The following is a 72,089-nucleotide window of genomic DNA, read 5'->3' as shown; positions in this document are numbered from 1 at the left end:
GTAAAAAGTAAATAATAGGAGTTCTGCAAAACAAAGGATCCAGGTACATGGCTTCTTTCTTATTAAGGATTTTTTGATCTTTACCATCCTCTATAATAGAATGTAATTCATCCTTAAATACCAACATAAGATCTTTGCTAAGAATGCTGTAAGTTTCCTGATCTGAAAGTAGACGACTCATTTCTGCTTGATAGTATTCCTTACTTAAAATAACCAGACCACCCCCCTTATTGGCGGGCGAATTACAATGTCTCTCCATTCCGCAAGCGATTGAATCCCACGCTTAATGCACAATGGGTCAAAGATTTTCTTGCATTGAAGCTGGTTCAAGTCGTGGGATACCTTATTCTTAAACACCTCTAGATACTTGTTGTCAGTGTTCTGCGTATTAAACGTGGATTTATTCCGTAGGGAAAAATGTTGAGAAATAAAAGATCTAGTTCCCTGGTGTGGCTGAGCTAAAAAGTATTTTTTCATGTTCAGGGTTCTAACATATTTCTGAATGTTGACATAGGTTTCAAATTTATTAAGGTTTTTGATGGGCGCAAATTTCAAACCTCGATCCAAAACCTTAATTTCATCTTCATTGAGCGTGACTTGGCTAAGATTATATATACCCACCCCTAGCGCGGTTTGGGCCTTTTGTGTTCTCCTACCCCCTCTCCTTCCTCTCTTTCTTTTCGCTTGCGAGGACCAACATTTGGAGGGGTATAGGGTGCCGGCTGTTTCCATGGTTCTCCTCGGTAAGGTTGGTAAGACGGCGGGGGGTATCTCTGTTCCCCCCGCTGGCCTAAAAAACCTTTGTCATTATAAGGAGTGTGATCAGCCAATGGAGCAAACTGGTTAGATGTAGGGATAGGCTTATTATAGGGGGGGTCAGGACCTCCTCTTTCGAAATGATCCCTACTATCTTCATACACTGAGTAACCATTCTGGCGATAAGGTGCCTCATAATGGTTATGAGGCCTATTATTGCCTCTGCCCCTCCCTCTAAAATTACCTCTCTTATTACTCTTTTTCTTATGGCCATAGGTGTTCTGATAAGGTGCAGACACTACAGGATATGGATGATCATATTCATGAATGGGATTATTTCTAGGGGCATCGGTTCCAGTGTCACCTGTGTTAACTTGAGGGCGCACAGTTGCTGGAGCGGGGTCCTCAAGAACTGGGGTGTTTTGCCATTTGAAAATGATCCCCCCATTAAAATCATCAAAATCCCTAATTAATTTTTTCCTTTTTTTATTTTGTGTTTCCAAATCCCATTTGGTGAGTTTATTTTTGAGTTCCCCTGATAGTCTAATGAACTCTTCACTATCTTTAAGAGTTTCAACATTCTTGGTAATCCCTCCAATCTGAGAGTCAAGAGTGGCCATTCTCTTCCTCTTACAAATTAGGAGAAACTCCAACAATTCAAAACCTCTTTTAATGAAAAAATCACTCCATTCTGACATAGATTGAACATCAGTCAGACCATCATTGGGGGTTAAATCCCACCGCAAACGCCTGGGGATAAGTCTAGCAGCAAGATACTGCTCAAATGATGTGATATCCCACCAGGTTTTGATCTTTTTTTCGTAAATATAACCTGATTTTCTAAAGGATTGTGGCAAATCATTAATAGGTTCTAAGGTGGGATTCCTAGAAAATACCTCATTAATCTTGATATCCGTTTCTCAAAATAATTGAAATTCAGGTGATAATTTTTATTTTAGCATTTTCAATAAATAGTTGTACATACAGAGAGCACTATCTTCTGCCATCTTTATTTCATATTACTGCAACATCGGAGTACCTTGACTCGGGTCCCTGATGGATGCCTGTGTATGCTGCACTTCATATGTCCTTATAGGAATGCGCTTTGTGACCCTCTGTAATTAAAGGGTCCATTCCATCAGGTGAGAGGCCAATCTGTACCTTGGTGGTGGGCTCCCTGAATTATCACCTTCCTACAAGCATGCTGTTTGATCGCACATAAGGATGATATATGGACTGCTTTTACTTTTATGGACTATATGACATCTGATTTTCTCTGTTTTATATTTTAGTGTATTGGTTTGGTTTTAGCGCTGCACCATCTGTTTTTGATTTATGCTTAGGGATTTGAATTTTGACCCTGGTGTTCAGCAGCTGCATTTTATATACCATTTCACGCTGATTTTATCTCATTTTATAGTTATCTGTGCAATTTTCTTTAATCTAGCGGCGTTATGGAAGTTTTCAATTATTTTGAGAAACGGGATATCAAGATTAATGAGGTATTTTCTAGGAATCCCACCTTAGAACCTATTAATGATTTGCCACAATCCTTTAGAAAATTAGGTTATATTTACGAAAAAAAGATCAAAACCTAGTGGGATATCACATCATTTGAGCAGTATCTTGCTGCTAGACTTATACCCAGGCGTTTGCGGTGGGATTTAACCCCCAATGATGGTCTGACTGATGTTCAATCTATGTCAGAATGGAGTGATTTTTTCATTAAAAGAGGTTTTGAATTGTTGGAGTTTCTCCTAATTTGTAAGAGGAAGAGAATTGCCACTCTTGACTCTCAGATTGGAGAGATTACCAAGAAGGTTGAAACTCTTAAAGATAGTGAAGAGTTCATTAGACTATCAAGGGAACTCAAAAATAAATTCACCAAATGGGATTTGGAAACACAAAATAAAAAAATGGGGGGATCATTTTCAAATGGCAAAACACCCCAGTTCTTGAGGACCCCGCTCCAGCAACTGTGCGCCCTCAAGTTAACACAGGTGACACTGGAACCGATGCCCCTAGAAATAATCCCATTCATGAATATGATCATCCATATCCTGTAGTGTCTGCACCTTATCAGAACACCTATGGCCATAAGAAAAAGAGTAATAAGAGAGGTAATTTTAGAGGGAGGGGCAGAGGCAATAATAGGCCTCATAACCATTATGAGACACCTTATCGCCAGAATGGTTACTCAGTGTATGAAGATAGTAGGGATCATTTCGAAAGAGGAGGTCCTGACCCCCCCTATAATAAGCCTATCCCTATATCTAACCGGTTTGCTCCATTAGCTGATCACACTCCTTATAATGACAAAGGTTTTTTAGGCCAGCGGGGGGAACAGAGATACCCCCCGCCATCTTACCAACCTTACCGAGGAGAGCCATGGAAACAGCCGGCACCCTATACCCCTCCAAATGTTGGTCCTTGCAAGCGAAAAGAAAGAGAGGAAGGAGAGGGGGTAGGAGAACACAAAAGGCCCAAACCACGCTAGGGGTGGGTATATATAATCTTAGCCAAGTCACGCTCAATGAAGATGAAATTAAGGTTTTGGATCGAGGTTTGAAATTTGCGCCCATCAAAAACCTTAATAAATTTGAAACCTATGTCAACATTCAGAAATATGTTAGAACCCTGAACATGAAAAAATACTTTTTAGCTCAGCCACACCAGGGAACTAGATCTTTTATTTCTCAACATTCTTCCCTACGGAATAAATCCACGTTTAATACGCAGAATACTGACAATAAGTATCTAGAAGTGTTTAAGAATATGGTATCCCACGATTTGAACCAGCTTCAGGTCAAGAAAATCTTTGACCCATTGTGCATTAAGCGTGGGATTCAATCGCTTGCGGAACGGAGAGACATTGTAATTCGCCCCGCCGATAAGGGGGGTGGTCTGGTTATTTTAAGTAAGGAATACTATCAATCAGAAATGAGTCGTCTACTCTCAGATCAGGAAACTTACAGCATTCTTAGCAAAGATCCTATGTTGGTATTTAAGGATGAATTACATTCTATTATAGAGGATGGTAAAGATCAAAAAATCCTTAATAAGAAAGAAGCCATGTACCTGGATCCTTTGTTTTGCAGAACTCCTATTATTTACTTTTTACCCAAGATCCATAAAGACACCACCAATCCCCCCGGTCGACCCATTGTTAATGGGATCGACTCAGTGTCTGCGAGGCTTGGACAATATATTGATTTCTTTTTGCAACCGCTTGTGACAAAAACCCCTGCATTCTTAAAAGATACCAAACATGTAATCCAGATCGTGGAATCTCTTGAATGTTCACCTCCCACTTTTTTGGTAACAGCGGACGTTAGTTCACTGTATACCATTATTGGTCATAAGGATGCTTTGTCATCTGTTGAATGGGCCTTATCCTCTTCATCACTGTCGGGGAGACATCAGGAATTTCTTTTGAGCTGTCTTAATTTTTGTCTAACTAGGAACTATTTTTGGTATAATAGGGATTTCTATTTACAAACAAGGGGAGTTGCTATGGGGGCTCGCTTTGCTCCCAGTGTGGCTAATATTTTTATGGCCCACTGGGAGGAAGAAGCTGTATTTCTTAACTGACCCCCAGAACTTATCTGCTATCGGAGATTTATTGACGATCTCATCCTCGTGTAGAGGGGGGATAGAGGTAAACTTGATACGTTTATTGAAACTCTCAATAACAATCAAAAGAACATATCCTTGACTTGGACGATCGACCCTGAAAAGGTTGTGTTCTTGGATTTGACCATTAGTGTTACACAGGACCACTTTACAATGACCAATTACTTCAAACCTACTGATCGCAACTCATACATTCCCCTGGGTAGTTGTCATCATCGCTCCTGGTTGTGTAACATACCCAGGGGTCAGTATATTAGGTTGCGAAGGATTTGTACCTCAGAGGAGGACTTTGTTATGCAGTCCCAAATTCTTACATCCAGGTTTGAACAAAAAGGGTACGATCATTCCAAGCTGGAGGAGGAAATGACTAGAGTTAGAACTCTGGATAGGAGTACATTGGTTTCCAACACTGTCAGAGACTCTGTAGAAGATAGTCACAACTTCAAAATGGTGCTTTATTATAACACACAATACCATATGTTTGAGAAAATTGTACAAAAGAACTGGCCCATCTTAAAGCAGGATAAAATCTTAGGCCCTGTTCTACCAGACCGTCCTCAATTTATTTATAAAAAAGCCCCCTCACTAAGGGACCGTTTGGCTCCTAGCGTTCTAAACCCCCCTGTTCCCACTTCTGATAGGCTGTTATCTTTTTTGGGTGGTTTTTATGCATGTGGTAAATGCATCCCTTGCAAGCATGCTAAGGGGAATATAAAGAAAAGGAAAAAAATTCTGGCATCTGCCACCAATAAGGAATATGAGATCAAACAGTTAATTACTTGAGATACGGTAGGAGTCGTGTATATGCTGGAGTGCGGGTGCGGGCTCCAGTATATTGGTAGAACATCTAGACCCCTACATGTGAAGCTTGCTGAGCATGTTAACCACTTCAGCCCCGGAAGGATTTACCCCCTTCCTGACCAGAGCACTTTTTCCAATTTGGCACTGCGTCGCTTTAACTGCTAATTGCGCGGTCATGCAATGCTGTACCCAAACGAAATTTGCGTCCTTTTCTTCCCACAAATAGAGCTTTCTTTTGATGGTATTTGATCACCTCTGCCATTTTTATTTTTTGCGCTATACACGGAAAAAGACCGAAAATTTTGAAAAAAAATGATATTTTCTACTTTTTGTTCTAAAAAAAATCCAATAAACTCAATTTTAGTCATACATTTAGGCCAAAATGTATTTGGCCACATGTCTTTGGTAAAAAAAATGTCAATAAGTGTATATTTATTGGTTTGCGCAAAAGTTATAGCGCCTACAAACTAGGGTACATTTTCTGGAATTTACACAGCCTTTAATTTATGACTGCCTATGTCGTTTCTTGAGGTGCTAAAATGGCAGGGCAGTACAAAACCCCCCCAAATGACCCCATTTTGGAAAGTAAACACCCCAAGGAAATTGCTGAGAGGCATGTTGAGCCCATTGAATATTCATTTTTTTTGTCCCAAGTGACTGAATAATGACAAAAAAAAAAAAAAAATTACAAAAAGTTGTCACTAAATGATATATTGCTCACACAGGCCATGGGCATATGTGGAATTGCACCCCAAAATACATTTAGCTGCTTCTCCTAAGTATGGGGATACCACATGTGTGGGACTTTTTGGGAGCCTAGCCGCATACGGGGCCCCTAAAACCAATCACTGCCTTCAGGATTTCTAAGGGCGTACATTTTTGATTTTACTCCTCACTACCTATCACAGTTTTGAAGGCCATAAAATGCCCAGATGGCACAAACCCCCCCCAAATGACCCCATTTTGGAAAGTAGACACCCCAAGCTATTTGCTGAGAGGCATGTTGAGTCCATGGAATATTTTATATTTTGACACAAGTTGCGGGAAAGTGACAATTTATTTATTTATTTATTTATTTATTTATTTATTTATTTTTTGCACAAAGTTGTCACTAAATGATATATTGCTCACACAGGTCATGGGCATATGTGGAATTGCACCCCAAAATACATTCTGCTGCTTCTCTTGAGTACGGGGATACCACATGTGTGGGACTTTTTAGGAGCCTAGCCGCGTACGGGCCCCCGAAAACCAATCACCGCCTTCAGGATTTCTAAGGGTGTACATTTTTGATTTCACTCTTCACTGCCTATCACAGTTTCGGAGGTCATGGAATGCCCAGGTGGCACAAACCCCCCCCCCCAAATGACCCCATTTTGGAAAGTAGACACCCCAAGCTATTTGCTGAGAGGCATGGTGAGTATTTTGCAGCTCTCATTTGTTTTTGAAAATGAAGAAAGACAAAAAAAAAAATTTTTTTTTTCTTTTTTTAATTTTCAAAACATTGTGACAAAAAGTGAGGTCTGCAAAATACTCACTATACCGCTCAGCAAATAGCTTTGGGTGTCTACTTTCCAAAATGGGGTCATTTGGGGGGGTTTTGTGCCACCTGGGCATTCCATGGCCTCCGAGACTGTGATAGGCAGTGAAGAGTGAAATCAAAAATTTACGCCCTTAGAAAGCCTGAAGGCGGTGCTTGGTTTTCGGGGTCCCATACGCGGCTAGGCTCCCAAAAAGTCTCACACATGTGGTATCCCCGTACTCAGGAGAAGCAGCAGAATGTATTTTGGGGTGTAATTTCACATATTCCCATGGCATGTTTGAGCAATATATCATTTAGTGACAACTTTGTGCAAAAAAAAAAAAAAAAATGTGTCTCTTTCCCGCAACTTGTGTCACAATATAAAATATTCCATGGACTCGACATGCCTCTCAGCAAATAGCTTGGGGTGTCTACTTTCCAAAATGGGGTCATTTGGGGGGGTTTGAACTGTCCTGGCAGTTTATGCACAACATTTAGAAGCTTATGTCACACATTACCCACTCTTCTAACCACTTGAAGACAAAGCCCTTTCTGACACTTTTTGATTACATGAAAAAATTATTTTTTTTTGCAAGAAAATTACTTTGAACCCCCACACATTATATATTTTTTTAAAGCAAATGTCCTACAGATTAAAATGGTGGGTGTTTCATTTTTTTTTTTCACACAGTATTTGCGCAGCGATTTTTCAAATGCATTTTTTGGGGAAAAAACACACTTTTTTACATTTTAATGCACTAAAACACACTATATTGCCCAAATGTTTGTTGAAATAAAAAAGATGATCTTAGGCCGAGTACATGGATACCAAACATGACAAGCTTTACAATTGCGCACAAACGTGCAGTGGCAACAAAATAAATACATTTTTAAAAGCATTTAAAAGCCTTTACAGGTTACCACTTTAGATTTACAGAGGAGGTCTACTGCTACAATTACTGCCCTTGATCTGACCGTCGCGGTGATACCTCACATGCATGGTGCAATTGCTGTTTACATTTGACGCCAGACCGATGCTTGCGTTCGCCTTTTTTTGCTTTTTTATCTTATTTTAAAACTGTTCCTTTAATTTTTTTTTTTTTTTAATCATTTTTATTGTTATCTCAGGGAATGTAAATATCCCCTATGATAGCAATAGGTAGTGACAGGTACTCTTTTTTGAAAAAATTGGGGTCTATTAGACCCTAGATTTCTCCTCTGCCCTCAAAGCATCTGACCACACCAAGATCGGTGTGATAAAATGCTTCCCCAATTTCCCAATGGCGCTATTTACATCCGGCGAAATCTAAGTCATAAAATGCTCGTAGCTTCCGGTTTCTTAGGCCATAGAGATGTTTGGAGCCACTCTGGTCTCTGATCAGCTCTATGGTCAGCTGGCTGAATCACCGGCTGCATTCTCAGGTTCCCTGTTGAGACAGGAGAACCAGAGAAAAACACGGAAGACGGTGTGGGGGGGGGATTCTCTCCCACTGCTTGTAAAAGCAGTCTAGAGGCTAATTAGCCGCTAGGATTGCTTTTACATGAAAGCCGACCGCTGGCTGAAAAGAATGATACCAAGATGATACCTAAACCTGCAAGCATTATTCTGGTATAACCACTCAAAGTCGTGAATGGTGTACCTGAAGACAAAAAAATGGTTAACAATAAAGCACAGTAAACGGTAAAGTATAAAAAAATTGCATACCTGAAAAGCAAACATGATAAAACATAATAACAATAAAACATTGCAGAATAGAATACAGTAAAAAAGAGCAGAACAATAGAGAGAATAGAGAGAGAGAGAATAGAGAGAGAACAATAAAATGACAACTATTATTTTTTATTTTATATTTTTGTTTGTGTTTTTTTTTTTTTTTTTACACTTTTTTTGTAACTGTAACTTTTATAACTGTAACCGGTTCCAGGTTCGGGTCTCTCAAAATGCGATGGCATCTTGGGAGACCCTGTGAAAGTGTGTCCTAGTCTGTGCAATGCTGTACCCTACGCTAATACTCAACTAGTGAATGGTAGCGTTCAAAACATTCACCAATGCAAAGACCAGGATTGACAGGAGGGACAATAATAGCGGGTGTCACGCCTATATCCGCGTTTGCTGCAGACACAACATCTTTTTTGGGGGGGTTCGTTGGGTAGGGGTACTCGGGAGGACATAAAAATGCCTCTCATGCAGCCGACTGCATTTGGTTGGGGATGTGAATGGGGGAAGTACGGGCGCTGCAGAAGTGGTGGGTTCCCAATTAGGATTGGCGAATGCAGCAGGAAGGGCATTATGGGCACGACGGGCCTGTGTTTGTCTTTTTGGTGGCAGCGGGACACTATTTGTGCTTGCCACCTCACCAGCTTGAACTGCACTTATGGGACTCGCCACGTCACCAAGTGTTACTGCAGTGCTGGTTTGACTACGACCGGGGTGTACTAGGCCGCTGGCGCTTGCCAGTTCACCAAAACGCTACCAAAAAAACTGTTAGCGATCGCAGGGATCAGGCCTGACTCTGCGAACGCTGCAGTTATGCGTTTAGTGTTTTGTAAGTGACAGTGATCGATCGATACTGCACTTGGGTGGGCTGGGCTGGGCTGGGCCGGGCGGAGGGGCAAAACGCAGGTGCTAGCAGGTATCTGGGCTGATCCCACTAACACTGCGTTTTTGGGAACCCTAAACTGCTGGGGATGCCAGTATAGATCTGATCGGATCAGATATTGATCAGTTCAGATACTATACCACTAAGGGAGGTGTACGGTGCGTGCTTGGGTGTTAGCGTGACCGGCGCTAACCTGACGCTGCCTGGGGCTGGTGCTTGCCAGTTCACCAATACGCTACCAAAAAAACTGTTAGCGATCGCAGGGATCAGGCCTGACTCTGCGAACGCTGCAGTTATGCGTTTAGTGTTTTGTAAGTGACAGTGATCGATCGATACTGCACTTGGGTGGGCTGGGCTGGGCCGGGCGGAGGGGCAAAACGCAGGTGCTAGCAGGTATCTGGGCTGATCCCACTAATACTGCGTTTTTGGGAACCCTAAACTGCTGGGGATGCCAGTATAGATCTGATCGGATCAGATATTGATCAGTTCAGATACTATACCACTAAGGGAGGTGTACGGTGCGTGCTTGGGTGTTAGCGCGACCGGCGCTAACCTGACGCTGCCTGGGGCTGGTGCTTTCCGGTTCACCAATACGCTACCAAAAAAACTGTTAGCGATCGCAGGGATCAGGCCTGACTCTGCGAACGCTGCAGTTATGCGTTTAGTGTTTTGTAAGTGACAGTGATCGATCGATACTGCACTTGGGTGGGCTGGGCTGGGCCGGGCGGAGGGGCAAAACGCTGGTGCTAGCAGGTATGTGGGCTGATCCCGCTAACACTGCGTTTTTGGGAACCCTAAACTGCTGGGGAAGCTAGTATAGATCTGAACGGATCAGATATTGATGCGATCAGATACTATACCACTAAGGGAGGCGTATGCTGCGTGCGTGGGTGTTAGCAGTACTGGCGCTAATCTGACGCTGCCTGGGGCGATGCATATCACTGCCGGGCGATCAGGGGGCTAAACCTTTATTCGGTAATAAACGGCGGGTGCCCTGACACTATAAAAAATAAACGAACTAACCAGCGTCACCCGTAACGGTTATACGGTGATCAGTGGTGAAAGGGTTAACTAGGGGGCAATCAAGGGGTTAAAACATTTATTAGATAGTATATGGGGGTCCATGTCGCTATAAAACACTGACGGCGAACCTAAATATTTAGGTCCCTAACTAGCGTCACCAGCGACACTAATACAGCGATCAGAAAAATGATCGCTTAGCGACACTGGTGACGGGGGGTGATCAAGGGGTTAAAACTTTATTAGGGGGGGTTAGGGGGGTATCCTAGACCTAAAGGGGGCCTAACACTCACTGCCCTAACACTGTAACTGTCACAAACTGACACCAATACAGTAATCAGAAAATAAAAAAAAAAAAACAAAAAACTGCTTGGTGTCAGTTTGTGACGGGGGGGAGGTGATTGGGGGGGGATCGGGGGGCGATCGGGGGGGGGGGGGTGTTCTACTGTGTGTGTAGTGTTGGTGCACTCACATACCTGTCTTCTCTCCTCGGGCCGGAACGGAAATTACCGAGCCGAGGAGAGATGACATAATTTCCTCTGCCTCTGTGTACACTACAGAGGTAGGGAAATGATCCCATTGGCTGGGAGCGATCACGAGGGGGGGGCCACGAATGGATGGCCTCCCCCTCACCACCGATCGCCGGGGGAGATTTGCCGACCGCCGCAGGCACCGGGAGGGGGGGTCCGATCGGACCCCCCACCCGCGGGCAGGCAAGGACGTACCTGTAAGTCCTTTTGCCTGCCCGTGCCGCTCTGTCGACGTACATCGTCGTGCAGCGGTCGGCAAGTGGTTAATAACATTAAAAAAGGCCTTAAATCCCACAATGTCTCTAGACATTTCAAGCTTCATCACCAACAGAATCCCAAAAGTTTGAAGTTCTGGGGCATAGAAAGGGTTACTAAGCATTGGAGGGGAGGCAATTTTATAAGACAACTAAGCAAAAGGGAATCATATTGGATTTTTGAAACTAGGGTTCTTTGCCCTGAAGGGTTAAACGTGGATTTTGATACCAATTGTTTTATATCTGATTGTTGATGGAAGTGTTTTATGGGGGTGACGATGGCCGAGGATGACTCACACATTTTTTAATAAAAGATATTAAAAGATATTTTATTAACATTTATCGTTCTTATAATATGACTTTCCTATGAGGATTGATGTATTTTATATATATTATATATATATATACTTATGCCATAAGTCCATTTTTACTTTTTGTAAGTTTTTGCTTTATCTGTGTCGGATCATACGTTTCCGTTCATCGCACATTGTAAGGCAAGGGGTCACTTCTGGATTGGTTTCCGAGTCTGTGTGATGCCGACCATGCTTTGTTTACCATTGTCATGGTTACTTACCTAGGATATAGCGCGGGTGCCCACATCGTATCCTCATCTGCTGATGAAGTCCCCGCCCACTGGGATGCAACGCTTCCAGAACGAGGATATGCCGTGACGTCACCCGCGGCCATCGCGCATCCGCATTGCTTCTTGGATTTCGCCGCTCAAGCTTGTTTCACTTGCACTGGTCAAGTGCCATTTATGTGAGTGTTTTATTTTAGCATTTTCAATAAATAGTTGTACATACAGAGAGCACTATCTTCTGCCATCTTTATTTCATATTACTGCAACATCGGAGTATCCCAACTCGGGTCCCTGACGGATGCCTGTGTATGCTGCACTTCATATGTTCTTATAGGAATGCGCTTTGTGACCCTCTGTAATTAAAGGGTCCATTCCATCAGGTGAGAAACCAATCTGTACCTTGGTGGTGGGCTCCCTGATTATCACCTTCCTACAAGCATGCTGTTTCATCGCACATAAGGATGATATATGGACTGCTTTTACTTTTATGAACTATATGACATCCGATTTTCTCTGTTTTATATTTTAGTGTATGTGTCTTTCATGTTCGATCTTAGCCGTCCTAATTGCACCCTTACATTTCTTGTTGCATTCTTTATAAAGTCTGAATGCTGAGGATGATCCCTCAACCTTGTATTTTTTGAAGGCCTTCTCCTTTGCTTTTATATGCATTTTTACATTGGAGTTAAGCCATCCAGGACTTTTGTTCGCTCTTTTAAATTTATTACCCAATGGGATACATTGGCTAATGCCCTTATTTAATATGCTCTTAAAGCAAACCCATCTCTCCTCCGTATTCTTTGTTCCTAATATTTTTTCCCAATTTATGCTTTTTAGCAAGGTTTGTAGTTTAGGGAAGTTGGCTCTTTTTAAATTCAGTGTCTTTGTATTCCCTTTAGGTTTCCTATTTGTGTGATTTATACTGAAACTAATTGACCTGTGATCGCTGTTACCTAAATTGCCCCGTATTTCCACATCTGTGATCAGGTCTGTATTGTTGGTAATCAGTAGATCGAGTAATGTTTTATTTCTAGTTGGTGCGTCTACCATTTGACCCATAAAATTGTCCTGCAAGACATTAAGGAACTGGCGAGCCTTAAAAGAATGTGCGGTTCCCTCCGCCCAGTCTATGTCTGGATAATTAAAATCCCCCATTATGATAACACTTCCCATCCTTGCTGCTAATCCAAATTGTGATAGGAGATCTGTCTCCAGTTCCTCCCTCAGGTTAGGGGGCCTATAGCATACTCCCAGTATTATTTTCCCCTTAGCTTCATCCCTTTGGAGCTCTACCCATAAGGATTCCACCTCCTCCCTAGCTCCCTCAGCGATGTCATCTCTCACATTTACTTGTACGTTATTCTTTATATATAAGCATACCCCTCCCCCTTTTTTACCCTCTCTATCCTTGCGGTATAGGGTAGATGGTACAAGGTATTCACCCATCTTGTCCGCCATGCTCCTGGCATTGGTGAACATGCCACATAGTTTAGACCGGTCGCATATTGTCCTCGTATTGGGTGTTTTGAGATTGCAACTAGGACTTGCTACTATACTTACCTTGTGTTTTTGTGCTTTGGTTAACCTACCATTAATGCCCCCAATACTACCCTCTGGAATATCTTCCGCACTGGCTATCTCTACCTCTGGACCCTCCACCCATTGCCTAGTTTAAAAACCCCTCTAACTTTTTGGCCATCTTCATTCCCAGCAGATCTGCACCCTCCTCATTTAGGTGCAGTCCGTCCCTTCTATAGTACCGGTTATCGACTGAGAAGTCGGCCCAGTCCTCCAGGAACCCAAACCCCTCCTTACTACACCCGCTCTTCAGCCACTTGTTTACTTCCCTAATATCCCTCTGCCTTTCTGGTGTGGCTCGATGTACCGCTAGTATTCCTGAGAATACTACCTTGGAGGTCCTTTTCCTCAATTTAGCTCCTAAGTCCCTAAAATAATTCTTTAGGACACTCCATCTGCCTCTGACTTTGTCATTGGTGCCAATGTGCACCATGACAGCCGGGTCTTCCCCAGCCCCTCCCAGTAATCTGTCCACAAGATCCGTGATGTGCCGAACCTGAGTGCCCGGTAGACAACATACTGTTCGGCTCTTCAGGTCTTGGTTACAGATTGCCCTCTCTGTCCTTCTAAGAATTGAGTCCCCTACCACCAGAATCTGTCTTTCCTTTCCCTTCGCTGGCCCCCCACTCTCACTGGAGGAGTTCTTCCCCCGGCAGCTAGGAGAGTCCCTCAGCTCCAGCAGTGCTGGTCCCTGACCGGTTTCACCAATGGAGCGTACTTATTGGGATGCTCCAGTCCTGGATCGGCCTCCCTGGCACTTCCCCCTCTACCCTTCATGACTGTTACCCATCTACTCTTTGCTAGTACCTGTACCTCTTTGTCTCCACCCGCCTCTGTGCTGGCCCCTGCCATGTACGTTCCTGGCTCTCCTTTAATATGGAGGGACTTCTCAGTGCTGACAGTTTCTTCCCCAGATTCAGAACCTGGGCTTCCAGGGAAACAATGTGCTTACATTTTGCACAGCAGTATTCGCCCTCGATCGGATGATCAAGGAACGCATACATGCAGCAAGATGTACAAAGAGTCGCCTCTCCACACCCACCGGGCATCGTACCCATTAAATTTAGTGAGGATTGGGGATTTTACCCTGTTCAAATTACCTAACAGCTAGCTTCCTGGCACTAATACTCAAGACAATACACAGGTACTCAAGACAATACACAGGTACACAGGTACACAACAAAATACACAGGTACTCACAGACCTACGTGCACTCGCAATACACAAGTATACAGTACACAATACAAAAGTACTAACAATCCACACACACTACTCAAACAACACTCAGGTACTTACACTACACAGGTACTATGACCCCTGTTATAATCTCCTGTTTTAAATTCTGTTTTTTAACTCACCACTTAGACCAGTTCCACTTGGACAGAGTTCCAACAGTCTCACAATGAGCAGGCTCACTTATGAGTCCTACACAGAGTTATATAGGCCTCAAGCACCTGTGAGCAATTAATCACTGCCCTTAATTGTTAGTCTAAAACCAAAGAAGAAAAAAAAAAAAAAAAAAAAGCTATTTAAAAAATGACAGAAAAAGGTGATTGAAAAGCTAAAAGGAAAAGCCCCAAAAATACAACCCAGCAAACAAAAAGTAAGACTTGTTCACTCTCCCTCTGGTTTTTAACTCACCACTTAGACCAGTTCCACTTACACAGAGTTCCAACAGCCTCACAATGAGGAGGATGATGACGGCTTGGTCATCCACTCGACCAAGTCTTCTGCATGTTGCGGCTCAACATGGCCAGCTGCCGAAAAAAAGGCCAAGCGTGTCCCACGGCCATGTGCTGATGAGGATGCACCGTGTTCTCGACCAGCACTGTTGCCTCTAGACACAGAGCCTGCTTGCCCTCTTTTATTGGCTTGTGACTGTCTGCCTCTCCTTGTTGGCCTTCCAGACAAACTAATGGCCTGTAGTGAGATGTAGCTGCACTAAGCTGGGATATATATATATATATATATATATATTGATACTGCAGCTAGCAAAATCAACTGTCTGCCTGTAGTATTATTAGTATGAGAACACCACCAATCTTCTACAGGTAGCTTTAGCTGAACACTGTGCAGAGGTCACACTACACTAACTTGTAGCTTTAGCTGAACACTGTGCAGAGGTCGCACTAAACTAACTTGTAGCTTTAGCTAAACACTGTGCAGAAGATGCACTACACTAACGTTTAAATAATGTAGCTGCCTGCGGTAGTGATAGGATCAGGAAAACACCACCAACCTTCTACAGGTAGCTTTAGCTGAACACTGTGCAGAGGTCACACTACACTAACTTGTAGCTTTAGCTGAACACTGTGCAGAGGTCGCACTAAACTAACTTGTAGCTTTAGCTAAACACTGTGCAGAAGATGCACTACACTAACGTTTAAATAATGTAGCTGCCTGCGGTAGTGATAGGATCAGGAAAACACCACCAACCTTCTACAGGTAGCTTTAGCTGAACACTGTGCAGAGGTCGCACTACACTAACGTGTAAATAATGTAGCTGCCTGCGGTAGTGATAGGATCAGGAAAACACCACCAACCTTCTACAGGCAGCTTTAGCTGAATACTGTGCAGAGGTCGCACTACACTAACATGTAGCTTTAGCTGAACACTGTGCAGAGGTCGCACTAAACTAACTTGTAGCTTTAGCTGAACACTGTGCAGAAGATACACTACACTAACGTTTAAATAAAGTAGCTGCCTGCAGTAGTGATAGGATCAGGAAAACACCACCAACCTTCTACAGGTAGCTTTAGCTTAACACTTTGCAGAGGTCGCACTACACTAACGTGTAAATAATGTAGCTGCCTGCGGTAGTGATAGGATCAGGAAAACACCACCACCTTCTACAGGTAGCTTTAGCTGAACACTATGCAGAGGTCGCACTACACTAACGTGTAAATAATGTAGCTGCCTGCGGTAGTGATAGGATCAGGAAAAAAACACCAACCTTCTACAGGTAGCTTTAGTTGAAAACTGTACAAAGGTCGCAATACACTAACATGTAAATAATGTAGCTGCCTGCGGTAGTGATAGCATCAGGAAAACAACACCAACCTTCTACAGGTAGCTTTAGCTAAACACTGTGCAGAGGTCGCACTACACTAACATGTAAATAATGTAGCTGCCTGCGGTAGTGATAGGATCAGGAAAACAATACCAACCTTCTACAGGTAGAACACTGTGCAGAGGTCGCACTACACTAACGTGTAAATAATGTAGCTTCCTGCGGTAGTGATAGGATCAGGGAAACAACACCAACCTTCTACAGGTAGCTTTAGCTGAACACTGTGGAGAGGTCGCACTACACTAATGTGTAAATAATGTAGCTGCCTGCGGTAGTGATAGGATCAGGAAAGCAACACCAACCTTCTACAGGTAGATTTAGCTGAACACTGTGCAGAGGTCGCACTACACTAACTTGTAGCTTTAGCTGAACACTGTGCAGAGGTCACACTACACTAACTTGGAGCTTTAGCTGAACACTGTGCAGATGTCGCACTATACTAATTTGTAGCTTTAGCTGCACACTGTGCAGAGGTCGCACTACACTAACTTGGAGCTTTAGCTGAACACTGTGCAGAGGTCGCACTACACTAACTTGAAGCTTTAGCTGAACACTGTGCAGAGGTAGCACTACACTAACTTGTAGCTTTAGCTAAACACTGTGCAGAGGTTGCACTACACTAACTTGTATCTTTAGCTGAACACTGTGCAGAGGTCACACTACACTAAAAAATGTAGCTGCCTGCGGTAGTGATAGGATCAGAAAAACACCACCAATCTTCTACAGGTAGCTTTAGGTGCACACTGTGCAGAGGACGCACTACATTAACTGTAAATACTGTAGCTAATAGAATCAGAAGAACACCAGCAATTTCCTTCAAATACTGTAACAACGCCTGCCTGTCAGTAGGAAGATAATAACAGGAATGGATCTAGCTAAACTGAATACAGTGTGTGTATATATATATATATATATATATATATATACAACACCTGGGATGCATATATATACACACAATACACTGTAAGTGCAGCTAACTGATTGACTGTCCTGCCTAATCTATCTAACTTAAATCAAATGACACTGTCTCTCTGTCTCTGTCTCTCAACACCGGAACACACTACACAGGGCCGACGTGCAGGCGGCCTTATATAGTGTGGGGCGCGTACTAAACCCCCTGAGCCATAGTTGGCCAAAGCCACCCTAGCTTTGGCCAATTACAACTCTCTGTACAGACGGCACTGTGATTAGCCAAGCATGCGGGTCATAGTGCATGCTTGGCCAATCATCAGCCAGCAATGCACTGTGATGCCGCAGTGAATTATGGGCCGTGATGTGCCACTCGAATTTGGCGCGAACGGCCCATATCGTTCATGGGTTCGACTCAAACATGAAGCTCATCCCTACTCACCGCCATCTGTCCTTGGACTGGCTGCATAGGTGTACTATCCCTAGTCTGCAGCAGCACGTCTGCCTTCCCTCTCTCACTTCCGGGTTCAAGTCCCGCACCCTGTACCGTGGGGAAGTAGCGGTGGATCTCTGACTGCAACTCCCCCTCTCTGGGAAGCCGGACCAGCTGGGCTGCTTTGCGTGCGGTTCTCATCTCCCTCTGTCTCCCCGAGTTCATACGGCTGTAGTCTCACCAAGAGATAGCCTTGAGGTCCCACCAGACTAATCCTGAAACACTGATAGCATGTCAACCAGTTAATCAGCCTCTTACAGAGCAGGCTGGGGCCGGGAGCTTTTGTCTCTCACTCCCTCACCTGTCCATGTGCAGACACGCCCCACCTCCCAGATCTGTGTGTTTTCACACACAGATCCACGTTCCTGCTCTGTCATGAGCGATCGTGGGTGTCCGGTGGATGCGTCGGGCGCGTGCGCCCCCTACACCGGTGCAAAGCTGAGGATGTCATATGACGCCCGCCCAGGATGTGAGATCCCATCTGCGGACATCATTTGACTAAAGCCAGCATGTGAAGTGGTTAAATATCGTGCCTGGGGGGCCTCCTTAGCCTGCCTGTAAAATAGCACATCTTTCCCATGTTTATAACAGTATCACAGCAAAATTATATTTCTAAAGAAAAAAATCATTGAAAAAAACGGCGTGGCTCCCCCCCAGTCCATTACCAGGCCCTTTGGGTATAGTATGAATATTAAGGGGAACCCCAGGCCAAAAATACCCAAAAAAATGACATGGATGTCACCCACAAAATCCATAACAGGCCCTTCAGGTCTGGTATGGATATTAAGAGGAACCCTGCACCAAAATTTAAAAAAAAACTGGCGTGGGTGTCCCCCAGGCCCCAGGCACTACATACGCTGAACAGCAGTATATATACTATACGGCCTTCCCTATATACTCTGCATTAAAATTGGGTCTTGTTGATGTTGTTGGTGCCAGAACACTGTAACCCCTCAGTTACTCTTGTTGGGCGCAGAAACTGGCCCTGCTGTGAAATATTATATCAAAAATTGTAATTACATGGCCCTGTTAAACAGGGACATAAAAAATGGGCCTTTAGTTTTGGTAGCACCAGAACACTGTAACCCATCAGAGTTATGCCCCGTACACACGGTCGGACTTTGTTCGGACATTCCGACAACAAAATCCTAGGATTTTTTCCGAAGGATGTTGGCTCAAACCTGTCTTGCATACACACGGTCACACAAAGTTGTCGGAAAATCCGATCGTTCTAAACGTGGTGACGTAAAACACGTACGTCGGGACTATAAACGGGGCAGTGGCCAAAAGCTTTCAGCTCTTTATTTATTCTGAGCATGCGTGGCACTTTGTCTGTCAGATTTGTGTACACACGATCGGAATTTCCGACAACGGATTTTGTTGTCGGAAAATTTTATATCCTGCTCTCAAACTTTGTGTGTCGGAAAATCCAATGGAAAATGTGTGATGGAGCCTACACACGGTCCTATCACACATTTTCCGTCGGAAAATCCAACCGTGTGTACGGGGCATAACTCTTGCTGGGTGCAGGAATGGGCAGTGCTGTAAAATATTATATAAAAAATTGTAATCACATGCCTCTGTTGAACAGGGGAAGAAAAATTAGGCCTTGGGTGGTGGTGGTGGTGCCACAACACTGTAACCCCTCACAGTTACTCTTGTTGGGCACAGGAACAGGCCCTGAATTAAAATATTAGATCAAAAATTGTTATTACAAGCCCCTGTTAAACAGGGGCAGAAAAATTGAGCCTTGGGTGGTGGTGGTTCCACAACACTGTAAACCCTCACAGATACTCTTGTTGGGTGCAGGAATGGGCCCTGCATTGAAATATTATATCAAAAATTGTACATGTTAAACAGGGGCAAAAAAATAATGCCCCGTACACCCAGTCGGAATTTCCGACAACAAATGTTCGATGTGAGCTCGTTGTTGGAAATTCCGATCGTGTGTAGGCACCATCGGACATTTGTTGTCGAAATTTCCAACAACAAAAATTTGAGAGCTGGTTCTCAAATTTCCCGACAACAAAATCCGTTGTCGGAAATTCCAATCGTGTGTACACAATTCCAACACACAAAATTTCACGCATGCTCGGAATCAAGCAGAAGAGCCGCACTGGCTATTGAACTTCATTTTTCTCGGCTCATTGTACGTGTTATACGTCACCGCATTCTTGGCGTTTGGAATTTGCGACAACATTTGTGCGACCGTGTGTATGCAAGACAAGTTTGAGCCAACATTTATCAGAAATAAATCCAGTACCAGTATCCAGAAATCAATAGTACCTAACCTCCTGAATGCGGCTAAGGCCTTGATTCCCAAGAATTGGCTAAAATGTGGAAAACTAGAGATAAGAAATTGGCTAGAGGAAATAGATTATTACTACAAAATGGAAGGAGGGGAGAAAAGGGATAATAGTAGATGGGAAAGTTGGAAACAATACAAAGTCTCAGACATTTATTTAGACAAGATGAAAGAAAGAATAGGTGCAGAGCCAAGTGGATAAATAAATAATATAAAAGAATGGACCAGACACAGGACAGGGGGAGGGGGTGGGGGGGAGGGGGGAAATAAGAGGGATTGGGAGATAACAGTGGGTTCTTATTTATAGGAGGCGTTCCGTTGTTGGTTTTTAAAATTAATAAATAATACCCTTGAAGGGAAAAAATAATAAAGATGAGACGGAAACAATCCACAATGATGTGAAAAATGAGAAGAGATAAAGTTTGACATATAAAGTTGAAATAATGTCTCTCAGAAAAATTTTCGCTGAAGTGGAAAAAAAGAAAAAAAAAAAGAAAGAAATCCAGGATTTTGTTCTCGGAACGTCCGATCGTGTGTATCCGGCATAAGCCCTCACAGTTACTCTTGTTGGAAGCAGGAACGGGCCCTGCATCAAAAATTGTAATTACATGCCCCTGTTAAACAGAGGCAAAAAATAGGGCCTTGGGTGGTGGTGGTGGTTGCACAACACTGTAACCCTTCACCGATACTCTTGTTGGGTGCAAAGAACGGGCCCTGCTGTGAAATATTATATCAAATATTGTAATTACATACCCCTGTTAAACAGGGTTAGAAAAACTGGGCCTTTGGTTTTGGTGGTTCCAGAACACTGTAAGCCCTCAGAGTTACTCTTGTTGGGTGCAGGAATGGGCCCTGCATTGAAATATTATATCAAAAACTGTATGTACATGACCCTGTTAAACAGGATTAGAAAAATTGGGCCTTTGGTTTTGATGGTGCTAGAACACTGTAAGCCCTCAGAGTTACTCTTGTTGGGTGCAGGAACGGGCCCTGCGTTGAAATATTATATCAAAAATTGTAATTACATGCCCCTGTTAAACAGAGGCAAAAAATAGGGCCTTGGGTGGTAGTGGTGGTGCCACAACACTGTAACCCTTCACCGATACTTTTGTTCGGCGCAAGAAAATGGGCCCTGCTGTGCAATATATCAAAAATTATAATTACATACCCCTGTTAAAGAGGGTTATAAAAATTGGGCCTTTGGTTTTGGTGGTGCTAGAACACTGTAAGCCCACACAGTTACTCTTGTTGGGCGCAGGAACGGGCACTGCATTGAAATATTGTATCAAAAATTGTAATTACATGCCCCTGTTAAACAGGGGCAGAAAAATTGGGCCTTGGGTGGTGGTGGTGGTGCCACTACACTGTAAGCCCTCACAGTTGCTCTTGTTGGGTGCAGGAACGGGCCCTGCATTGAAATATTATATCAAAAATTGTAATTACATGCCCCTGTTAAACAGGGGCAGAAAAATCGGGCCTTGGGTAGTGGTGGTGGTGCTCTAAACCAAAAATATTGAGTAGGAATAGGATAGCCAGCATAGGCAGGTTTCAAGGGATCACAGATCCATAGCAAATTCAATCAGTTACATCAGCATCAGGTGCTTGATAGCTGCTGATCAAAGACTGATTCATATTTATGAACCTGAGCCTATCAATGGAGTCTCTGGACAGTTGCACTCTTTGGCGCACTCTTTGGCGCACTCTTTGATCCGTTACAAACCCTCCAGCAGCACTGAATGTGCGTTCAGAAAGCACGCTGGATGCAGGACAGGCCAGTACCTTAATTGCATATTGAGCAAGTTAGGGCCAGCACTCCATCCTCAAGACCCAGTAACCCAGTGGATGATCTGTTGGAAAGGTCTCCAAGTCTGCTCTTGCCCCTAGATATTTCTGCACCATATATTGCAGACACTGGCAATGCTTGCTTGACCTTGGCATTGAGGACTGAAAAATTGTTTATGGGCATCGGTCAGCCGGTCACCTTCTCCACCGCTCTTCCTCTGACTGTACGAAGCATCAGCAACACGCTGTCCAGCACCAGGAAATGGTAACCTCCCAGGGTCTGGAAATGCATTACACAAACCTTTCTTCGAGGCCTCCTGCAGATGTTTCATCCTCTGCTCCCTCTGTGAAGGCAGGATGAGTTCTGTAACTTTACCCTTGTAACATGGATCAAGAAGGGTTGCCAGCTAGTAATGTTCCCTCTCCTTGATACCACGAATCCTAGGGTCCTTTTGCAGGCTTTGCAGAATCAGGGAGGCCATGCAGCGTAAGTTTGCCGAGGCATTAGATTCTGAGTCCCTTGGGTCTCTGAGGATCACATTATCGTAACTACGTCCTCCCAGCCACGTACAACTCCTTGAGTTTCTGGGGACAGAAAACCATCCCTTGAAGACTGCTGCAGAGTGTTATCCTCTACATCCATGCTGACACAATCCTCCTCCTCCTCGTCCTTTTCTTCCTGTGTGTTTGGTGGGCTCGCAGGAATACTGGATAAAGGGGGCCTTGAGAGGAAAGGAAGTCCTCCTCTTCCTCCCGCTGTTCTGCCTCAAGTGCCCTGTTTATGATTCCACAAAGTGTGTGCTCAAGCAGGAAGTCTAGAGGGACAGTGTCACTGATGCATGCATTGTCGATACTCACCATCCTTGTGGCCTCCTCAAATGGTGACAGGACAGTGCATGCATGCTCGATCAATAGCCACTGGCGTGACCGGCAAAAATGACCACAGACTTTTCTGGCCTGCCTCAGGAGGTCTTGTAAGCCTGGGTACCCACTCAAGAACCTTTTTAACCTTTATTAAAAAATAAAAATAAAAATAAAAAAAGTCCCACGATGTCCATTCATCTTCTTCTTCACGCCGCGACAGACCGAAAAAGAAAAAAAAAGCCGAGACCGAACCGCTTCAATGGGAGGCTCCCGCCATGTGACGCTTCAGCGCCTTTGACAGTTCTTCTATAACTGAGGGCGGGGCCACCCGGTGACGTCCCTAGGTGACCCTGCCCCCTCTGATGCCACAAGGACTTTCCCACGGCTTTCCCCCTGGCATCAGAAGGGGCGGGGCCACCCAGTTACGTAAACAGGTGGCCCGTTATATAAGAACTGTCAAAGGCACTGAAGCATCACACGGTGGGAGCCTCCTATTGAGGCAGATCGGTCTCAGCTTTTTTTTTCTTTTTTGGTCGGTCGCGGGGAGATAGAAGAAGATGAATGGACATCGTGGGACATTTTTTTTTTTAATAAAGGACTTGTCCCCAAGCTGTGTCTTGTCATTTTTAACATTTTGACACGTTTTTGTGAAATGGTAGGGGTACATTTGTACTCCATTACCATTTCACACAGGGGGGAGGCAGGGACCTGGGTGTCCCCTTGTTAAAGGGGGCTTCCAGATCCGATAAGCCCCCCCACCCGCAGACCCCCATAACCACCGGGCAAGGGTTGTGAGGATGAGGCCCGTGTCCCCGTCAACATGGGGACAAGGTGCTACCTCAAAGCTTCCTGCGGCCTACCAGGTTGCATGCTCACATAAGGATCTGGTATGGATTTGGGGGACCCCTATGCCATTTTTTAAAATTGTTTGGAGCAGGGTTCCCCTTAATTTCCATATCAGACCCGAAGGGTCTGGTATGGATTTTAGGGGGACCCCCCCGCGCAATTTTTTTTTAAATTGTGGTTCGGGGTTCCCCTTAATATTCATACCAGACCCAAAGGGCCTGGTAATGCACTGGGGGGATCCCATGCTCTTTTTTTCAATGAGTTTTATCTATATTGCCGAGACCTGACAATTCATTACAGCCGCGATCAGTAGGGATGAGCTTCGAGTTCGAGTCGAACTCATGTTCGACTCGAACATTGGCTGTTTGCAAGTTCGCCGAACAGCGAACAATTTGGGGTGTTCGCGGCAAATTCGAATGCCGCGGAACACCCTTTAAAAGTTTATGGGAGAAATCAAAAGTGCTAATTTTAAAGGCTTATATGCAAGTTATTGTCATAAAAAGTGTTTGGTGCCTGTAAAGGGGCGCATGTTTCCCGTGTTTAGAACAGTCTGACAGCAAAATGACATTTCGAAGGAAAAAACCCATTTAAACTACTCGCGGCTATTGCATTGCCGACAATACACATAGAAGTTCATTGATAAAAACGGCATGGGAATTCCCCAAAGGGGAACCCCGAACCAAAATTTAAAAAAAAAATGACGTGGGGGGTCCCCCTAAATTCCATACCAGGCCCTTCAGGTCTGATATGGATATTAAGGGGAACCCCGGCCAAAATAAAAAAAAAAATGACGTGGGGTTCCCCCTAAATTCCATACCAGACCTGAAGGGTCTGGTATGGATTTTAAGGGGAACCCTGCGCCAAAAAAAAAAAATGGCGTGGGGTCCCCCCAAAAATCCATACCAGACCCTTATCTGAGCACGCAACCTGGCAGGCCGCAGGAAAAGAGGGGGGGACGAGAGTACGGCCCCCCCTCCTGAACAGTACCAGGCCACATGCCCTCAACATTGGGAGGGTGCTTTGGGGTAGCCCCCCAAAACACCTTGTCCCCATGTTGATGAGGACAAGGGCCTCATCCCCACAACCCTGGCCGGTGGTTGTGGATGTCTGCGGGTGGGGGGCTTATCGGAATCTGGAAGCCCCTTTAACAAGGGGACCCCCAGATCCCGCCCCCCCTGTGTGAAATGGTAAGGGGTACTTACCCCTACCATTTCACTAAAAAACTGTCAAAAATGTTCAAAATGACAAGAGACAGTTTTTGACAATTCCTTTATTTAAATGCTTCTTCTTTCTTCTATCTTCCTTCATCTTCTTCTTCTTCTGGTTCTTCTGGTTCTTCCTCCGGCGTTCTCCTTCAGCATCTCCTCCGCGGCGTCTTCTATCTTCTTCTCCTCGGGCCGCTCTGCACCCATGGCATGGGGGGAGGCTCCCGCTCTTCTCTTCGTTTTCTTCTCTTCTTCCTTCTTCTCTTCTTCTCTTCTTCATTTTCTTCTCCGAGCCGCTCCGCATCCATGCTGGCATGGAGGGAGGCTCCCGCTGTGTGACGGCGTCTCCTCGTCTGACGGTTCTTAAATAACGGGGGCGGGGCCATTCGGTGACCCCGCCCCCCTCTGACGCATGGGACATGACGGGACTTCCCTGTGGCATTCCCCGTAAAGTCACAGGGAAGTCCCGTCAAGTCACCGTGCGTCAGAGGGGGGCGGGGTAACCGGGTGGCCCCGCTCCCCGTTATTTAAGAACCGTCAGACGAGGAGACGCCGTCACACAGCGGGAGCCTCCCTCCATGCCAGCATGGATGCGGAGCGGCCCAGAGAAGAAAATGAAGAAGAGAAGAAGAGAAGAAGAGAAGAAGGAAGAAGAGAAGAAAACGAAGAGAAGAGCGGGAGCCTCCCCCCATGCCATGGGTGCGGAGCGGCCCGAGGAGAAGAAGATGCCGCGGAGGAGATGCTGGACGAGAATGCCGGAGGAAGAACCAGAAGTGCCAGAAGAACCAGAAGATGAAGGAAGATAGAAGAAAGAAGAAGCATTTAAATAAAGGAATTGTCAAAAACTGTCTCTTGTCATTTTTAACATTTTTGACAGTTTTTTAGTGAAATGGTAGGGGTAACTACCATTTCACACGGGGGGGCGGGATCTGGAGGTCCCCTTGTTAAAGGGGGCTTCCAGATTCCGATAAGCCTCCTGCCCGCAGACCCCCACAACCACCGGCCAGGGTTGTGGGGATGAGGCCCTTGTCCTCATCAACATGGGGACAAGGTGTTTTGGGGGGCTATCCCAAAGCACCCTCCCAATGTTGAGGGCATGTGGCCTGGTACGGTTCAGGAGGGGGGCGCACTCTCGTCCCCCCCTCTTTTCCTGCGGCCTGCCAGGTTGCGTACTCGGATAAGGGTCTGGTATGGATTTTTGGGGGGACCCCACGCCTTTTTTTTTGGCACGGGGTTCCCCTTAAAATCCATACCAGACCTGAAGGGTCTGGTATGGAATTTAGGGGGAACCCCACGTCATTTTTTTTTAAATTTTGGCCGGGGTTCCCCTTAATATCCATACCAGACCTAAAGGGCCTGGTATGGAATTTAGGGGGACCCCCACGTCATTTTTTTTTTTTTTTTTTTTATTTTGGTTCGGGGTTCCCCTGTGGGGAATTCCCATGCCGTTTTTATCAATGAACTTCTATGTGTATTGTCGGCAATGCAATAGCCGCAAGTAGTTTTAAATGGGTTTTTTCCTTCGAAATGTCATTTTGCTGTCAGACTGTTCTAAACACGGGAAACATGCGCCCCTTTACAGGCATACTATAGACCCCCCAGCTACGAAATTTAAAGGGATATTACACTTTTATTGTTTGACTTTAAGCATTATTAAAATCACTGCTCCTGAAAAAACGGCCGTTTTTAAAACTTTTTTTGCATTGATCCATGTCCCCTGGAGCAGGACCCAGGTCCCCAAACACTTTTTATGACAATAACTTGCATATAAGCCTTTAAAATTAGCACTTTTGATTATTCATGTCCGTGTCCCAAAGACTTTAACCACTTCAGCCCCGGAAGGATTTACCCCCTTCCTGACCAGAGCACTTTTTACAATTTGGCACTGCGTCGCTTTAACTGCTAATTGCGCGGTCATGCAATGCTGTAACCAAACGAAATTTGCGTCCTTTTCTTCCCACAAATAGAGCTTTCTTTTGATGGTATTTGATCACCTCTGCCGTTTTTATTTTTTGCGCTATACACGGAAAAAGACCGAAAATTTTGAAAAAAAATGATATTTTCTACTTTTTGTTCTAAAAAAAATCCAATAAACTCAATTTTAGTCATACATTTAGGCCAAAATGTATTTGGCCACATGTCTTTGGTAAAAAAAATGTCAATAAGTGTATATTTATTGGTTTGCGCAAAAGTTATAGCGCCTACAATCTAGGGTACATTTTCTGGAATTTACACAGCCTTTAATTTATGACTGCCTATGTTGTTTCTTGAGGTGCTAAAATGGCAGGGCAGTACAAAACCCCCACAAATGACCCCATTTTGGAAAGTAGACACCTCAAGGAAATTGCTGAGAGGCATGTTGAGCCCATTGAATATTCATTTTTTTTGTCCTAAGTGATTGAATAATGACAAAAAAAAAAAAAAAATTACAAAAAGTTGTCACTAAATGATATATTGCTCACACAGGCCATGGGCATATGTGGAATTGCACCCCAAAATACATTTAGCTGCTTCTCCTGAGTATGGGGATACCACATGTGTGGGACTTTTTGGGAGCCTAGCCGCATACGGGGCCCCGAAAACCAATCACTGCCTTCAGGATTTCTAAGGGCGTACATTTTTGATTTTACTCCTCACTACCTATCACAGTTTTGAAGGCCATAAAATGCCCAGATGGCACAACCCCCCCCCCAAATGACCCCATTTTGGAAAGTAGACATCCCAAGCTATTTGCTGAGAGGCATGTTGAGTCCATGGAATATTTTATATTTTGACACAAGTTGCGGGAAAGTGACAATTTATTATTTTTTTTTTTTTTTTTTTGCACAAAGTTGTCACTAAATGATATATTGCTCACACAGGTCATGGGCATATGTGGAATTGCACCCCAAAATACATTCTGCTGCTTCTCTTGAGTACGGGGATACCACATGTGTGGGACTTTTTAGGAGCCTAGCCGCGTACGGGACCCCGAAAACCAATCACCGCCTTCAGGATTTCTAAGGGTGTACATTTTTGATTTCACTCTTCACTGCCTATCACAGTTTCGGAGGTCATGGAATGCCCAGGTGGCACAAACCCCCCCCCCAAATGACCCCATTTTGGAAAGTAGACACCCCAAGCTATTTGCTGAGAGGCATGGTGAGTATTTTGCAGCTCTCATTTCTTTTTGAAAATGAAGAAAGACAAAAAAAAAAATTTTTTTTTTCTTTTTTTAATTTTCAAAACTTTGTGACAAAAAGTGAGGTCTGCAAAATACTCACTATACCACTCAGCAAAGAGCTTTGGGTGTCTACTTTCCAAAATGGGGTCATTTGGGGGGGGGTTGTGCCACCTGGGCATTCCATGGCCTCCGAGACTGTGATAGGCAGTGAAGAGTGAAATCAAAAATTTACGCCCTTAGAAAGCCTGAAGGCGGTGCTTGGTTTTCGGGGTCCCATACGCGGCTAGGCTCCCAAAAAGTCTCACACATGTGGTATCCCCGTACTCAGGAGAAGCAACAGAATGTATTTTGGGGTGTAATTTCACATATTCCCATGGCATGTTTGAGCAATATATAATTTAGTGACAACTTTGTGCAAAAAAAAAAAAAAAAAAAAAAAAAAAATTTGTCTCTTTCCCGCAACTTGTGTCACAATATAAAATATTCCATGGACTCGACATGCCTCTCAGCAAATAGCTTGGGGTGTCTACTTTCCAAAATGGGGTCATTTGGGGGGGGGTTTGAACTGTCCTGGCATTTTATGCACAACATTTAGAAGCTTATGTCACACATCACCCACTCTTCTAACCACTTGAAGACAAAGCCCTTTCTGACACTTTTTGATTACATGAAAAAATTATTTTTTTTTGCAAGAAAATTACTTTGAACCCCCACACATTATATATTTTTTTAAAGCAAATGCCCTACAGATTAAAATGGTGGGTGTTTCATTTTTTTTTTTTCACACAGTATTTGCGCAGCGATTTTTCAAACGCATTTTTTGGGGAAAAAACACACTTTTTTACATTTTAATGCACTAAAACACACTATATTGCCCAAATGTTTGATGAAATAAAAAAGATGATCTTAGGCCGAGTACATGGATACCAAACATGACATGCTTTACAATTGCGCACAAACGTGCAGTGGCAACAAAATAAATACATTTTTAAAAGCCTTTAAAAGCCTTTACAGGTTACCACTTTAGATTTACAGAGGAGGTCTACTGCTAAAATTACTGCCCTCGATCTGACCGTCGCGGTGATACCTCACATGCATGGTGCAATTGCTGTTTACATTTGACGCCAGACCTACGCTTGCGTTCGCCTTAGCGCGAGAGCAGGGGGGACAGGGGTGCTTTTTTTTTTTTTTTTTCTTTATTATTTTTTTTGCTTTTTTATCTTATTTTAAAACTGTTCCTTTCATTTTTTTTTTTTTTTTAATCATTTTTACTGTTATCTCAGGAAATATCCCCTATGATAGCAATAGGTAGTGACAGGTACTCTTTTTTGAAAAAATTGGGGTCTATTAGACCCTAGATTTCTCCTCTGCCCTCAAAGCATCTGACCACACCAAGATCGGTGTGATAAAATGCTTCCCCAATTTCCCAATGGCGCTATTTACATCCGGCGAAATCTAAGTCATAAAATGCTCGTAGCTTCCGGTTTCTTAGGCCATAGAGATGTTTGGAGCCACTCTGGTCTCTGATCAGCTCTATGGTCAGCTGGCTGAATCACCGGCTGCATTCTCAGGTTCCCTGTTGAGACAGGAGAGCCAGAGAAAAACACGGAAGACGATGGGGGGGGCATTCTCTCCCACTGCTTGTAAAAGCAGTCTAGAGGCTAATTAGCCGCTAGGATTGCTTTTACATGAAAGCCGACCGCTGGCTGAAAAGAATGATACCAAGATGATACCTAAACCTGCAAGCATCATTCTGGTATAACCACTCAAAGTCGTGAATGCTGTACCTGAAGACAAAAAAATGGTTAACAATAAAGCACAGTAAACGGTAAAGTATAAAAAATTGCATACCTGAAAAGCAAACATGATAAAACATAATAACAATAAAACATTGCAGAATAGAATACAGTAAAAAAGAGCAGAACAATAGAGAGAATAGAGAGAGAGAGAATAGAGAGAGAACAATAAAACGACAACTATTATTTTTTATTTTATATTTTTGTTTGTGTTTTTTTTTTTTTTTTTTACACTTTTTTTGTAACTGTAACTTTTATAACTGTAACCGGTTCCAGGTTCGGGTCTCTCAAAATGCGATGGCATCTTGGGAGACCCTGTGAAAGTGTGTCCTAGTCTGTGCAATGCTGTACCCTACGCTAATACTCAGCTAGTGAATGGTAGCGTTCAAAACATTCACCAATGCAAAGACCAGGATTGTCAGCACAGGAGGGACAATAATAGCGGGTGTCACGCCTATATTCGCGCTTGCTGCAGACACGACATCTTTTTTGGGGGGGTTCGTTGGGTAGGGGTACTCGGGAGGACATAAAGAAAATGCCTCTCATGCAGCCGACTGCATTTGGTTGGGGATGTGAATGGGGGAAGTACGGGCGCTGCAGAAGTGGTGGGTTCCCAATTAGGATTGGCGAATGCAGCAAGAAGGGCATTATGGGCACGACGGGCCTGTGTTTGTCTTCTTGGTGGCAGCGGGACACTATTTGTGCTTGCCACCTCACCAGCTTGAACTGCACTTATGGGACTCGCCACGTCACCAAGTGTTACTGCAGTGCTGGTTTGACTACAATCGGGGTGTACTAGGCCGCTGGCGCTTGCCAGTTCACCAAAACGCTACCAAAAAAACTGTTAACGATCGCAGGGATCAGGCCTGACTCTGCGAACGCTGCAGTTATGCGTTTAGTGTTTTGTAAGTGACAGTGATCGATCGATACTGCACTTGGGTGGGCTGGGCTGGGCCGGGCGGAGGGGCAAAACGCAGGTGCTAGCAGGTATCTGGGCTGATCCCACTAACACTGCGTTTTTGGGAACCCTAAACTGCTGGGGATGCCAGTATAGATCTGATCGGATCAGATCAGATATTGATCAGTTCAGATACTATACCACTAAGGGAGGTGTACGGTGCGTGCGTGGGTGTTAGCGCTACTGGCACTAACCTGACGCTGCCTGGGGCTGGTGCTTGCCAGTTCACCAAAACGCTACCAAAAAAACTGTTAGCGATCGCAGGGATCAGGCCTGACTCTGCGAACGCTGCAGTTATGCGTTTAGTGTTTTGTAAGTGACAGTGATCGATCGATACTGCACTTGGGTGGGCTGGGCTGGGCCGGGCGGAGGGGCAAAACGCAGGTGCTAGCAGGTATCTGGGCTGATCCCACTAACACTGCGTTTTTGGGAATCCTAAACTGCTGGGGACGCTAGTATAGATCTGATCGGATCAGATATTGATGCGTTCAGATACTATACCACTAAGGGAGGTGTACGGTGCGTGGGTGTTAGCGCTACTGGCACTAACCTGACGCTGCCTGGGGCTGGTGCTTGCCATTTCACCAAAACGCTACCAAAAAAACTGTTAGCGATCGCAGGGATCAGGCCTGACTCTGCGAACGCTGCAGTTATGCGTTTAGTGTTTTGTAAGTGACCGTGATCGATCGATACTGCACTTGGGTGGGCTGGGCCGAGCCGGGCGGAGGGGCAAAACACAGGTGCTAGCAGGTATCTGGGCTGATCCCGCTAACACTGTGTTTTTGGGAACCCTAAACTGCTGGGGATGCTAGTATAGATCTGATCGGATCAGATATTGATCCGTACAGATACTATACCACTAAGTGAGGCGTATGCTGCGTGCGTGGGTGTTAGCAGTACTGGCGCTAATCTGACGCTGCCTGGGGCGACGCATATCACCGCCGGGCGATCAGGGGGCTAAATCTTTATTTGGTAATAAACGGCGGGTGCCCTGACACTATAAAAAATAAACAAACTAACCAGCGTCACCCGTAACGGTTATACAGTGATCAGTGGTGAAAGGGTTAACTAGGGGGCAATCAAGGGGTTAAAACATTTATTAGGTAGTATATGGGGGTCCCTGTCGCTATAAAACGCTGACGGCGAACCTAAATATTTACCTCACTAACTAGCGTCACCAGCGACACTAATACAGCGATCAGAAAAATGATCGCTTAGCGACACTGGTGACGGGGGGTGATCAAGGGGTTAAAACTTTATTAGGGGGGGTTAGGGGGGTATCCTAGACCTAAAGGGGGCCTAACACTCACTGCCCTAACACTGTAACTGTCACAAACTGACACCAATACAGTAATCAGAAAAAAAAAAAAAACCTGCTTGGTGTCAGTTTGTGACAGGGGGGGGGTGATTGGAGGGGGGATCGGGGGCGATCGGGGGGGGATCGGGGTGTTTTGTGTGCCTGGCATGTTCTACTGTGTGTGTGTGTGTTGTGCACTCACATTGCAGTCTTCTCTCCTCGGCCCGGAACGGAAAATACCGAGCCGAGGAGAGATGACATCATTTCCTCTGCCTCTGTGTACAATACAGAGGCAGGGAAATTATCCCATTGGCTGGGAGCGATCGCGAGGGGGGGGCCACGAATGGATGGCCTCCCCCTCACCACCGATCGCCGGGGGAGATTTTGCCGACCGCCGCAGGCACCGGGGGGGGTCCGATCGGACCCCCCACCCGCAAGCAGGCAAGGACGTACCTGTAAGTCCTTTTGCCTGCCCGTGCCGCTCTGTCGACGTATATAGTCGTGCGGCGGTCGGCAAGTGGTTAACGGTGTTCACGCGTTCAAACAAACTTTTTTCCTGTTCGCATGTTCTGGTGCGAACCGAACAGGGGGGTGTTCGGTTCATCCCTAGCGATCAGTTTTAAAATGACAATTTTTAGAAATGTCATTTTGCTATGGTACTGTTCTAAACACGGGAAAAATGCGCCACTTTACAGGCATACTATAGACACCGCCCAGGCACCATATTTAAAGGAATATTTAATTTTTATTGTTTCACTTTAAGCATTAAAAAAAAATTACTGCTCCTGAAAAAATGGGCTTTTTTTTAAAAAAAATTTGCATTGATACATGTCCCCTGGAGCAGGACCCGGGTCCCCCAAAACTTTTTATGACAATAATTTGCATATAAGCCTTTAAAATGAGCACTTTTGATTATTCATGTTGGTGTCCCATAGACTTTAATGGTGTTCGTGTGTTCTGCCAAATTTTTTGCCTGTTCTGTATGTTCTGGTGCGAACCAAAACGGGGGGTGTTCGGCTCATCCCTAGTCATTGGTGATATGAGCCTTACTGCTGACCGCCCTGTCCAACAATGCCAAAACATTTCCTTCCACATGCCAGTAGAAAGAAATGGCATTTTGGAACCTGCCACTGAGGTACAGCACATTTCACAAATTCACGAAAGGGGGCAGAGTCTACCAGCTGTAAGGGGAAGAGCTGAAAAGGCAGCAGTTGCAGTGCTAGCAATTTGGCCAAGCTAGCATTTAGACGCTGAGCATGTGGATGGCTGGGACCAAATTTCTTTTTACAGTTCAGCAACTTTGGTAAGAAAATTTGCCTGCTAAAATCAATTGGTGGTATACTGCTAGCAGATTGGCTTCAAGTACTTTGGACACCTATTGCTATACCTTCATTCAGCTCAGTGCAGGTTTTTGAGAGGACTGGAGGTATAGTAGGGTTGGAGATTCCAGAAGAGGAGCAAGGAAAAGTCCACCTTTTTCTATGATGTGGGTCTTTCAAGTGCTGTTGCCAATGGACTGCATGGCAGGTCGTCATATGTCTGGCCAAGCATGTGGTGCCCAAGCGGCTGCTGTTCTGGACATGCTTGATCCGCTTCAGACATAGGTTGCAAACAGCAATGGTGCGATCTGCTGCACACGTATCGAAAAAAGGCCCACACCAAGGAACTTTTAAAAGTCTGTGGAGAGTCAGCAGCACCCTGCACCTGCGGAGCTCTGCAGTGTGATGAAAAGGGTGGCTGCCCTTAAGCTGCCCCCTAGAGGACATCCTGCCTCATTGGAGTTGTGCCTCCTCTTCCTCCTCCTCTATTCTCTCAGGCACCCAAGTACAGGCAGTGACCTCGTCATCCCCTCCCTCCTCATCACTGGAGCAACCTTGGCAGCATGCTGTAGCTGGGGGAACATGACTGCCAGTTTCTTGTCCTTCTGTGGCACCCCCCTCTAGGCTCAGGTTACTCCCTTCCTCAACCTGTGAGCCAACATCGGAGCCTTCAAATCGCTGTGTATACTCCAGCAGCATATAACTTACACTGTGTTCAAATAATTCTGGGGACTCCTCTATGCATGATGGTGGGGCTATGGAAGGAGTGACTGTGGACAAGGAACCGGTGGAATAGGCCGCTTTGGCAGCTGCATTGGCAGACAAACTACTCTGAGCCTAGGTGACAGAGGATGAGGAAGATGAGGACAGCTTTGTTATCCACTCCACCAACTCTTCTGCATGTTGTGGCTCAATAACACGGCCAGCAGCAGAAAATGGACAAGCGTGTCCCACGGCCACCTGCAGAGGATGTACCATGTCCACGACCACCACTGTTGACTGTAGACACAGAGGCTGCTTGCCCCTTTTTTAGTGGCCTGTGAGCGTCTGCCTCTCCTTGGTGGCCTTCTGGACATGATGTATTTTTTGTTTTGCAACACCACACTACACTGTACTATATACTGTGTACACCGCCTGAAGTGTATTAGAAACTATACACCACCGAATGCACTGTATATATAGGCTACACTGAATGCAGAGTATATATACAGTATATTACAAAAGTGAGTACACCCCTCACATTTTTGTAAATATTTTATTATACCTTTTCATGTGACAACACTGAGGAAATGACACTTTGCTACAGTGAAATGTAGTGAGTGTACAGCTTGTATAACAGTGTAAATTTGATGTCCCCTCAAAATAACTCAACACACAGCCATTAATGTCTGAACCCCTGGCAACAAAAGTGAGTGCACCCCTAAGTGAAAATGTCCAAATTGGGCCCAAAGTGTCAATATTTTGTGTGACCACCATTATTTTCCAGCACTGCCTTAACCCTCTTGGCCATGGAGTTCACAGGCTGTCACTGGAGTCCTCTTCCACTCCTCCATGACGACATCATGGAGCTGGTGGATGTAGAGACCTTGCGCTCCTCCACCTTCCATTTGAGGATGCCCCACAAATGCTCAATAGGGTTTAGGTCTGAAAACATGCTTGGCCAGTCCATCACCTTTACCCTCAGCTTCTTTAGTAAGGCAGTGGTCATCTTGGAGGTGTGTTTGGGGTCATTATCATGTTGGTATACTGCTCTGCGGCCCCCACCCCTTCAACCTCTGCAGCCATCCTGGCAGCACTCATACCTCTATTTCCCAAAGACAACCTCTGGATATGATGCTGAGCATGTGCACTCAACTTCTTTGATCGTCCATGACATGTCTTGTCTTGAGTGGAACCTGTCCTGTTAAACTGCTGTATGGTCTTGGCCACCGTGCTGCAGCTCAGTTTCAGGGTCTTTGCAATCTTCGTATAATCTAGGCCATCTTTATGTAGAGCAACATTTTTATTTTTCAGATCCTCAGAGAGTTCTTTGCCATGAGGTGCCATGTTGAACTTCCAGTGACCAGCATGAGAGAGTAAGAGCGATAACACCAAATTTAACACACCTGCTCCCCATTCACACCTGAGACCTTGTAATACTAACGAGTCACATGTGTCAGAAAGCGTGAATCACACCGAGACAGAAGTACAGTTAATCACACTTGTTTAATAATAATAAAAAGATAAACAGAGTAAGCGTAGTCAATACATAGCCAGAGTTCAGTAACCAGATCGGGTAGTCAGCAAATGCCAATGTCAGAGAGCCGGAGATCAATGTAATAGTACAGCAAGCAGGATCAGGAGCCAGAAGGGACGTCAGCCGAGCAAGTTTTCAACAGTAGGAGAAAGATTTTGAGATGTGACCAAAGGTGAAGGCAGAGATGAAGTGAGCTGGATGGCTTTAAGTAGGCAGGACTGACGAGTAGATCATCAACAGTTGAGTCACTGTGGAGAGAAAGGAGCTGGCAATTAGCCAACAGCTGAGTGGCCAGCTCAGAGAAGGAAGGGCTGAGCCCAGCTCTGACAGTACCCCCTCCTCAACGACCCCTCTCCCGGAGGACCACCGGGCTTGAGCGGAAAATGTCTATGGAAATCACGGAGGAGGACAGGGGCATGTACATCCGAGGATGAGACCCAAGAGTGTTCCTCTGTACCCCTTCCAATGCATCAGGTACTGTATGTGCCCACAGAACCTATAGGAGTCAACAATGGATTGTACTTCATACTCCTCATGGTTCTCAACCTGTATAGGGTGAGGACGTGGCACCGAGGTGTTAAAGTGGTTGCAGACAAAAGGTTTCAATAAGGAGACATGAAACACATTAGAGATGCGCATACTAGGAGGAAGGTCCAACGCGTAAGCCACTGGGTTAATCCTGCAAAGGATATGGAAAGGCCCAATAAACCGAGGTGTGAACTTCAAAGAAAGAACACGAAGTCGGAGGTTGCGTGACGACAGCCAGACTCTGTACCCAACCTGGTTGGAAGGCACAGGCAGGCATCTGCGGTCAGCATGGAGTCTGCACCTATCGTTAGCATGTTGCAAAGCCTCCTGGACTTGTGCCCAAGTTGAACTAAATCCACGGAGATGCTCCTCTAACGCAGGAATGAGGCAGGCAACACGGAAGGTTGGAAACCATAGTTCGCCATAAACGGGGACAAACGGGAAGCTGAATTCAAGGCACTATTGTGAGAAAACTCCGCCCATGGTAAGAGGTCTGACCAGTTGTTATGATGGTCAGAAATATAGCAACACAGGAATTGCTCCAAGGGCTGATTGGTCGTTCTGTGGCCCCATTAGACTGCGGGTGATACACAGAGGAGAAAGCAAGCTGAATACCCAACTGTGCACAAAAGGCTCGCCAGAACTGGGACACAAACTCACTACCCCTGTCTGAGACAATCACCTTGGGTAACCCATGTAAGCAGAAGATCTCCCGAGCAAAAATAGAAGCCAGTTCCTTAGAAGTAGGCAACTTTTTGAGTGGAATACAATGCAACTTTTTTGAGAACCGGTCAACCACCATAAGCATAACTGTGTTGCCCTGGGAGTTGGGTAACTCCACAATGAAATCCATAGACAGGTGGGTCCAGGGCCTCTCTCCATTGGGTATGGGTTGTAGGAGGCCCACTGGAAGGTGTCGTGGAGTCTTACTCTGAGCATACACACACAGAACAGGCAGCTACGAAGGCGGTTACATCAGCACGTAGACTAGGCCACCAGAATTGTTGGGAAATGACCCAAAAGAGTTGATTCTTCCCAGGGTGGCCAGCAGCCTTGGGAGAATGGTAAGTCTGGAGCACGACAGTACGGAGACTCCCAGGAACAAAGCAGCAGTCACAAGGTTTCTCAGGAGGAGTATCGACCTGAGCAGCAAGAATTTTGTCACCCAAAGGAGAAGTAAGACTAGTTTGAACCATAGCCAGAATATGATCAGGAGGAATCACAAGAACAGGAAACGACTCCATCTTGGAAGTGGAGGAAAATTGTTGTGACAAGGCGTCAGCCCATACATTCTTAATACTGGATAAGAATAAGACAATGTCATTAAAACTCGACAAGAAAAGAGGCCATCTCACCCTTCTGGGAGAGAGGCGCTTAGCCTCAGACAAGAAAGTGAGATTCTTATGGTCAGTAAGAATGAGAACAGGCACAGTGGTACCTTCAAGGAGATGTCTCTATTCTTTCAGGGCTAAAATGATCGCCAACAGCTCTCTGTCACCAATTTCGTAATTGTACTCTGCCGGTGACAATTTCTTGGAAAAGTAGCCACATGGATGCATAGCGCACTCAGAGGACGTTGAGACAGAAGGGCACCAACTCCAGTCTTGGAAGCATCAACTTCTAGGATAAAAGGCAACATAGGATCAGGGTGTGCCAACACAGGAGCAGAAACAAAGGCAACCTTGAGACTTTCAAAGGCCTTAATGGACTCCGGAGACCAAGTCTGTGGGTTGCCGTCTTTCCTGGTCATATCAGTCAGGGGCTTGACCAAAGATGAGAAGTTACGAATAAACTTCCGATAATAGTTGACAAAGCCAAGAAAACGCTGCAGAGGATGTAAACCCATGGGTCGAGTCCACTGTAGGACAGCTGAAAGCTTCTCTGGGTCCATCAAAAAACCAGCAGTGGAAATGACAGCCCAGGAACTTTACTTGTTCACAATGGAATTCGCTCTTTTCCAAATTATAATAGAGATTGTTCTCTCATAGTTTCTGAAGCACGCGACAGACATCTGTGTGGTGGCTCTCCAGGGACTTGGAAAATATGAGGATATCGTCGAGACAAACCACCACACATAACTGCAACAAATCTCGGAGGACATCGTTAATGAACTCCTGGAAAACTGCTGGAGTGTTACAAAGGCCAAAAGGCATTATGAGATACTCATAATGACCTGATCTGGTATTAAACGCAGTTTTCCACTCGTTGCCCTCCTTAATCCTGACGAGATTGTATGCCCCTCTCAAATAAAGCTTTGTGAAAACCGTTGCTCCCTTGAGGCGGTCAAATAATGCCGTAATAAATGGAATGGGATAGGCATTCTTAATCGTGAAACGATTGAGACCCCTATAATCAATACAAGGTCTCAGTTCACCACTCTTCTTCTTCACAAAAAAGAAACCAGCACCAGCAGGAGACGAGGCTTTGCGGATGAAACCACGAGAAAGTGTGTCTGCAACATACTCCTCCATGGCCTTCACCTACTGTCAGAAACCATGAATCAGACTGAGACAGAAGTACAGTTAATCACACTTGTTTAATAATAATAAAAAGGTAAACAGAGTAAGCGTATTCAATACAAGCCAGAGTTCAGTAACCAGATCGGGTAGTCAGCCAATGCCAATATCAGAGAGCCAGAGATCAACGTAGTAGTACAGCAAGCAGGATCAGGAGCCAGAAGGGATGTCAGCCGAGCAATTTTCAACAGGAACGCAGGAGGAAAGACTCTGAGATGTGACCAAAGGTGGAGGAAGAGATGAAGTGAGCTGGACGGCTTTAAGTAGGCAGAACTGATGAACAGATCATCAACAGCTGAGTCACCGTGGAGAGAAAGGAGCTGGCAATTAGCCGACAGCTGAGTGGCCAGCTCAGAGATGGAAGGGCTGAGCCCAGCCCTGACACATGACACCGGGGAGGGAAAATGGCTAATTGGGCCCGATTTGGACATTTTCACTTAGGGGTGTACTCACTTTTGTTACCAGCAGTTTAGACATTATTGGCTGTGTTTTGAGTTATTTTGAGGGGATAGCAAATGTCAAATATACTCTGTTATACAAGCATTGTAGCAAAGTGTAATTTCTTCAGTGCTGTCACATGAAAAGATATAATAAAATATTTACAAAAATGTGAGGGGTGTACTCACTTGTGTGTGATACTGTGTATATATATATATATATATATATATATATATATATATATATATAGTGACAGAACGAGGCTCTGTCGCTGTGAGAATATAGGAAATATGACACAGGATTTGCATTTAAGGTAAATACAACGTTCCAGACTAGTGTTTCTGGGCAAATAAAGTTGGGTCTTTGGCGTTATCTGGATCCTGCAGTTTTGGATTTGAGCATTCGATCCTGTGTACTGGTTTTGCTAGACATCTGCAACCTGGCTGAGTAAACAGGAGTGCAGGGTCATTATATACTCAGGTCTGAGGATAGTTCAGAGCTCCCAATTTGGAGACTGATCTCAGTGGGGAAGACAAAAGGTCTCATCAAGGAGTCAGAGGGCCCAGTTAGAAGCCAAGAGACAAAGGGTCTCAGTTCCAGGAGTCAGAGCAACTCCTATTGAGGTTTTAGGAGAACCCCAATCCATAGGCCAGAGGTGGGCTGTGCATTGGGGCGCTGTGACTAAAGGCTAGAGAGCCAAGTATCCAGGAGAGCTGGACAACACAGTCAGAGAGACTTGCAAGAGATGCAGCATGGTACTGCAGTTGAAGCTGAGTGAGCTTATGAGCCAGGGGGCTCGGCATCTTCCAGTGTTTTTAATCTATTGTAGCTGGAGAAGACCCCTGTGTGTAAACTTTATATTGGACAGTCTGAATCTGTAGTTATGGATCAGAATTTTTTTAATCCTGTGTTCACATTTTACTAGGTGCCTGCAGCCTGTCTGAGTACACAGGTGTGCAGGGTGTTATATACTAAAACCTGAGGATAGCTCAAAGCTTCCAGTTTAGAGACAGCTCCCACTGGGAGACAGGAGGTCTCACCCAGGGATCAGAGGAGCCCCAGCCAGGAGTCAAGAGAAAGGAGGTCTCACCCAGGGGTCAGAGGTGCCCCAGTGAAAAGCCCGGAGACAGGTGGTCTCATTCCAGGAGTCAGGTGGGCTCTAATCGAGGTGTCAGAAGAACTCCTGTCTAGAGGTTAGGATTGGGCTGTGCAGTATGGTGCTGTGACTAAAGGCTAAGAAAGGAAACCAGTAGAGCTGGACAACACAGCGGAGGGACTGGTAATAAAATCAGTGCTACTGCAAACAAGGCTGGGAGCCAGGTGGCTCGGTATTTTTGCTTATTCATATTGATGTGAAAGAATCCTTGCATGGGGAACTTGTGTATATATGATATATACTGTATATGTTTTCATATACATTAACATACTTTCTCTTCTACTTTGTTGAAAAAATACAGATTTGTTTTAAATTGTACTTGATATTAGATTCCTGTTGGCCTCAAGCAGAAATGTTCTTGGAGGCAGATTGCTGATGAATTGCAGCAAGTTACTACTCACAAGTAGTGCACATGTGTTGTTTACCAGAAGCCAATGCTGAAAATGAAAGTGAGATTTTCATACTTAAACCATGGACCTCCACAATACAGAGGTTGGGGTACTATCTAACAATCCCTGTGCCCTCTGCAACACCACAAAATGTATTCTGTTTAGTGATACACACACTGAAAAATAGGAAATATGTGCTTCCGGGTGAACCTTTGGTTCCTCAAATAATGAGGTTTAAACATTTACATGAGGTTTAAACATTTACATTCATTATTTTCTGTCATGCCAAAAAAATTTAAAATGTGTTTTGAATTTATTTCAACCTATCAATTGCCGTAGTATAATACATTGTATTTGTAATTTGAAAATGCTGTATGTGTCATTTCAAGTCAATTCAAAAGAGCTTTTAAAAAGGAATACAACAAAAATAAAACAAGTCAGCACAGTACAGAGTAACATGTGTTTTCCATGTGAAAAAAAACCTTCAGTATCAAACTGAGATACAGATTCAAGTATCCAATCAAGGCATCAAACACAGATGTCATGTTGAAATCTGGCTCAACCATTACTCAGGAAAACATAGTTGTTCTCTCTTGGGCCCACTGCATACTGCCATCCTATGTTCAAACTACAGGGTCCAATAGTGGGAAGCATGTCCATTTTGCTGTTTTGAACTTTGGATCCAGGTCAGAGAGAATGAGAGTCCAAGATATCACTCCATACTGAGTTTTCACCAGGCAAGAAAGCATTTGAAGGTTAATGCCCTGTACACATGGTCGGACATTGATCGGACATTCCAACAACAAAATCCATGGATTTTTTCCGATGGATGTTGGCACAAACTTGTTTTGCATACACACGGTCGCACAAAGTTATCGGAATTTCCAAACACCAAGAACGCGGTGACGTACACCACATACGGTGAGACTCTAAAAAGGCAGTTCAGTACCAAGCGCGGCACCCTTTGGGCTCCTTTTGCTAATCTCGTGTTAGAAAAAGTTTGGTGAGAGACGATTCGCGTTTTTTCAGACTCGTGGTTTTCAGATCATATTTCTGCTGTTCAGTTTGTTCTTGTGGGTTTGTATCTGGTCTTCAGTGCGTGCAGTGAGTACCATTGATTTATCATTGTGTTCTTGTCCATTCGTTACTGATTTTCAGGTCGCTCTTCACAGGCCTTGCTGTTCTTCAGTGCGTTCTGTTACTTCGTTCTGAGCAGCCGACCATTTTCTAGCCATGTTGCGTGTACGTACTCATCGTAGAGTTCGTGCTGTGCGGGGGCTTGGTGTTGGGGTCCTTACTTTGACACAAGCCCAGTCCATGAACAGGGCGAGGAGGAGTTCATGGACCAAGAATTGTTTGCTCCAGCGTGACCAATTCTGTCACATGCCTTTGCTCTGTGAGATCCGTGAGAATAATCCTGATGATTTCAGGAACTTTCTCCGGATGACGGACCCGTATTTCACCATTTGTTGGCTTTGCTGACCCCTTATATTAGCAGGCAGGATACCTGCATGAGGCAAGCCATCACTCCGGAGCATAGGCTAGTCGCCACCCTGTGGTACTTGGTGATGGAGAGAAGCCTGCAGGACCTCAAGTTCTCGACAGGCATCTCCCCCCAGGCTCTGGGGATCATTATCCCAGAGACCTGTTCTGCTATCATCCAGGTCAGAAGGACTATATTAAGGTTAGATTTATTCTTTAACATCTAATTATATGTATTTAATGTTTGCTAATATATTGTATTTCTTTCCTCATTTCCTAATTACAATGATTGTAATATGCTGAGAATGTCCCCTTTGTCCACATGCATGCTGTATTTTTTTGGAATTTTTTTTTTTTTTGGTCCTTCATGCATATTTGCCTTCACTTACCTCCCCAGCATGCTCTCTTGGGCCTATATCCACCTTGTCTACTCAATTAAATGTATTTTTTCAGCTCCATAGTAGTGCTTTACTCTAAACACCCTCTAAAATGTGTAAAAATGTGATTTGTGCTTGAAATTCTGGCAGAGTGCCAGAGGTTTTTTTTTTGGGACCCAAAATCTTTTGGAACCCTCCCTCCCCCCAACTGCTAATTTAGCTGATACCAATCCTCTATCTATCCTCAATCCTCTATCTGCTGACTTTGCCAAACCCATACACACTATACCCACCTCTTTTGTGGTATGTGGTATATTTATGGATGAATTTCCCAAAGCATGTAGTGCAAGGGCCTGCCTGAATACTTTCAAATGGTAATGTTCAAAATTTTTGTATCCTATTATTATCTTGATAGGTAATATCAGAATGTAAAAATGTGCTAAAATGTGTACAGTGTGTATTTATATCATTGTATTAGGACACTTCTTACCTGTCCAGTGGGCTGCCAATAGTGTAAGTAAGGAGGGGCTGGCCAAAGTAATACACATTATTTAGGCATGCATCTCTCAATGAAGTGGAGAGGGTTACCTGGCCAAAACATCTCCCCCCCTAAAATTTATAAAATGGCCCATGAGAGGGGGGACGAATTTGGTAGGTGGACCTTATACCTTTGTCTTTAAATACTCCCTAAAATTATTATTATTATTATTATTATTATACAGGATTTATATAGCGCCAACAGTTTGCACAATGCTTTACAACATGGGGCAGACAGTACACTTACAATACAAATCAATACAGGAGGGATCAGGGGGCCCTGCTCATTAGAGCTTACAATCTAGAAGGGAGGGTCAAGTGGAAACAAAAGGTAATAACTGTGGGGGGTGAGCTGATGGAAAAAATGAAAATATAGTTGTTAGGTGTGGGTAGGATAGGCTTCTCTGAAGAGAAGGGTTTTCAGGGATCTTCTGAAAGCTAATAAAGTAGGAGATAAGCGGACAGATTGGGGTAGGGCATTCCATAGGATTGGAGAGGCTTTGGAAAAGGCCTGGAGGTGAGCAAAGGAGGAGGTGACAAGGGAACTAGAGAGCAGGAGGTCTTGAGAGGACCGAAGAGAGCGAGTAGGTTGGTATTTAGAGACTAAGCTAGTGATGTAGCTGGGGGTGAAATTGTGAATGGCTATGTACGTAGTTAGAATTTTGAATTTAATTCTTTGGCCGAGCGGAAGCCAGTGGAGGGATTGACAGAGAGGAGTGGCAGACACAGAGCGATTGGTAAGGTGGATGAGTCTGGCAGCGGTATTCATAATGGATTGAAGAGGTGATAGACTATGTAGAGGTAAGCCAATGAGAAGGGAGTTGCAGTAGTCTAGGCGAGGGATGACCAGCGAGTGAATTAAGAGCTTTGTTGTGTCATTGGTAAGAAAGGGGCGTATTTTGGAGATGTTGCGGAGGTTGAGGCGGCAGGATTTGGACAGCGATTGGATGTGTTGCTTGAAGGAGAGTTCAGAGTCTAGGATTACACCTAGAACCTTGGCATGTGGGGATGGGCTTATAGTTGTGCCATCGATTTTGACACAGAGATCAGGGGAAGAGGCATATGGGGGAGGAAAAATTATAAGTTCAGTTTTGGCTAGATTGAGTTTAAGGAAGTGGTGTGACATCCAGACTGATATATCTGAGAGTAAATTACTGATACGTGAGGAGACAGAGGGAATGAGCTGAGGGGTAGAGAAATAGATTTGGGTGTCGTCAGCGTGGGAGGCTATCAGTTGACCCAGGGAGGAGGTGTAGATTGAAAATAGTAGAGGTCCAAGAACCTAACCCTGAGGGACCCCAACAGAGAAAGGAAGAGGAGAGGAGGAAGTAGAGTTATAAGAAACGCTAAAGGTGCGGTTGGATAAGTAGGAAGAGAACCAGCGAAGTGTACAGTTACGGAGACCAAAGGCGTGTAGTTTTTTGAGGAGGAGGGGGTGGTCAACCGTATCAAAGGCAGCAGAGAGGTCCAGGAGTAGGAGTACAGAATAGTGTCGATTGGTTTTGGCCGTTAGTAGATCGTTTGTTAGTTTTAGGAGAGCAGTTTTAGTTTCTGTGGAGTGTTAAGGACGAAATCCAGACTGAAGGGGATCAAGAAGGCCATTATCAGTGAGGTGGACGCTTAGTCGGTTGTAGACCAGACGTTCGAGGAGTTTGGATAAGAAGGGGAGCAAGGAGATGGGGCGTAGGTTGTTAAGATTGGATGGGTCCAGTGAGGGCTTTTTAAGTATGGGTCTGACAAGTGCATGTTTTAGAGAGTTGGGGAAGATGCCAGAGGAGAGGGAGAGATTGAAGATGTGGGTTAGAGAGTGTAGTATAGGGCCAGAGGGTGAACGTAGCATTTGTGAGGGAACAGGATCCAGAGGGCAGGTGGTTAGGTGGACATTAGCAAGTAGTTTAGCAACTTCGTCTGTAGTAGTGGGGTTGAAAGAGGGAAATAATGATTGTGCCTGTGGGCATGAAGTGTAAAGTGTGGAGGGTGTCGGCACAGTAGAGATCTCAGCGCGAAGAGTATCAATCTTCTGTTTGAAGTGATTGGCGATCTCTTGTGCAGTGAGTGAGTTGGCGGGTGGAGGCGGTGGAGGACGAAGTAGAGAGTTGAAGGTGGAGAAGAGTTGACGGGGACAGGATGATAAGTTGCTAATGAGAGTGGTAAAATAGGTCTGCTTGGCAGAGAGGAGGCTGGAGTTGTATTTTTGGAGGGCAGATTTATATTGTTTGAAATCTCTCTGGGACTTAGTCTTACGCCACAGGCGCTCAAGAGCACGACTACGTTTTTTCAGACTTCTAGTATCATCTGTTTGCCAAGGTTGAAGGGGTCTGGGCTTGATTCTGTGTGTAGTGAGGGGGGCAAGGGAGTTCAGTGAGGCTAGAAGTGAAGCATTGTACACAGACGTGGCTAGGTTGGTGCAGGATAGGGGTGAGATTTTGTCATAGAGGTTGTTGATAGCAGAGTAGAGAAGAGAAGGGTTGAGATGACGTAGGTTTCTGCGGGTAACTTTAAGGTGGTTGGAGGGAGAGGAGGTGAAGGAAAGGGAGAGAGTGAAACTAATAAGGTGGTGATCAGAGAGAGGCAGTGGATAGTTAGAGAGGTTGCATGGAATGCAAAGGTGAGAGAACACGAGGTCAAGGATATTGCCTTCTGAGTGAGTTGGAGCATGGATCCACTGCTTCAGGTCAAAGGAGGATGTTAGGCTAAGAAGTTTGGAAGTGGAAGGAGTGTTAGTATTAATAGGGATGTTGAAGTCCCTGAGAATGATAGTGGGGATTTCAGAAGAAAGAAAGTAGGGTAGCCAGGCAGAGAAGTCTTCAAGAAAGGTTGATACTGGTCCAGGGGGCCTGTAGATCACAGCTATCCTTAGAGAAATTGGAGTGAAAAGACGAATACAGTGTGTTTTGAAAGAGGAGAGTGACAGAGATGGAGGTGGCTGAAGTACCTGAAAGGTGCTATGTGGGGCTAGAAGGATTCCAACACCTCCTCCCTTACATCCGCTGGATCTGGGGGAGTGAGTCCAGAGAAGATAATGGGATAGGGCAGCAGAAGATGCAGTGTCGGATTCGTGGAGCCAGGTTTCGGTAATGGCGAGTAGGTTAAATGAGTTGGCAATAAAGAGGTCATGGAGAGAGGTGAGCTTGTTGCAGACAGAGCGGGAGTTCCAAAGGGCACAAGAGAAAGGAAATCTGGTTTTGGGAAGAATAAAAATGGGAACTAAATTGTGTTGATTGCGGCTGCTGCCAGAGGGTGCAGGGTGATGGGTGCATGGGGTACAGTTAAATGATGGAGGCCCAGGGTTTGGGGATATATCTCCAGAGGTTAGGAGAAGCAAGAGGGTGAGGGAGGTAATACGGGAGTGGGATTTATATGAAGGGACATGCCCCAGGGTCTTAGAGATTTTTAGTGTATGTGGATTTTGAATTAGCAGGAGTTGGTGGGTGCAGTAATAAGGACAGGACAGAAGTGAGGGTGATATATATATGCTGTGGGGGGGGAGAAGAGGGGTGAAGGAGAGATAGTTTGAGGATGGAGGACAGAGTTGTCAAAAGCAGTGGTAGAGAAAGCATGTTACAGAGGAAAAGAGCTAAAGGAGTAAACAAGTTCACCTGATGTCTGTGTACTGTTTTTCAAAGTGTTTATCTTGTGTCCTTTCGCTTTGTGCCTTCGCTGAAGTGCAGAGTCAGAAGTGCATTTCACTTATAGAAATCGCCACTTTGAGAAAGAGCCAAGTTGCAAATGTGTACCCCCAGCAAATGCTTCCCCCAAGAGAAGCTTATATATATATACTGATAGGGGTAGGGTGTGGGTGGATTTCAATTAGCAATCAAGAGGTTATAAAGCTTGGCTGGTTAATAGGGCAAATTCTTAAGTCACAAACAGACTAGCAAGAGGGCACTAAAGTTAAGAGGGCCATAATTTTGGGTAAGACAAGGGAGATAATAAAGCATTGTAATGTGGACAGGTCTACAGACAGTTAAGTAAAAATAACATACCAGCATTATTAGAGACACATAAGAAAAAAGATAGCAGTGTTTCAGTTTTTGGCTGGAGTTGCAGCAGTAGAAGCATACCAGAGTTAAGAGATATAGGAGACAGTTTTCACTAATGCGATTCTGGCTGGAGTTGCAGCAGTAGAAGCATACCAGAGTTAAGAGACATAGGAGACAGTTTTCACTAATGCGATTCTGGCTGGAGTTGCAGCAGTAGAAGCATACCTGTGGGAGGACAAAGATGATATTTTCAGATCAGACAGTCAGATGATGAGTGATAAGTGCAGAGTCAGAAGTGCATTTCACTTATAGAAATCGCCACTTTGAGAAAGAGCCAAGTTGAAAATGTGTACCCCATGTTATACTGATGTTGGCCAAGAATGTTTGTGTGTAATCTGCTTTCCATGTTTATGTGCAAAATGACTAATTTTTTTGTTTGTTTTGACTCCACAGTTTCCTTCCATGCCACAGGAATGGCAGACTGTGGCCTCCCACTTTGCCCAGCGGTGGGACTTTCCTAACTGCGGAGGGGCAATTGATGGGAAACACGTCCACATTGTCTCACCACCCAACTCAGGGTCATACTATTACAATTAAAAGGGGTTCAGTAGTATTGTGATGTTGGCGGTGGTGTCGGCTACTTACGAGTTCCTGTATGTGGATGTGGGGAAGAATGGCCGGATGTCAGATGGTGGAGTCATCGCCCACACGGAGTTCTACAGGCGTCTCCAGAATGGCAGCTTGGGCTTGCCACCCCCAGAAGACAATGCGGAAGGACTCCTATTCGTCTTCATTGTGGATGAAGCGTTTGCGCTAGGGGACCACCTTATGCGGCCATTCCCTATGAGGACCCTCACCCCGGACCAGAGGGTTTTTAATTACCGGCTGGCCAGAGCCAGAAGAGTGGTGGAGAACACGTTTGGAATAATGGCCAGCCGTTTCCGCCTATTTCTTACACTGAACAACAACAAAGAGGGTCCCCTATTGGTGGACTTTTTAGGCACATGTAAAAACCATAGAAAGGTATACTTAGTACAAATATAATTTATTAAATTGACACAATAAAAATATAACAAAATTATAGCATCTATTGTTAGGAATGTGGATCAAGCAGTGTTGCAATAATGCGTATACAGTGTCTGAGGCAGTACTCTTGCACCCGATGCATTTCGGAGTCAATTAAACTCCTTCCTCAGGGGTGGTGTACATTTGAGATAGTTCTATATTAGAGAAAATATAATGAGAATATGATAATCAACATATGAGTATCCATTAATAAAGCATTTCATAATATATTTTTCATGTCTGATACACTTACATTAAACACTGTGTTGGCTGACTTGACATTCCATACAGTTTTTGGTTAAAAACAGCGACAGTGACATAGTCTGTCTACCCAGTATGCTCTTGACTCCGACACAAACAGACATCTATGTATTAAGGGTGGTATAGATCTGGATGTAGGTGGAAATGGAGTTTACTCCACAAAAATATATACATAGTATTCTCTTCAAGGAGAAAAGAAAGCCCAAAAAATGGGCGTAAAATAAATACTTGAGGCTCCACTGAGGCCGAAAGGCAACTCCTGTGATAACATAAGTGTATAGTAAGGGATCCTATTTATTTATTAAGTATTAAATACAATAATGAAGCTAATTCACAAGGTTAACCTTATACCTGGAGGTGGCTCAACAGTTGATGTTTATAGATGTATGTTTGATAGCTAAAAAGATGGTAAAAAAAATAAGGTGTTCAATTAGTTAACTATTTAAATTTCAGATATTACTTTCAAATATTATGTCCTCACACTAGAGAGTTATATAAAGGGATAATATAGATACTGTAATACTGTAAAACCCAGATGAGACTAGCCAGGGGCATCCCAGGTACAACCCAATTATAAATATAATTGACGAGTTTAAGCTGAAAACAAATAGCCATTAAATGGTAGCTGTTCATTTATATGGTATAGAGGTACAGATTCAAGTACTAGTTTCTCCAAGCAGGAAATGGGTAGAGAGGTGAAGGGGTTGTTATAATCCTGTAACCTCTGAATGGAGCTGGTGACCTTTGGTTGGGAATTAGTTATGGTATATAGGATGTTAAAAAATGTCTATATATAATCCGTCTGATATTGAATTAATCAAACAAAAAAAGTCCCGGGCACAGCCTCAGTTATAGGAGTAAAGTTGACCAGCCTAAGCTAGTATCATAGTTCTTGAACAGAGGTTATTAATTTACATGGCAAAGGAGTAGGTCAGATCATGCAGCTATTCAGGCCGGTGTCATCCCGCAGTATGTGGAGGATGACCGGCATAGGAATCAGCTGCATTATAAAGCCTTTCTCCCCCAATCAGCTGTTGATGTCTAATACAACAGCTGATGTAATGGGAGGGAGAGGAGGCAGGTGCGAGCCATGTATGGCCCCTGGGAGGAGTGAGCGACGTCCAGTCCGCGGCGCGCATGTGTGAGCCTATGGGACATTAACACGCCCACTCCACCCACCGACACAGAATGCTTCCCTGGTGGACTGCGCATGTCCACCAGGGTCGCAAGATGGAGGCCAGTCGAGAATGGATGCAGACTGTAGCCTCACATAGGCCGGGCGGCTTTTTGTGCCGGGCGAGCGTCAAGTTTTAGGTGGTAGTGTGATGTTATAAAAACATCCACTTAGAGATAAATTGTAAAAAATAAAAAAATGAAAATACAAATAGAATGGCAGTTTTGTAATTTTCTGGAAGCAAGAGAGTACTGGTGACAGGCAAGGTCTCACAGGTATAAATGGCATTTTGGGATACAGATTTACATATTAAAAAAATATATAAGTTTACATATCAGAAAATGTATATAGGCAAAAGATCCAAATCATAAGACTAATTTATGTAATATATACAAGAAGAGGAGGTTAATGACAGGATCAACAAAAGTCTCTTTCACTGGAGAACAATAATGACAACATCTTTTATTAGATAGGGGAACTCCTTAGGGGCATTTACCAGTTTGGCACAGAATCACACATGTTTTTTTTAAATGTTTAAGTTAAAGTAACACAATGGAAATGCAGACAAACGTAAATCGCATCAAGTGATACATATTTCATAGTACCAAGATGAGGTGTCATATCTGTATACACATAATAGTCTGTGCTTTTATATCCATATACATTCAAGAAAATATATATATATTAAATATGACATATCATACATGTGGTTACCGTGCCATATGAAAATACAATAGAAGGATGATATAATGATGATATAGTAATCTGCTAGAGCAGTAGTATACAGAAAAAATTCATCATTATCCTATTTGTTCCAACCTTGAAATCTAAATACGGATAGATGTAAATAAACCACTCGCATCTGAATCCCAGAGAAGGGGAGATCAACATGGAGGAAAGGACAAATTTTAATATTATTGTTCTCTACCCCCTAAAGAGAAACCCTCAAGGAATGGCTTGAACCAAATTGTTTCATTCAAGCCCGGAGGTTGAGTGGCCTTTAGTCTATATATCCATCGCGATTCCATCTGTAGTAGGCTTTTGTTCCAGTCTCCCCCTCTGGGATTCTGATGCACACGGTCCAGAATGAGGAATCTTATCATTGGAAACTTTCCATACTCTCCAAAATTCCACTTTTGTTTTGCCAATATAGAAGCATGTGCATTCACAAAAAAGCATGTATATCACCCCATGGGTTCTACAGTTGGCAAAATGTTTAGGGTAAAAAGTCTGGCCGTTAGGGAGAGTAGGATTTTTTTGTGTGAGCATGTATTGACAGTAGTTACAGTAGCTCCACATTTGAAAGTTCCCTTGTATTTGCAGTAAGATTTGTTCGATTTCCCCTTGTATTCACTGGTGGTGATTCTATCCTTTAACCACTTGCCAACCGCCTAACGCAGATATACTGCGACAGAATGGCACGGGCAGGAAAAATCACATACCTGGTACGTGATTGCCTTCCCGCGGGCGGGGGGTCCGATCAGACCCCCCCGGTGCCAGAGGCAGTCGGCTCGAGTTCGCGGGCGATGAGAGGTGAGGGGGAGGCCATCCATTGTTGGCCACCCCCTCCCGATCGCTCCCGGCGAATGAAAATGCTTCCTCTCCCTCTGTAATGTAAACAGAGGGAGAGGAAGTGATGTCATCCCTCCTCGAGCCGGTCTTTTCGATCCAGCGCCGAGGAGAGAAGACATCAAGTAAGTCTGCACAACACTACACTTTCAGTAGAACACGCCAGGCACACTTTTCACCCCCCTTCACCCCCCGATCACCCCCCTGTACCCCCTGTCACACTGACACCAATAGCAGTTTTTTTTTTTTTTGCATTGGTGTCAGTTTGTGACAGTTATAAGTGTTAGGGCAGTTAGGTTAGCCCCCTTTAGGTCTGGGGTACCCCCCTTTAGGTCCAGGGTACCCCCCTAACCCCCCCTAATAAAGGTTAACCCCGTGATCACCCCCCGTCGCCAGTGTCGCTAAGCGATCGTTTTTCTGATCGCTGTATTAGTGACACAGGTGACGCTAGTTAGGGAGGGAAGTATATAGGTTCGCTGTCAGTGTTTTATAGCGACAGGGACCCCCATATACTACCTACTAAAGGTTTTAACCCCTTGATTGCCCCCTAGTTAACCCTTTCACCAGCGATCACCATATAAGTGTTACGGGTGACGCTGGTTAGTTAGTTTGTTTTTTATAGTTTATTATAGTTTTAGGGCACCCGCCGTTTATTACCTTATAAAGGTTTAACCCCCTAATTGCCCGGCGGTGATATAAGTTACGTTTTTAGGATCAGATAAGGTCTGCATCGCCCCAGGCAGCGTCAGGTTAGCGCCAGTACCGCTAACACCCACGCACGCAGCATACACCTCCCTTAGTGCTATAGTATCTGAACGGATCGATATCTGATCCGATCACATCTATACTCCCCAGCAGTTTAGGGTTCCCAAAACGCACTGTTAGCGGGATCAGCCCAGATACCTGCTAGCACCTGCGTTTTGCTCCTCGGCCCAGCCCAGCCTACCCAAATGCAGTATCGATCGATAACTGTCACTTACAAAACACTAAGCACACATAACTGCAGCGTTCGCAGAGTCAGGCCTGATCCCTGCGATCGCTAACAGTTTTTTGGTAGCGGTTTGAATCAGTCGCTAACAGTGAGGAGCTTTTTTGCCTGTGAGTCTCACTAGTGTACCCCTAAATTTAGAGCCCAAAATGGCAAATTGAAGGTACACTAGTGAAGAGGCCTACACGTTTCTGAGCATGACAGATAGTGAAGAGGAAGTCACTCATCTGTCAGATTCAGGCTCAGAATATGATCCTGTAGAGGACAGCGGCTCCATGACAGATAGCTCTGAAGACGGAGTTGTGGTCCCTGCTAAGGTCAGGCGTACCAGACCCCAAACTTCTTCTGTCCTTGAAGTGCAAGAACCACAGGGCTCTCGTATGAAGCAGAGAAGTACTAGTGCCGCTATTTCTTCTGGTGAACTGGCAAGCACTAGCAGCCTAGTACACCCTGGTCGTACATCCAGCACTGCAGTAACACTTGGTGACGTGGCGAGTCCCATAAGTGCAGTTCAAGCTGGCGAGGTGGCAAGCACAAGTAGTGTCCCACTGCCACCAAGAAGACGAACACAGACCCGTCGTGCCCATAGTGCCCTTCCTGCTGCATTTGCCAATCCGAATTGGGTACCCACCGCTTCTGCAGCACCCGTACTTCCCCCATTCACTGGCCAACCCAGAATTCAGGTGGAAACAGTTGATTTTACGCCACTGGATTTTTATTCGCTGTTTTTCACCGAAGATCTCTTTAGATCTATTGTGGACCAAAGCAATTTGTACGCTGGTCAACACATGGCCACTATTCCCCAGTCCTCCCTTGCCAGAGATTGGAAACCAATTACGGTTTCCGAATTTAAGATCTTTCTGGGCCTTTCCCTCAACATGGGCATAAATAAAAAGAGTGAGTTGCGGTCATACTGGTCCACTGACCCAATTTACCATATGCCCGTGTTCTCTGCCTCCATGGCCAGGGCACTATATGAGCAGATTTTGCGGTTCATGCACTTCAACGACAATGAACTCTGTCGTCCTCGTGGAGACCCTGAATACGATCGGCTCTACAAAATTGGGCCCCTCGTAAACCACTTCAACCAACGTTTTGCAGACTTGTTTACCCCCATCAAGTTGTCTGTGTTGATGAGTCCCTGATTAAATTTTCTGGCCGCTTGTCATTCAAACAGTACCTTCCCAGCAAGCGTGCCAGATACGGGGTCAAGATGTATAAGCTCTGTGACAGGGCCACAGGCTATACATGTAGTTTTATGGTTTACGAGGGCAAAGATAGTCACGTAGAGCCGACAAACTGCCCTGACTACATAGGAAGCGCTGGCAAGATAGTGTGGGACTTGGTGTCACCCTTATTCGGAAAGGGGTACCACTTGTACGTGGACAATTATTACACGAGCGTGCCACTTTTTAGCCACCTTTTTGATCATCAGATTGGAGCATGTGGCACCGTGCGACCTAATCGCCGGGGCTTTCCCCAGCGGCTTGTAGATTCCCATCTTAGGCTGGGGGAGAGAGCCTGCTTGAAGTGTAATAACTTGCTCGCTATGAAGCGGAGGGACAATAAGAATGTTTTCGTTCTTACCTCCCTTCATGCAGACACGACGGTCCAAATTCCTACGGCGACTGGTGTTGTGGAGAAACCCCTCTGTGTCCACGAATATAACCTTAATATGGGAGGGGTGGACCTCAACGACCAGTTGTTGGCGCCGTACCTAATTGCCCGTAAGGCCAGACGCTGGTACAAAAAAGTGTCTGTTTATTTATTTCAATTGGCTTTGCTGAACGCTCATGTGCTATACAGAGCTTCAGGATGGACTGGATCCTTCCTTAAATTCCAGGAAGAGATCGTCAGAGCCATTCTGTTTCCAGACGGTGCTCCACTTCACCTTCCCCAACCAAATGCAGTAAGCCGGCTGCATGAGAGGCATTTTCAATATGTCCTCCCGAGTACCCCTACCCAACGAGCCCCCCAAAAAAGATGTCATGTCTGCAGCAAGCGCGGATTTAGGCATGACACCCGGTATTATTGTCCCTTCTTTCCTGACAATCCTGGTCTTTGCATGGGTGAATGTTTTGAACGCTACCATACACTAGTTGAGTATTAGCATAGGGTACAGCACTGCACAGACTAGGACACACTTTCACAGGGTCTCCCAAGATGCCATCGCATTTTGAGAGACCCAAACCTGGTACCAGTTAAAGAAGTTAAAGTTACAAAAAAAAGTGTAAAAAAACAAAAAAAGGAAAAAAGAAGAAAAAAACACAAAAAATATATAAAATAAAAAAAACAAAAATAGTTGTCATTTTCTTGTTCTCTCTCTATTCTCTCTCTATTGTTCTGCATTCTATACTGCAATGTTTTATTGTTATGTTTATGTGCTTTATAGGTATGCAATTTTTTTATACTTTTTTTTTATTGTTAACCACTTTTTTGTTTTCAGGTACGCCATTCAGCTGCAGAGCGGATTTATTTATCTTGACAGCAACAGCGTTTGCTCCCACGATACATAAAGTCATGACCAGCGCTGTCGGAGGTGATTTCACGACCACAGTTACATACTTCAGCATATATGCCGAAGCGTGGGGGCAGCAGTGGGTGGAGGAGCGATTTGCTCCTGCCTTTTGCGGGAGGATGCCCCCATGCTTTGGCATATATATATTTTAGGTAGGCACAGGTTGCGTTAAATGTTTTATTTTTTACTATGTTTTTTGTTTTGTATTTGCTTTACAGGTATAGTAAGTATTACTGTTATACTGTAATGTTATTTTGTTTTTTGTTAACCATCATTTGCTTAGCAGGTACGCCATTCAGTTGCAGCGCGGATTTATTTATCTTGACAGCAACAGCGTTTTCTCCCATGATACATAAAGCCGTGACTCCAGCGCTGTCGGAGGTGATTTCACCATCACAGTTACATACTTCTGCATATATGCCGAAGTGTGGGGGCAGCAGAGGGCGGAGGAGCGATTTGCTCCTAACTTTTGCGGGAGGATGCCCCCATGCTTCGGCATATATATACGGTGCATGTATGCCCATCATTAGAAGTGGGTGGATGAAGGGAGGTATTCTAATGCTGGGCATACCCACCGATCAATATCTTTTTTTCGTTCAGCCCACAGGCTGCATGAAAAAAAAGTTTACAATATATGCCCAACAAGGACCAGCAACGTATTGGTATGTTGCTGGACTTTGAGTGGTTATACCAGAATGATGCCTGCAGGTTTAGGTATCATCTTGGTATCATTCTTTTCAGCCAGCGGTTGGCTTTCATGTAAAAGCAATCCTAGCGGCTAATTAGCCTCTAGACTTTTACAAGCAGTGGGAGGGAATGCCCCCCCACCCACCATCTTCCATGTTTTTCTCTGGCTCTCCTGTCCCAACAGGGAACCTGAGAATGCAGCTGGTGATTCGGCCAGCTGACCATAGAGCTGATAAGAGACCAGAATGGCTCCAAACATCTCTATGGCCTAAGAAACCGGAAGTTACAAGCATTTAATGACTTAGATTTCGCCGGATGTAAACAGCGCCATTGGGAAATTGGGAAAGCATTTTATCACACCGATCTTGGTGTGGTCAGATGCTTTGAGGGCAGAGGAGAGATCTAGGGTCTAATAGACCCCAATTTTTTCAAAAAAGAGTACCTGTCACTACCTATTGCTATCGTAGGGGATATTTACATTCCCTGAGATAACAATAAAAATGATTAAAAAAAATAAAAATGAAAGGAACAGTTTAAAAATAAGATAAAAAATCAAAAAAATAATAAAGAAAAAAAAAGCACCCCTGTCCCCCCCTGCTTTCGCGCAAAGGCGAACGCAAGCGTCGGTCTGGCGTCAAATGTAAACAGCAATTGCACCATGCATGTGAGGTATCACCGCGAAGGTCAGATCGAGGGCAGTAATTTTAGCAGTAGACCTCCTCTGTAAATCTAAAGTGGTAACCTGTAAAGGCTTTTAAAGGCTTTTAAAAATGTATTTAGTTTGTTACCACTGCATGTTTGTGTGCAATTTTAAAACATGTCATGTTTGGTATCCATGTACTCGGCCTAAGATCATCTTTTTTATTTCATCAAACATTTGGGCAATATAGTGTGTTTTAGTGCATTAAAATTTTAAAAAGTGTGTTTTTTTCCCCAAAAAATGCGTTTGAAAAATCGCTGCGCAAATACTGTGTGAAAAAAAATGAAACACCCACCATTTTAATCTGTAGGGCATTTGCTTTAAAAAAATATATAATGTTTGGAGGTTCAAAGTTATTTTCTTGCAAAAAAAATTAATTTTTTCATGTAAACAAAAAGTGTCAGAAAGGGCTTTGTCTTTAAGTGGTTAGAAGAGTGGGTGATGTGTGACATAAGCTTCTAAATGTTGTGCATAAAATGCCAGGACAGTTCAAAACCCCCCCAAATGACCCCATTTTGGAAAGTAGACACCCCAAGCTATTTGCTGAGAGGCATGTTGAGTCCATGGAATATTTTATGTTGTGACACAAGTTGCGGGAAAAAGACAATTTTTTTTTTTGCACAAAGTTGTCACTTAATGATATATTGCTCAAACATGCCATGGGAATATGTGAAATTACACCCCAAAATAAATTCTGTTGCTTCTCCTGAGTACGGGGATGCCACATGTGTGAGACTTTTTGGGAGCCTAGCCGCGTACGGGACCCCGAAAACCAAGCACCGCCTTCAGGCTTTCTAAGGGCGTAAATTTTTGATTTCACTCTTCACTGCCTATCACAGTTTCAGAGGCCATGCAATGCCCAGATGGCACAACCCCCCCCCAAATGACCCCATTTTGGAAAATAGACACCCAAAGCTATTTGCTGAGAGGTACAGTGAGTATTGTGCAGACCTCACTTTTTGTCACAAACTTTTGAAAATTGAAAAAAGAAAAAAAAATACATTTTTCTTGTCTTTCTTCATTTTCAAAAACAAATGAGAGCTGCAAAATACTCACCATGCCTCTCAGCAAATAGCTTGGGGTGTCTACTTTCCAAAATGGGGCCATTTTGGGGGGTTTTGTGCTATATTGGCATTTTATGGCCTTCAAAACTGTGATAGGTAGTGAGGAGTGAAATCAAAAATGTATGCCCTTAGAAATCCTGAAGGCGGTGCTTGGTTTTCGGGGCCCCGTACGCGGCTAGGCTCCCAAAAAGTGCCACACATGTGGTATCCCCATACTCAGGAGAAGCAGCAGAATGTATTTTGGGGTGTAATTCCACATATGCCCATGGCATGTTTGAGCAATATATCATTTAGTGACAACTTTGTGCAAAAAAAAAAAAAAAAAAGTGTCACTTTCCCGCAACTTGTGTCAAAATATAAAATATTCCATGGACTCAATATGCCTCTCAGCAAATAGCTTGGGGTGTCTACTTTCCAAAATGGGGTCATTTGGGGGGGTTTGTGCCATCTGGGTATTTTATGGCCTTCAAAACTGTGATAGGTAGTGAGGAGTGAAATCAAAAATGTATGCCCTTAGAAATCCTGAAGGTGGTGCTTGGTTTTCGGGCCCCGTACGCGGATAGGCTCCCAAAAAGTCCCACACATGTGGTATCCCCGTACTCAGGAGAAGCAGCTAAATGTATTTTGGGGTGCAATTCCACATATGCCCATGGCCTGTGTGAGCAATATATCATTTAGTGACAACTTTGTGCAAAAAAAAAAAAATTTGTCACTTTCCCGCAACTTGTGTCAAAAAATAAAATATTCCATGGACTCAACATGCCTCTCAGCAAATAGCTTGGGGTGTCTACTTTCCAAAATTGGGTCATTTGGGGGGGGTTTGTGCCATCTGGGCATTTTATGGCCTTCAAAACTGTGATAGGTAGTGAGGAGTGAAATCAAAAATTTACGCCCTTAGAAATCCTGAAGGCAGTGATTGGTTTTCGGGGCCCCGTACGCAGCTAGGCTCCCAAACAGTCCCACACATGTAGTATCCCAGTACTCAGGAGAAAGCAGCTGAATGTTTTTTGGGGTGCAATTCCACATATGCCCATGGCCTGTGTGAGCAATATATCATTTTGTGACAACTTTTTGTAATTTTTTTTTTTTTTGTCATTATTCAATCACTTGGGACAAAAAAATAAATATTCAATGGGCTCAACAAGCCTCTCAGCAATTTCCTTGGGGTGTCTACTTTCCAAAATGGGGTCATTTAGGGGGGTTTTGTACTGCCCTGCCATTTTAGTACTGTCACGGAACGTCCCACACTCCGCTTGAGTGCTTCCGTCAGTATACCGCTTCCTAAGTTCTGGAACACGAGTCCAATGGATCAGGCTATAGGAACCCCCAAGAACTAGACAACACCAGTCTTGGAGTACATCAGGACTAACTCTTTATTTGAGATATCACACACATTTATACAGCAGGCTGACTCAAAGCTAACCTAATTAACGTGAGCTAATTTACTAAAACATTTACCCAGACCAGATGACAGACTTGTGGGCACCGAGCTTCACAAAGTAGTATAAACACAATAGCTGGAGCTAATTACAATTAACAATACAAACAACAATCTCCCCCCTCCTCAGCCTAGTCATCAACAGTTCATCTCCTAGCCAGTGCTGGTGGCTAATGTGATCAGCTCACTCAATTAACATAAACACAGGTAGTTGGAGTTGATGACACCAGCATCTCCTCACAGGATGTGTCCCAACAGTATAATTCAATCTTATCATTCTAATATGGCATATAAAGGGTTCCCAGAGTCTGTGTGTTTTGGGGGGACATGGAGCTGAATCCAAAGTAATACCAACCCCAGGGTCCCCAGGCATACAGCTCACAGAGAGCACCATTCCCCCAAATGCTAGGGCCCATAATCGGTGGGCAAGAGGCTTGCGTTCAGTCCCCTCCAATAGCCTCTTTCCCGGGTGAGTCTGTCACAAGTACCTCAAGAAATGACATAGGCAGTCATAAACTAAAAGCTGTGTAAATTCCAGAAAATGTACCCTAGTTTGTAGACGCTATAACTTTTGCGCAAACCAATAAATATACGCTTATTGACATTTTTTTTTACCAAAGACATGTGGCTGAATACATTTTGGCCTAAATGTATGACTAAAATTGAGTTTATTGGATTTTTTTTATAACAAAAAGTAGAAAATATCATTTTTTTTCAAAATTTTCAGTCTTTTTCCGTTTATATCGCAAAAAATAAAAACCGCAGAGGTGATCAAATACCATCAAAAGAAAGCTCTATTTGTGGGAAGAAAAGGACGCAAATTTTGTTTGGGTACAGCATTGCATGACCGCGCAATTAGCAGTTAAAGCGACATAGTGCCAAATTGTAAAAAGAGCTCTGGTCAGGAAGGGGGTAAATCCTTCCGGGGCTGAAGTGGTTAGGGATGTAGCCCGTTTAAAGGTAAAGCGGGGCTTGGGAGGGTCAAAAGGTCCCAGTGCTGGGTCACATTGCAACATATGCCAGTATTTTTCTATAATGTTTTTCATTTGTTTTTGTTGATTGCTGTATTTTGTAATAATTCTGATGGTATTAACATCGTTTTGGTTTTTGGATTTTTCTGAATAGAGTAATTCCGTCCTTGATCTTAGAGAGGCTTTTTTAAAAGATCATTTTAATGAAGTGTGTGAGTAGCCTCATTGTAGCAATCTCTCACATAGTTTGTTCGTTTCAATTTTAAAAATATTGTCATCCGAACAATTTCGTCTTATTCTAAGATACTGGCTGTAAGGGATAGAATCCATGATGGGTTTAGGGTGGAAGCTGGTAGCATGCAAAATTGCATTGCTTGCGGTGGGTTTCCTATATAGCTTGCTCAAAATAGCTCCCCCCTCTCCTCTGTAGGCATCTACATCTAAAAAAGTGATGCATTTTTTGTCAAAAGACATAGTAAAATTTAAGTTAAAAACATAACATGATATTTGAAAGTAATATCTGAAATTTAAATAGTTAACTAATTGAACACCTTATTTTATTTACCATCTTTTTAGCTATCAAACATACATCTATAAACATCAACTGTTGAGCCACCTCCAGGTATGAGTTTAACCTTGTGAATTAGCTTCCTTGTTGTATTTAATACTTAATAAATAAATAGGATCCCTTACTATACACTTATGTTATCACATCTTTTGCAGGAGTTGCCTTTCGGCCTCAGTAGAAACTCAAGTATTTATTTTAAAATCATTTTTTGGGCTTTCTTTTCTTCTTGAAGAGAATACTATTTATATATTTTTGTGGAGTAAACTCCATTTCCACCTACATCCAGATCTATACCACCCTTAATACATAGATGTCTGTTTGTGTCGGAGTCAAGAGCATACTGGGTAGACAGACTATGTCACTGTCTCTGTTTTTAACCAAAAACTGTATGGAATGTCAAGTCAGCCAACACAGTGTTTAATGTAAGTGTATCAGACATGAAAATATATTATGAAATGCTTTATTGATGGATACTCACATGTTGATTATCATCTTCTCAATATATTTTCTCTAATATAGAACTATCTCAAATGTACACCACCCCTGAGGAAGGAGTTTAATTGACTCCGAAATGCATCGGTGCAAGAGTACTGCCTCAGACACTGTATACGCATTATTGCAACACTGCTTGATCCATATTCCTAACAATAGATGCTATAGTTTTGTTATATTTTTATTGTGTCAATTTAATAAATTATATTTGTACTAAGTATACCTTTCTATGGTTTTTACATGTGCCTAAAAAGTCCACCAATAGGGGACCCTCTTTGTTGTTGTTCATTCAAATTTTGGATGTGGCACAAATCCACAGTTAAATGCTAATCTACATTATACATTTCTTACACTGATACACATGGAGGAATATAAACTCAATCACATTATCCTGGATTGCTGTGTTCTCCACAACTTTTTAAGGAGAAATTCTGTGAACTATGCTGGCTCAGCTGGGCCTGAAGCCGGAATTAATCTAAATGAACCAACCCTGACGGCGCTTGAAGCTGGCCGTCCTCGCTTGCCCCCCCCAGAGTGCCTGCGAGGTTCGTCTAAGATACATGGATAACTTTGCGGGTAGGGGGGCCATCAATATGGCAGACAATGTCTGAGATATCTTTTAAATAAAAAAATATTTTAAACTGAACAAATATTTGCTTAGATTTACTGCTTGGCTTTCTTTTAGCTGACCCTGACTGAAATTTGGGGAGTCCTGAAAATGGCGTGATTGTGTAAAATTAGAAAGCACTGTTGGGTGTTATTTACTAAAGGCAAATACACTTTGCACTACAAGTGCACCTGAGACTGCACTGAAACTGCACTTGTAGTGCAAAGTGGATTTGCCTTTAGTAAGTAACACCCATTGTCACTGAAAACACCAACTTTACAACAAAAAAATGCTTTTGAGCATTGAAAGAAGAAGCCACACATTGTTGATTCTCAATCTTTTTAATCAAAGCACAATCACATGTGCATTTATAAAAGGTTTTTAAAACAAACCAACATGTTTGTTGTATAACAATTTTTTAGGCGACATTAAAAGTACAAATTTCCTTTTATGGTAAAACAGGCATATTTCAAACCAACAAGAAATACACAACTCTGGAACTTACAAAGTTCAACTTTTGTAGAAATTGAAGCCAATATCAGACATGAGTATTTATAAACTGTGTTTGATATTGCGTTCAGCAGATGGGGTGAAGTCACCCCTGGAAAAGCCAAATTTTGAAGATGCTGTCAGGGAAGACCAGCCAGTACTCAAGATGGCTGAAGGAGAAGTCGACCTGTGACCTCAGCCTGTCAGGGAAGACTAGCCAGTACTCAAGATGGCCGAAGGAGAGGTCGACCTGTGACCTCAGCCTGTCAAGAAAGACCAGCTAGTACTCAAGATGGCCGATGGAGAAGTCGACCTGCGACCTCAGCCTCTGTCAGAACACCTTCGGTTCACCTGTGTGCACATTACCAAGAGGCTATTTAAACTTGGTCTGTGCTTGCATCCAGTGCTGTCCGTTCTACAGCGTTCCCGTGTGTTCCTGCCTGCTTTACCCGTGATACCTGCACCTGTTTACCGACCCGGCTTGCCTCTGACTCTGCTACCTGCTGCCTGCATCTGACCCGGCTTGTTCTGACTCCACATCTGCCTGCTCCTTCTACTACCACGCTGCCAGCCCGTTGCCGACCCTGCCTGCATCCAGACTACGCACCTGCCTCCGCTTCTGCTCCTGACGTTCCCACCAGTGTTTGACCCGGCTTGCCCGACCTGCATCTTCCGCTCATTGGAGAACCCTGCTCCAGCACCATGCCACCTGCTGCTGTTCTACATTACAGTGAAGATGAACTGTTTGGCACTTGTGCGACTCTGCACTTCTGCTCCTCCTGTCTACTCTATCAGGGGGCCAGAATCAGAGGAGCAAGAGAGGCCGTTCCCTGCATATCAGGGTCTACCGTCAGGTACGTGACAGATGCACACATATTGCTGAATGTCAACATGTGCTAGCTGCCATCATGGGGGATCAATGGACGTGTTTTGTGGGTGCAACCCCTTCCTCTCAGCTACTTTATTATTGAGGAAGGGGTTAAACCCCCAAAATGCGTACATTGATGGCAGATAGCACATGTTGACACAGTGTGTGCATCTTCAAAATTTGGCTTTTGTAGAATATGTCAAAATATGTTCAAAAAATTGTCAGAAAAATAAAGCAGAAATAAATTAGGAGTTTCGAGGGGTTTTAAACTCTCCCTAAAACATCAATGATGTTCTTCATTTTGTTTTGAACATCATTGATGTTTTGCTTGATGTTTTCCAAGTTACTATTACACCCCATGATCTCCCCGATCAGGATCTGGGCACTTCCACTGGTGAGATGAGCTTCATCCACAACATTACGATCACCTAAAAATATTTTAAAAAAATACACCATGTATTATAAATATGCCGGCATCCATCTCTTACCTGAGCCTGTGGTCGCAGACACTCACCTGTTGTGGTGACAATTTCTATAACGTCTCCCTCCTCCTCCTCCTGTTGTGTTTGTGGGATTTCCACTTCTTCCTGAGGTGGGGGGTCTGTTGTCTGCTCTGATGAGTGGTGTCCTCCGAGTCTTTTCGCCCCTATGTAAACAAAAAAAAGGTATACTTAGCACACAGATATTTGATGGCAATTGTCTATTTTGGCAGAGTTGCAAGATAATAATATTTTTTTCCTTTGTCAAGCTTGAATACTTACCTGTTTTGTACAAGCTTCACAGATGGAGTCACCCCTATAGTATACACTGGAGCACCTGTGTGGACCCCCTAATAAAAAGGGTGATCTGGTGTCCCACACTAGTGCTCCAGTGTCCAGATGTGTAAACAGCTGCTGAGTGTCCTCTCCTTACACAGAATCTAGTTTGCATTTCATTCTAGTTACAAACCCATCTAGACAACAAAATTATTTTAACAGAAGTAGGCCAGAAAAAATTTATTGAAATGCATCTGGACAAAACATGGTGTTTTATTGGCCGAACGAACAATGTTTCCTACGAACGAATAATGTGTCCATGAACATGAAAGTTGCCATTTTAAACTGTACAACAGTAAAGAAAAGCATATGGAGCAACACGAACGTAATAAAAAGAAAGAATAGGAACACAGGACAACTACTTACTTTTTTGCAGCACTCTCCTGATCCTTCTATACTGATCGTGCTCTCTGATTTTGAGGTCCGACCACCGTTTCCTGAGTTGATCCTTGGATCGCCGTACCCCAAAATTACGGTGCAGACTCTTCACAACTTTCGCCATGATCTTGGCCTTTCTGACATTGGGGTTGGGGTAAGGTCCATACTTCCCATCATAGTTGGCCCTCTCCAGTATGTCAACCATCTGCACCATCTCAACAAAGGACATATTTGAGGCCTTAAGTCGTCTCCTCCGGTATCGTAACGTTTCTGGCTCGGGCCTTTCCTCCTCCTCGTTGCTGTAATTAGCACGCACCTGTTCTGTCTCCGCCATGTTCTCTTCCCCACTGCGCCAAACAAGAAGGAGTGGGGAATAGACTAGAAAGAACATCAGGGGCGGGTGGTGTTTCACACATGTGCAGTGTATATAAAGCGTAACACGCATGCGTAGTACATATGATCTGTGAGCGGAGGAAGGAGTAGAGGAAGCGCAGATCATGATAACGAAGGTAACATTTAAACTTGGGCCTATACTGCTTAGAAATTGAGGCCTATATTGGGACAAGATTAGGAGACTTTAGCCTGACATTAGGGTTTGTCTTGTGTTGTGTCTTGCAGACAAAATGGATATATTGAATGATCAGGACTTTATCCCCATATTTATTGATATGTTCAGGGAGCTGCCCTGTCTGTGGCAGGTAAACCACCCACATTATAAGAATCAAACAGAGGAAGGCAGCGCTGGATAAATTGCTGGAATTTGTGAAGCCGGTGATCCCCACGGCAGACATCACCTATTTAAGGGCCTAATTGGTGGCATGAGGAGCACTTATTTAAGGGAGCACAAGAAGGTCCAGGATTCCCTGAGATCAGGAGCTGCAGCAGATGCCATTTATGTTCCCAGGCTGTGGTACTATGACAGACTGCATTTTCTGGCAGGCCAGACTGAACCCAGGCCAGCACTCTCCAATCTTCCTTCCATGCTTCCTTCCCCCTCAGCTGAGGCTTCTGACGCCTAACCTGGGCCTTCCAGGCAGCAACATGTGGAGGAGCCCAGCTTGAGCCAGGTACAGCATTCTTCTAAATATTTCTGTTGGTCAAATTAATTATGTTAAATCTAGCTTAGTTTGGATTCCTAATTTCTGATTGTGATTGATGGACCAAAAACTAAAACTATGTCCCTTTTTCATACACAGGAAAGTCTCAGCCAGGAGGTGGCCGGGCCCAGTAGCCTGCCCGATACCCAGGTTCCTTCCCTCTGCCTTCAAAAGAAAAGTGGCAGGAAGAGGAGTAACCTGGAGGAGGCAGCAATTGGCCTATTTTGGAAGGCTACTGAGGCCCTCAGAACCCCCCACAGTGTTGAAGAGGACTTTGCATACATAACAGCCTGCAAAATGCAGGAAATGGAGGAGGGCCAATGCCTAATATGTGAGTATCTCATCTTCCAAGCCCTAAATAAGGGGTTGAGGGGCCTACTCACAAGCCAAAGCCACGTTTGTGAGCTCAACCATAGTCCTCCTCCTCCAGGTACTCCTCCTCCTCCTTCTGCCACACCTCCAACACCAGAGCCACAAGGAAGGAAGTGTCTAAGGAAGACTAGAGAGTGATGGCCTGGGTTCAGTCTGGTCTGACAAAAGATGCAGGCTCTTGTATGACCACAGCCTGGGGACATACATGTCATCTGCAGCTGTTCATGATCTCTTGGGCTTCTGGACCAGATTGTACTCCCTTATATATGGACTCCTCAGGCCACCAATTTTGCAGTAAAATAGTTGATGTGTGCCCTGGGGGCCAAAGGCTTCGCCAATTTCTGCAGTTTATCCAGCGTTGCCTCCCTCTTTGTTTGGTTATGACCCCTTAATAAAGGTATTTTTTTTCTATTATACTCGCCTATGTGTGTTTTCATTCAAAAAGGACAGTTTGTTTGTGAGGAGGCAGGTACATTTCAAAAACACAATGTGAAATTAACAAGAGACACCAACACCAAACAATCTCCTTGAGATTAAATAATACAAGATAATAATGGTGTTGTGGTAACTTGACACACAAAACACACCCAAAACCCAAAAATTTTGATCTAAAAACATATTTTTTTTTTTTTCGGTAGATGTGACAAATCAACATATTATATTGATGAAATCATGATAAATAATAAAGAAAGAAGTTTGTGAGAACTCTGTGTGAATATGAGCAGCAAAACAACTTCATTCTTCTAGCATTAGAAAGAAGAAGAGAGTGTGCTGCATTAAACAATTTAAAACATTGCAGCGTGACGAAAGTGCTATATCCATTCCGAGCGCTAATTTTACCAGACCGAGCAGTTCCTTCTCGGAATTTATTCTGAGCATGCGTGGCACTTTGTGCTTCGGAATTGGCCACACACGGTTAGAATTGACGTGATCGGATTTTGTTGTCAGAAAATTTTATAGCCTGCTCTCAAACTTTGTGTGTCGGAAATTCCGATGGAAAATGTCCGATGGAGCCCACACACGGTCGGAATTTCCGACAACAAGCTCCGATCACACATTTTCCGTCGGAAAATCTGACCGTGTGTACGGGGCATAAAAATGTATTTAAAGACAAAACTTTTTTTTTTTGACTAGAGTAGGATATGATTAGCATTATTTATTGCTGTCTGAGCCCGCGCTGGGGAACATTACCCTCTCTACTTTTCCTGTTTTACCTTTGAGGTGTGTAAAAGTGGTCTGAGAAACTGAAACTGTCATGGTTGAGAGGACTTACAATTCTGTGTTTGACCATGTACTTGTAAACCCTTACTGGACCAATTAATTAACATGACAACGAGTTTGCATTTACTCTAATACATTATCTTGATTGCTGACTAATTCTAATGGCCTCAGCCCAATACCTGCATGTAAAGCAGTGAGTGTACAGCTTGTATAACACTGTAAATTCGCTGTCCTCTCAAAATAACTTAACACACAGCCATTAATGTCTAAACTACTGGCAACAAAAGTGAATACACCCCCTAAGTGAAAATGTCCAAATTGGGCCCAGTGAGCCATTTTCTCTCCCTGGTGTCATGTGACTCATTAGTGATACAAGGTCTCAGGTGTGAATGCGGAGCAGGTGTGTTAAATTTGGTGTTATTGCTCTCACTCTCTCATACTGGTCACTGGAAGTTCAACATGGCACCTCATGGCAAAGAACTCTCTGAGGATCTGAAAAAAATAATTGCTGCTCCAACTAAAGATAGTCTAGGCTATAAGAAGATTGCCAAGACCCTGAAACTGAGCTGCAGCACTGTGGCTAAGACCATACAGTGGTTTAGCAGGACAGGTTCCACTCAGAACTGGCCTCACCATGGTTGACCAAAGAAGTTGAGTGCACATGCTCAGCATCATATCCAGAGGTTGTCTTTGGGTAATAAACGTATGAGTGCTGCCAGCATTGCTGCAGAGGTTGAAAGCGTGGGGGGTCAGGCTGTCAGTGCTCAGACCATATGCCACATAGTGCATCAAATTGGTCTGCATGGCTGTCATCCAAGAAGGAAGCCTCTTCTAAAGCTGATGCACAAAAAAGCCCACAAACAGTTTGCTGAAGACAAGACTAAGGACGTGGATTACTGGAACCATGACCTGTGGTCTGATGAGACCAAGATAAACTTATTTAGTTCAGATGGTGTCAAGCGTGTGTGGCGGCAATCAGGTGAGGAGTACAAAGACAAGTGTGATGGACTGGCCAAGCAGGTCTCCAGACCTAAACCCTATTGAGCATCTGTGGGGCATCCTCCAATGGAGGGTAGAGGAGCGCAAGATTTCTCTAACATCAGTCAGCTCTGTGATGTCGTCTTGGAGAAGTGAAAGAGGACTCCACTGGCAACCTTTGAAGCTCTGGTGAACTCCATGCCCAAGAGGGTTAAGACAATGCTGGAAAATAATAGTGGCCACACAAAATATTGACACTTTGGGCCCAATTTAGGGTTGTATTCACTTTTGTTGCCAGCGGTTTACACATTAATGGCTGCGTATTGAGTTATTTTGAGGGGACAGAAAATTTACACTGTAATACAAGCTGTACACTCACTACTTTACATTGTAGCAAGGTGTCATTTCTTCAGTGTTGTCACATGAAAAGATATAAAATATTTACAAAAATGTGAGGGGTGTACTCATGTACTCACTTTTGTGAGATACTGTGTGTGTGTGTGTATATATATATATATATATATATATAGGCTTTGAATACCCTTTTCAAAAATTGTCGCAATAGTACATATTCAATTACTTGTTTGCACATTCCTTCTTAAAGTAATTATATATATATATATATATATATATATATATATATATATATATATATATATATATATATATATAAAGAAGGAATGTGTAAGAGCCCCCCCTCCCCCCAAAAAACCCCATAAAAGTTTTATTGACATTCACAAGTTTCCAGTTTTAATGTATTCATCTAATAGGATAAGTTTAATGACCAATTAATTGTACAGCAGTGACTCCTACTCTTGTTATCCCATATCCTACTATGCGACATGACTGCAAGGCTTATAGAAGGTGACAATACATTTCAAAAACTGTATGGATGTTCCTAACGCCTCCCTCCTCATCAGCTATTTAAACATTCATAAATAAATAAAAAGTGCTGCGCTACCTTAAACAGACACTGATCACTGACACTGTACAGGTTTCCACCATAATTTACTGATCAGTGTCTGGTTAATGTAACGCAACACCTTTTATTTATTTTTATTTGTTGGGTGTGGGAACCATATCAGTGCTAGCAGCACCAGCTGAATCACAATTTAGTTTACTAGTTGAAATAATAGTAGCTCAGTGTGTTTCTTTATTTAGCTCTTTGACCACTTCAAAACCGGGCATCTTTACCCGATTCCTGTCAAGGCCAATTTTCAGCTTTTAGAGCTGTCATACTTTGAATGACGATTGTGCGGTCATGCAACACTGTTCCCATATGACATTATTTCATTTTTTTCACACAAATAGAGCTTTATTTTGGTGGCCTTTAATGACCACTAATTAAATGAATAAAAGACCAAAAATTTGCAGAAAGCGTGTTTTTCTTCCTTTCTGTTATAACACTTTTCCTTGTTAAAAGATGTTATTGCATATACAGATAACATACAAATTGGATACAATAATAAATATACAATCAAAATGATGAATTTTACTCACATAGATTCAGAAGTATTATTATCTTTAGCTAAATTCAGTTAAAATAAAAATGGTAAGTTATTAATGAATTCTTATCTAATAAACTATAATATTAATAAGAATATAGGAATCAAGGATCTTGTAGAATTAGCTATGGTCCTTAGAATTCTAGTTAAGTATAGACTTCTAATATGTATATTTATAGTGATATATGAGTAATGCCCCGTACACATGATCGGACATTGATCGGACATTCCGACAACAAAATCCATGGATTTTTTCCGACGGATGTTGGCTCAAACTTGTTTTGCGTACATACGGTCGCACAAAGTGGTCGGAATTTCCCCTCGCTAAGAACGCGGTGAACGCGGTGACGTACACCACGTACGATGAGACTAGAAAAGGCCAGTTCAGAACCAAGCGCGACACCCTCCTTTTGCTAATCTCATGTTAGTAAAAGTTTGGTGAGAGACGATTCGCGCTTTTTCAGACTCGTGGTTTTCAGATCGTTTTCTGCTGTTCAGTTTGTGCTTGTGGGTTTGTATCTGCTCTTCAGTGCGTGCAGCAAGCTACGTGTGACTCAGTCATTGTGTTCTTGTTCGTTCGTTACTGTTTTTCAGGTCGCTCTTCACAGGCCTTGCTGTTCTTAAGTGCGTTCTGTTACTTTGTTCTGAGCAGCCGACCTTTTTCTAGCCATGTTGCGTTTACGTACTCCTCGTAGAGTTCGTGCTGTGCGGGGGCTTGGTGTTGGTGTCCTTACCTTGACACAAGCCCAGTCCATGAACAGGGTGGGGAGGAGTTCATGGACCAAGAATTGGTTGCTTCAGCGTGACCAGTTCTGTCATATGCCTTTGCTTCGTGAGATCCATGAGAATAATCCTGATGATTTCAGGAACTTTCTCAGGATGATGGACCCGTATTTCACCGTTTGTTGGCTTTGCTGACCCCCTATATCAGCAGGCAGGATACCTGCATGAGGCAAGCCATCACTCCAGGGCAGAGGTTAGTCGCCACCCTGCGGTACTTGGCGATGGGGAGAAGCTTGCAGGACTTGAGGAGATATAGTGGTGGCTAGATGGTACCATAGGATACAGCACCTCATCCTCAAAATAATCAAATATCTAATGGATGTGGGGACAGGGGATTATAACGGTGCTAAGGTCAAAGAATGCAAGAAGGTGAGAGAAGGTTTAAAAAAGCAAAAATTACAAAGTTTATTTATTAATAATAATACATACATAAGAGAACACACTTAAATCAATTTACACTTAAAATGGATTTGTATATTGCATGCGACCCAGGGTATAGTAGAGTAGGCCAGATGGAGATGGCCATCGAAATGGGGGCTCAATTTCCTACATGTTTCGCCAAGACATTGGCTTCCTCAGGGAATAAGAGCTCAAAAGTGAATATATAAAGGGGTCTGTATATGGGGATACAAAAAACATCATGTGAACAAAATTATTTAACAGTACAGTATTTGATACACACTAAATAAATTCAGTATTGTGGCTGGACAATCATGCAAAGAGGTGGCCCCACTAGTTCCGGTGGCGCAGACGTACCTGAAAACCCGACACACAGGGGGGGGCGTGGAAGGCGTCACCACAGGGGAAAAGGGCAGGCCGCGCCGTATGATGTGCCTGCAGGGGGCACACAGTAGACCTGGCAAAGGAATGTATTGAAGATATGTAAGTGGGTAAGTGGGTAATGAACGTTACGTTCAAGGGAGTACTAGAGGTGATGCAATTATGCATCGGTTGCATAGAGCGAAAAAATTATACATGTATCTATTTAAAAAAGTATAGAGAACTCACACTATTCTTTAAAAACAGTAGGTTGCAATGAGTACAAGGTGCCTGTGGATGGGTGCACACGCTCAGCAGAGCAATTAACCGGATCAGCAATCAAATGGAGAATAGCCTGAATGGGAAAATAAGTTACTTTAGGGGGGGAAACTAATGGTCATTATAAAAATAGCAAGGAGAAAATCTCCAAAGGGGAACTGACTTAGTAAGGTACATTACCAGATAAATAGCTGGTTTGACGCAGTCAAATGCATGAGGTAGAGTGTTGTTAGAGTTTTATTGAAAGGTTAATTGCTCTGCTGAGTGTTCACCCATCCACAGGCACCTTGTACTCATTGCAACCTACTGTTTTTAAAGAATAGTGTGAGTTCTCTATACTTTTTTAAATAGATACATGTATAATTTTTTCGCTCTATGCAACCGATGCATAATTGCATCACCTCTAGTACTCCCTTGAACGTAACGTTCATTACCCACTTACCCACTTACCCACTTACATATCTTCAATACATTCCTTTGCCAGGTCTACTGTGTGCCCCCTGCAGGCACATCATACGGCGCGGCCTGCCCTTTTCCCCTGTGGTGACGCCTTCCGCGCCCCCCCCTGTGTGTCGGGTTTTCAGGTACGTCTGCGCCAGCGGAACTAGTGGGGCCACCTCTTTGCATGATTGTCCAGCCACAATACTGAATTTATTTAGTGTGTATCAAATACTGTACTGTTAAAAAATTTTGTTCACATGATGTTTTTTGTATCCCCATATACAGACCCCTTTATATATTCACTTTTGAGCTCTTATTTCCTGAGGAAGCCAATGTCTTGGCGAAACATGTAGGAAATTGAGCCCCCATTTCGATGGCCATCTCCATCTGGCCTACTCTACTATACCCTGGGTCGCATGCAATATACAAATCCATTTTAAGTGTAAATTGATTTAAGTGTGTTCTCTTATGTATGTATTATTATTAATAAATAAACTTTGTAATTTTTGCTTTTTTAAACCTTCTCTCTCCTTCTTGCATTCTTTGACCTTAGCACCGTTATAATCCCCTGTCCCCACATCCATTAGATATTTGCAGGACTTGAAGTTCTCGACGGGCATCTCCCCCCAGGCTCTGGGAATTATTATCCCAGAGACCTGTTCTGCCATCATTCAGGTCCTGCAGAAGGAGTATATTAAGGTAAGGTTTTTATCCTTTAATATCACATTTTATTGTATTTAATGTATGCTAATATATTGTATTTATTTCCTCATTTCCTAATTACCCTGATTGGAATATGCTGTGAATGTCCCCTTTGTCCTCATGCATGCTGGATTTTTATGTAATTATTTTTGTTGTCCTTTATACATATTTGCCTTCACTTACCTCCCCATTATGGTCTCCTGGCCCTATATTCACCTCATGTAGTCACTTAACAATGTATTTTGTCAGCTCCATAGTAGTGCTTTACCCTAAATACCCCCTAAAATGTTTTGAAATGTGATTTGTGCTTTAAATTCAGGCAGAGTGCCAGAGGCTTTTTTTGGGGGGTCCCCAAATCATTTGGAACCCTCCCTCCC

The sequence above is a fragment of the Aquarana catesbeiana genome, linkage group LG09, assembly GCF_042186555.1.
Source record: "Aquarana catesbeiana isolate 2022-GZ linkage group LG09, ASM4218655v1, whole genome shotgun sequence".
Classification (NCBI taxonomy): domain Eukaryota; kingdom Metazoa; phylum Chordata; class Amphibia; order Anura; family Ranidae; genus Aquarana; species Aquarana catesbeiana.
Note: the sequence above shows the minus strand (reverse complement) of the source record.